We start from the raw sequence: 72,089 nt of genomic DNA on the forward strand, positions 1-72,089 counted from the left end.
AATACAAAGATTACCACAAGGCATTAATAATCAAACTCTCCAAGGTCAAGGACAAAGAGAATCCTAAAAGCAGCAAAATAAAACAAGCAAATAACATAAAGGAGTTCCAGTTCATCTGGCAACAGACTTCTCAACAAACCATATAGGCCAGGAGGGAGTGCAATGACATTTTCAAAGTGCTGAAAGAAAAAAAGCCTGCCATCCAAGTATACTGGAACCAGAAGTAATCCTTCAAATATGAAGGAGATATATGTCCCTTCCCACACTACCACCAAATCCATCTTACAAGAAATGCTGCCGGGCGCGGTGGCTCACGCCTGTAATCCCAGCACTTTGGGAGGCCGAGGCCGGTGGATCACGAGGTCAGGAGATCGAGACCATCCTGGCTAACATGGTGAAACCCCGTCTCTACTAAAAATACAAAAAATTAGCCGGGCATGGTGGCGGGCACCTGTAGTCCCAGCTACTCGGGAGGCTGAGGTAGGAGAATGGCGTGAACCCGGGAGGCGGAGCTTGCAGTGAGCCAAGATCGTGCCACTGCACTCCAGTCTGGGCTACAGAGTGAGACTCCGTCTCAAAAAAAAAAAAAAAAAAAAAAAGAAATGCTGAAGGAAGTTCTGCAAAAAACACTAACCATGCAGAAAAAAAATCCAACACATTTGAAGATATAAAATCCGCTGGTAAAATTAAGTACACAGATAAATCCAGAATATGCTAGTATTGTAATTATGGTGTGCAATTTATTTATAACTCTAGTATAAAGCGCAAAAGTCAACTCTATCAAAAACAATAATAGCTACAGCAACCTGTTAAGAGGTAGGTAATATAAAAATAGGTAAATTGAGATAACTAAAAGTCAAAATATGTGGGACATGGAGTTAAAGTGTACAAGTTTTTTTTCACTTTTTTTGCAATCTAAGTTGTCATCTCCTTAAAATAACATTTTTTGTAAGCCTCATGGTAATCTCACACAACAATCTATGATAGATTTATTAAAAATGAAAAACAACTAATTAAAACATACAATGAGAGAAAATCATTTAACCATAAAGGAAGACAGGAAGAAAGAAAGAGAGGACTTACAAAACAACCAGAAAACAAGCAAAAAAAAATGGCAGTACTTATCAAATAATAACTCTGAATGTAAATAGATTCAATTTTCCAATGAAAAGGCATAGAGGGGCTGAATGGATATGAAACAAAGTATATGCTGCCACTTCACCTATGAGGATACACATGGTGAAAGTGATGGGGTGGAAAAAGATATTCCATGTAGCTGGAAACCAAAAAAGAACAGGAGTAGCTATTCTTAAATCAGATAAAATTGACTACAAATAAAAGACTGAAAAGAGACAAAGAAGGTCACTATATAATGATAAAGAGATCAATTCAGCAAGAGGATATAACATTACAAATATCTGCACCCAACACCGGAGGTCCCAAATATATAAAGCAAACATTAATAGATCTAAAGGGAGAAATGGACAACAATACAATAATAGTAGGGGACTGTAACTCCCCACTCTCAGTAATGAACAGATCATCCAGACAGAAAATCATCGAAGCAACACTGGAGTGAAACTGCAAATTAGGCCGAAAAATGTATCTGATGAAGCCATATTGGCTGCCCTGGAGCCTCCAGAACTGAAAAAGAGCTGCAAGTGTGTGCTGCTATGAACATCTTTCCAGAGCCTTTCCTGCACAGCTGGTATTGGCATCATACCAAAAGCAGTGTTTATCAAACTAGAGATTAAAAATCAAAATTCATTTTTGCGATAATGACAAATGCCCTGGACTTACACACATGCACTCGTGTGAGACAAGGCCCATAAGTATCCCCACCTTCCCTCTCCCAGTACTAGTTAATTTTGAGTAATTGTGTATTGTCAGAAAAGTGATCAGTATTAGTTTTTGTTTTGTTGTTCCAAAAAAAATTTTATTTTTTAATTTAATTTTTTGTTTAAAAGCAAGGCATGCTGTGTTGACTCTGTAACAGACTAATTTGAATTGTTAAAACTGCTCCCTGGTTCTATTCTGGAGAGTAATCTGGGACATTTTAGTGAGTTTTTCCCCCTCTTTTTTGGGAGGGGGAGTATGGGTGGGGTTTGATTTTTAGTCTTGTTTATTTTAATTAACCAATGGACAGCCCTTAAGGGGAGGAGGACAGATTGATTCCACATTCCACTTTTTAGATCTCATTTAGAAAACATGTTCTCAATCTGGTGCTCTTAGGAAGAAGTATAGTAAATGCTTCATTTAATAATGTGCTACTTTTTGAAAGTTGCCTTTTCTCTTTACCCTTGAATAGATCCAGTATCTGATGATACTCATGAAAGTGCGTGGAACCTGTCTTGTCCCTCCTCTTTTCTAGTATGCACTATATATGTGACTGTGACTTTCAAAGACATTTATTTGCCATTTCCTGATTTGGGGGAAAATTAATTCCTAACTTCTTTCACTAATGAAGAAAAGTATTGCACATTGGAAATACACTAACTGGATTGAATATGTAATTTTTTTTTTTTTGATATGGAGTCTCGCTCTGTTGCCAGGCTGGAGTGCAGTGGCACAATCTTGGCTCACTGCAACCTCCACCTCCCGGGTTCAAGCAATTTTCCTGCCTCAGCCTCCCCAGTAGCTGAGACTACAGGTGCATGCCACCATGCCCGGCTAATTTTTGTATTTTTAGTAGAGATGGGGTTTCACCATGTTGGCCAGGATGGTCTCGATCTCTTGACCTCATGATCCGCCTGCCTCGGCCTCCCAGAATATGTATTTTAAAATAAATTTTTCCCTGTCAGTCATTGTCTTATATCCTTAGCATAGATTTGCAACTCAGTAGTATATTTTATCCCTAGAATGAAGCTGGAGACCTGGTATGTACAGGAAATATGAGAGGTGGTGCTAGAAGACAGACATCTATGGAATGATCCATATCCTTTCAAGTTATGGGAATGAAGACCTACTTCATTAAGAAGCTGGGGGTGAAGTGAGGGTGAGGAGAACACTTAACAACATTGGGACCAGTCAGGGAATCCCCTTATTTCTGTTTCACATATGAGGAACCCTAGAGCAGCTAGATGAGGCTCTCTAGTTTAATAAAATCATGGAAAGAGTCTTATGAAGGCTCTTCATAAGTGTTAACAGGGATTTATCAGCTTATTTTTGTTGCAGTTCCCAATTTCTAAAAATGTTTAGGTAATCTTTTCCTTTCCCCAATCCTAATTCTTATAGATTCACTAGTGTTGAACCAATGCTTTCTCATGTCTCAACTCTATATATGCATTCTTTTCAGATGTATTACATTAAAAAAGCCCTACACACACACACACACACACACACACACACACACACACACACACGACTGAACCATGAAGAAATAGCCTCAATAAACCAATAATGAGTAAAAAAAAAAGTCTCCCATCAATAAATAAAAAATAAGCCCAGGACCTGATGGCTTCACTGCTGAATTCTACTCAACATTTCAAGAACTAACACCAATTCTACTAAAACTCTTCAAAAAGATTGAAGACGAGAGAAAACATCCAAACCCATTTTATGAAGCCAGAATTACCATGATACCAAAACCAGACAAGGACAGAATGAAACAAGAAAACTATAGGCCGATATCACTAATGAACATACATGTAAAAATTCTCAACAAATTTTGAGATACTAGCAAGCCAAATTCAACAATATGTTAAAGACTGTGTGCAGTGGCTCACGCCTGTAATCCCAGCACTTTGGGAGGCTGAGGCAGGAAGACCGCTTGAGGTCAGGAGTTCAAGACTAGCCTGGCCAACATGGCGAAAACCCATCTCTACTAAAATACAAAAATCAGATGTGCATGGTGGCGCATGCCTGTAATCCCAGCTACTCAGGAGGCTAAGGCAGGAGAACCGCTTGAACCAGGGAGGTGGAGGTTGCAATGAGCCAAGATCATGCCACTGCACTCCAGCCTGGATGACAGAGCAAGACTCTTTCTCAAACAAAACATTATAAAGATCATTCACCATAATCAAGTGAGATTCATTACAGGGATGCAAGGATGGTTCAACATATGCAAATCAATAAATGTGATATATCACATTAACAGAACCAAGAACAAAAACAATATGATTATTTAAATAGATGCTAAACAAGCACTTGATAAAATCCACATCGCTTTTTGATAAAAAAAAAACCCTCATCAAATTGGGTATAGAAGGAACATACCTCAAAATAATAAAGGCCATCTATGACAAACCCATAGCTAACATTATACTGAACAGGGAAATACTGAAGGCCTTTTCTCTAAGATCTAGAACATGACAAGGATTCCCACTTTCACCACTTTTATTCAATATAGTACTGGAAGTCCTAGCCAGAGCAATTACGTAAAAGAAAGAAAGAGCATCTAAATTGGAAAGGAAGAAGTCGAATTAGCCTTGTTTACAGATGACATGATGTTTTACTTAGAAAAATCCACCAAAAAACTATTAGAACTGATAAACAAATTTAGTAAAGATGCAAGATACAAAATTAACATACAAAAATCAGTAGCATGTATATATGCCAAAAGCAAACAATTGAAAAATAAATCAAGAATGAAATTTTATTTATAATAGCTCCAAAGAATATAAAACACCTAGCAATTAATTTAACCAAAGATGTGAAAGATCCACACAAGGAAGACTATAAAACACTGATGAAAGAAATTGAAGAGGACACACAAAAAATGGAAAGATATTCCATGTTCATGGATTGAAAAATTAATATTGTGAGCATGACACTAACCTTGGCTATTGACAGATTCAGTGCAATCCCTTTCAAAATACTAATGACATTTTTCACAGAAATTTTAAAAAATTCTAAAATATATATGAAACCACGAAAGACCCTAAATAGCCAAAGCAATCCTGAGCAAAAAGACCGCAGCTGGAGATATCACACTACCTGACTTCAAAATTTACTATAAAGGCATAGTAATCAACACAGCATGGTACTGGCTTAAAAAACAGACACAGAGGCCAATGGAACAGAATAAAGAATGCAGATATAAACCCATGCATTTACAGCCAGTTCATCTTTGACAAAGGCACCAAGAACATACAATGGGGAAAGGACAGTCTCTTCAATAAATGATGCCAGAAAATTGGATATCCATATGTTGAAGAATGAAACTAGACCTCTATCTCTCACAATACACAAAAATCAAATATAAATGGATTAAAGACTTAAACCTAAAACCTGAAACTATGAAACTACTAGAAGAAAACATTGGAGAAACCCTCCAGGACATTGTCTGGGCAAGGATTTTTTGTGTAAGACCTTAAAAGCACAAGCAATGAAAGCAAAAATAAATAGGATTATATCAAGCTAAAAAGCTCTGCACAGGAAAAGAAACAATCAACAAAGTGAAGAGACAACACACAGAATGGGAAAAAATATTTGTGATCTACCTATCTGACAAGGGATTAATAACGAGAACATATAAGGAGCTCAAACAATAGCAAACACACATACACACACACAAATAACCTGATTAAAATATGGGCAAAAGATCTGAATAGACATTTCTCAAAAGAAGACATGCAAATGGCCAACAGGTATATGAAAAAATGCTCAACATCACTACTCATTAGAGAAATGCAAATCAAAACTACAATATCCCTCCCCAGTTAAAATGACTTTTATCTAAAAGGCAATAATAGATGCTGGCAAGGATGAGGCAAAAGGGAAACTCTTGTACACTGTTGATGGGGATGCAAATTAGTACAGCCATTGTGGAGAATAGTATAGAGGTTTCCAAAAAACCTAAAAATAGTACTACCATATAATCCAGCAGTTTCACTACTGGGTGTATATCCAAAAGAAAGGAAATCAATATATTGGAAAAACAATACACTTATGTATATTGTAGCACTATTCACAATGGTCAAAATATGAAATCAACCTAAATGCCCATCAGTGGATGAATGGATAAAGAAAATGTGCTATATTTACACGATGGAACATTATTCAACTATTACAAAAGAATGAAATCCTGTCTTTTGCAGCAACATGGATGGAACTAGAAGTCATTATGTTACGTGAAATAAGCCAAGCACAGAAAGACAAATAACACATGTTTTCACTCATGTGGGACATAAAAAAGTGAATCTCATGAAAATAGAGAGTAGGCTGGTGGTCATCAGAGACCGGGAAGGGTAGGGTGGAAGAGGGGTTTGAAAAGAAGTTGATTGATGGGTACAAATATATGGTTTGATAGAAGAACTGAGAACTAATGTTATATTAGTATGGTGACTATAGTTTACAGTAATGTGTTGTATATCTCAAAATAGCTAGAAGAGAATTCAAATGGTTTTAGCATAAAGCAAAGACAAATATTTAAGGTGATGAATATCCCAAGTACACTGATTTGATCTTTACAAATTATATGAATGTATTATATGATCATATCTACTTCTAAACACTATGAACATCTATCACACATTAGTAAAAAAGGGGAAAAACCCCTGCTGACATCCTGATTTTAGCACAGTGAGACCTGTGTCAGATTTTTGACCTCCAGAATTGTAAGATAATAAATTTATTGTGTTTTAAGCCTTTGAATTTGTGGTAATTTGTCACAGCAGCAATAGAAATCTAACACAGTGACCAAATGGGAATCTCTGTAGAATTTTGGTGGTGAATGGTACACTGCAGTGAATTTAAGATTTGACTTTCTCCTTGAAGAATCTCTAATGAGAAAAAGAGGAAAGACAGGATTGTTAATTGCAGATCTAAATTCTTATCTAAAGTATTTTTGAGAATTATATTCCAATTATCTAACTATTGAACTCCAACAGGGTATTTAAGTATTCTGTTCCATCTTTGCTATGCCAGAGGCAGGCATTTTAGACCCCAGCTTGAACAGTAAGTCTAGGAATAGGGTTGTCTTTCCTTCCTTTTTGTGCTGTGATTTTTTAAAATTATTGTAATCAATTGCAAGTACCTCCCAGCTAAAGTCCTCTAATCAGGCAGTATTCATCAGTGATTGGGAAATAAGTTATAAGATGATTTTGTACATAGTTATTTGATTCAATTCAGCTTTATAGATGAGAGAACTGAAGTTCAGAGGAAATAAGTGATTATCGTTTGTCACATTGCTATTATCCATCTGCTATTGCCAGAGCTGGCCTGGAGCCCAGAAATCTTTTCACCACCCAATGCTATCTTTCTTCCTCATTATTACATTTCCCAGTCTGGCTTTGGGATCGGATTGCTTCTGGCCTTAGATAACCTTATCCATCCTCTAAAGCAGTATCACACATAAGAAGGAGGTAGCAGTGGACTGATAGTAGCCTCTCTACCCTCCCTTTTTAAAAAGTCTCTGACAAATAGTCTCATTGTTACTAGAGCAACGCAAAATGGAAAATGCTAATAGCAAACATATAGTCCTTATTATGCGTCAGATACTGTTGTAACTGTCTCTGTAGTAATTCATTTAATCCTCATCACAATTTTCTGATGTAGATATACTGTTACAGATGAGACCTTGAGGCACAAAGGGGTTACCTTACTTGCCAAGGTTATACTTACTTGGGATGGGTGCCATCCTTTTGTATAAACTATGATACTTTTTCTTCTTTTTATTTTGAAAAATTTCTAAGATACAGAGAATTTGAAAGAATAGTACAAGAGACACCCACAAACATATTCTTCATGAATCCAACAATTATACACTTTGCCACACTTTATATCCATTTGTGTGTGTGTATGTGTGTGTGTATGTGTGATCATTTCGAAGTAGTAGGCATCACAACACTTCAGCATCCTTTATTTTTTAAAAAATCAGATCATTGCTATTTAGGACTTTGGAATCTTTTAGTTTAATTCAGATATTCATTCACTAATGCAGGACTTCACATTGGAGAGAAGCCAACAGAGAAAGGGACAGGACAGTAGAAATTGTGTGGGAGAGTAAAATTAGTTCAAATATCTAATAGCTAGCTATACTGTACTTTAGCTATATTAGGTCCCTCAGTTTTCAAGACAACAGTATGATGTGGGTGATCTTATCCCCATTTTTCCAGATAACCTCCAGATGTAGAGATAACTTTCCCAGGGCCACCCAATCAATACACAGCAAAGCCCCATACAAATCTGGGCTGTTTGGTTCTAGACTTTGAGCTCTTTTTCTACTTTTTGCCTAGATAAACACTTTGAGGGGAAAAAAAATCCAGATTTAAGAATTTTTGCTAACCTTCCTACGGGCAAGTCACCTTCAAGTCACCTGGGTACTTAGGTATCCAACTCAAAACTACTTTTAGTTTTGTTTCGTTTTGCCTTTTTTTTTTCTTTAACCGATAACCCAATTCTAGACGGAACATAAGGTGCAAGAGAAATCCGGGGAGGTGGAGGCAGAGAAAGGGAAGGGCAGGAGGTGGTCGCAGGATGTTGCCTGCGGCTGGCGGCCCAGTGGATTCTGGGAATTGTAGTCCCAGCCATCCAGGGCATTGCCGTTCAGGGCCACGGGAAAACCTGACTGCGCTCCCAGAAGCCTCCGGTGTACCTCGCTGGGAACGCACTTCCTGGGACGCTGAGAGGGAGACGCTCCAAGAGGCTCCTCAGTGTGGGCGAGTAAAATGCCCTGCGTGTGAGAAGCAGGTAGGTGTGGTCAAGATGTTCCGATTTCTGGGTCTTTTGCATAAGTAACTGAGGATTTTATGTAAAATGGCTAAATCCAGGAGAATCAGGAGCGTTGGAAAACGCTGACCACATCTGTGGATGTGAAAATTGAGTAGGTATTTGGTAAGGCTTTAAAAAATTATTTTGTACACAGGAGTATGGAAATGTCGAGGTGTGTTGCCGGAGCCGCCAAGGACTGGGAGCTTTGCTGGCGCGGGTTTGTGGGGGAGCCCAAGCTGCTATTTTTGAATAACCAGCTGATGCTGGTTGCGTAATGATGACCTGCTTGCGGTTCAAACCCACTCAGTGTTGCAGGGATGGGCTAGCTCTGAGAGCGTTAACAGTCACTGTTGCGGTCTCTCTCCATTGGCTCTAACTAGTAGGGCGTTTTCTTCCTTCTGCCAGGTCTGGGTCTACCACACACAGGGCTCTTCGAAAAGAGGGAGGAGGAGAGGAGGCGGAGGGGGGAGGAGGGGGGCGGAGGGGGATGCGGATTGCTCTGGAAGCTTGGTTTGCTTTCCTGTAAGTTCTGTGCACCCGGCCTTGTAAGGGGCCCATAGCCACGTTAGGGAAAGGTCAGACTTGGTGACCTCACTTAAAATGATTGCTCAAGGATTCTATTGTGCGTTATTAATTGTAAAACGATTTCCTCTGACTTTGGAGTGTGCAATTATGATTGATACCAACCCAAGAAACACATTTGGGGCGGGGGAGGGGTTGGGGGGGACTTGACTGAAATCTCCGAGCAGCCAGTTGCAGAGAGCATTCTACATAATGATCGTAATAGGGCTAGTGATGAACGCCTCAATCCAGGAAACTCTCAGGCGCACATAATAATGAGTTTCCATTCTCATCCTACCTGTTTGAGATAAATGGTATTTGAAGAGGAAGTGGCTAATGTTTAAAGTAGATATATAGAAGCATCTTTAAGTATCAGGTTGAGCCATTGGTGGAACTATTTTTTTTTTAAGCATTCTGGTTGCAAATTTCAGGATGCAGAATTCAGATCAACTTTGTCTGGTCTTGTTGTCAGTGTCCTTTTTTAAAAATGTAAAAGAAAATTTCTTTTACTTCCAAGACAACTGCACAGTCTTTCACCACCTTCCTTATCCTTTCACCGTAGTCATGAAAATGATCTAAAACATTCATTAAATATCAATCATATATTCCCAAGACAGCAAAGTGTTTTTCATCCTCATTTCTCCTATATTCTCAAGTCACAAGATGAGTTAATTTTTTTCTTCTATTTCTACGTATTTTTCTATATTCTATATATTTCTCATATATAATGCATGAATTAAGGAATAAACAGCCTTTTTATTTTTTTTTTTTTATTATTTGAGACAGATCATTGCTATGTCATCCAGGCTGGAGTGCAGTGGCATGATCATGACTCACTGTGTCCTCAAACTCCTGGGCTCAAGTGATCCTTCCATGTCAGCCTCCCAAGAAACTGGGACAACACGTGTGCACCATCACACCTGGCTAATTATTATTATTATTATTTTTTGAGCCAGAATCTCTCTCTGTCACCAACACTGGAGTGCAGTGGTGCAATCTCAGCTCACGGTAACCTCCACCTCCCAGGTTCAAGCGGTTCTTGTGCCTTAACCTCCCACATGGCTGGGACTATAGGCATGAGCCACCATGCCCAGCTAATTTTTGTATTTTTAGGAGAGATGGGGTTTTGCCATGTTGGCCAGGCTGGTCTTGAACTCGGGCTCAAGTGATCATCCCGCCTCAGCTTCCCAAAGTGTTGGGATTACAGGTGTAAGCCACTGTGCCCCTGCTAAACTGCCTTTTTAAAAAACTTACTGTCTGCCCTTTTTAGTATAACATTTCATTGGTTTTAGGTGATTACTAATCATTTCTTCTAATCCATGGGAATTCAAGCAGGGTTTTTAGAGAAGTACTATGTTAATTTGGAGTATTTTTCCTATTTCTTTAGGCTCAGATTATTGCTACTCTGTATTCAGATCTTCATGTGTCTCTTCTAAGCTGAATAAAGCTGTTTTGGAACTGTCAGGTACCTCAAAGCGTAAGTACGTCCTTTAATTATATCTTATTTCCCTCCCTCCTGCTACCACATCTGCCAACAATGACTCTTTTTTTTTCTCTTGTTCAACAAAATAGAGGTATAGGACAGACCTCTCTTGTGAGTACAATGACTGATGACTTACAGTTTCTAAGAAAACCCAAATTATAGGTAGAAGGAACTCTCAATGTTACCATCAAGAATTAAGTTAGGGCTGGGCATGGTGGCTCAGCCCTGTAACCCTAGCGCTTTGAGAGGCTGAGGTGGAAGGATCCCTTGAGCCCAGGAGTTTGAGACCATCCTGGGCAACATAGCGAGATCCTGACTGTATGAGAAAATTTTAAAAAATTAGCCAGTTGTGGTGGTACATGCCTATAGTCCCAGCTACTCTGGAAGCTGAGGTGGGAGGATTGCTTGAGCCTCGGAGGTCGAGGCTGCAGTGAGCCATGATTGCACCACTGTGCTCCAGCCTGGGTGAGAAAGCGAGACCCTGTCTCAAAAAAATAGAAGCTAGCTGCTATTAGACATATGTACTCTCGTAACTCTTGTAACTATAACTCAGAATTGTGCCTGGAAAAAATAGTACAGGGTCTATTGGATACATGACTTCCTAAAGCTCTTAGCCACTGTTCCTGCTCCAGCCTTCTTTAAATTCTATTCAAAACCACAGAAAATATATAATTTGAAAATATTTTTATTCGTAATTATGTCTCTGATAACATTTAATTGTGTATCAAATTTTATCTACTTTTCTGAGTCACGGTGGAACAGAGAGTCAAATGACAAATGTGAAGTGGTTATTTGAAATAGAGTCTCTATTTGATTTGGTCAGTATCTCCAAAGAGAATGTTCTGTCCTTCTTGTTATATGACTATAACCATCTGTAGTCATTTGCTGAGGGTCCAGAAGAAAAGTATGTTTCTAGCTGAAAAAAGTAAATAAGCCTGCTAATAATCATTACTGACTTACATTTCTGACCATATTCTGGTTTACAAAGGACTTTGCTATTCATGATTTTACTACTTTGTGGGACACTTTACAGATGAAAAATTGGAGGTTCAGAGGACATAAGTGACTTGTCCAGTTTGTAAATGATAGGTTATGAATGTTATTCAGGTCTTTGGTCTCCTGGACAACAATACCAAGCAGCCTCCTGGATGGAAACAACAAACCACTTATGTGTATGTATGACCTAGCTCAAAGCTCTCATCCAGCTAGTACTCATGACTGCTTGACAGATTTGTTAAAGTGTTCTTAGCCTTGCACGTTTTCCACAGTCCCTAATTAGGGATTTTCACATGGCAAAAAGATGTTTTTTTTTCTCCATTAAAAAAACTATATATTGTTTAGCTTTAATAAATATTAATTTGATATATTAACCACTCTTAAGAGAAGTATGTCTAATTCATGACATACCTGTTAAGTTGAAAACAGAAAAATCAATACCGGAACAGTGGACTTTTTGTTTTTGAAATGGAGTCTCGGGGTTTCACCATATTGGCCAGGCTAGTCTCAAACTCCTGACCTCGTGATCCACCCACCTCGGCCTCCCAAAGTGCTGGGATTACAGGCATGAGCCACCACGCCGCGCCAGGAATAATTGACTTTCAAACCATTTGTTGAAGTTAGACAGTGTTGCTAAACCTAGATATATATTTCTAGAATCATAGTCTGCATGTAGGTACCTAAGGATGGCCTTGTCTTTGCTAATCACAGGTTTCTGGGGTAAGAAAATGAATGTTGTTTTGTAAAATGGGAGTCTTTTGGCCAAAAAGGAGAAAGCAGGGGCACAGTCTAGAAACAGTCTGGATGTATCAGAACACAGGGTGGTGTGAATTCTCTCAAATGAAGTGAATGGAACTGAGACTAAATTTCTGTCTGTATTCTGACCAGAGTTATACAGAACCTCCATTTGTTTGTTCATTCATTCAGCAAATAATCGAGTGCCTTTTATGTGCCAGTATAGGGAACAGTGAACAAAACAAAGGGATCTCTGTCCCTGGAATTCACAGTCTGATGGGAAAGAAAACTACACTGAACAAGGAGTTATAAGAATGATCACTGCTACAGAAGAAAAAGTGCAAAAGTGCTACCACAGCATATAACCAGGGACAGGGGGAGGTTTAGGACAAGCCTCCCTGGACACTAGAAGAATGAGTAAATATTAGCCAAGCAAAGAATAGGTTGGAATTAAGAAAGTTCTAGGAGAAAGACCATGAGGGAAGGCCCTTAACCAAATCAGAAAGTGGAAAATTTGGGAAGTCAAAAGAAATGTGGTTTGGCTGCATAGACTGTAGTGTGTGGGGTGGGAGAGTGGCACATACGAAGGTTGAGAATTTGGTAGGAATCAGGTGGTGTAAGCTATGGGGAGGAGTTGAAACTTTAGAGATTTTATTCTGTGGGAAATGGGAACTTATTGAATGGTAAGAAATGGAATGGCGGATGAGGTTTGCATTTGAAAAAAATTATTGTGGATTAAAACTAATTGACACAGCACAAGAGTAGAGGTCTTTTTACCCTTGCAAGTATGAACAAATCCTAATCGGGAAGTCAGCATTATCTTTGTTTTAAAACATCAAACATATTCTTTCCCCAAACTATCCTATAAAATTTTACTTCAGGCATGGTGGCTTACTTTTGTAATCCCAGCCCTTTGAAAGGTGGAGGTGGGGGGATTGCTTGAGCCCAAGAGTTCAAGACCAGCCTGGGCAACACAGCAAGACCCCATCTCTAGGGAAAACTTAAAAATTAGTCTGGCATGGTGGCATGCACCTGTTATCCCAGCTACTCAGGAGGCTGAGGCAGGAGGATTACTTGAGCCCAGGATCTCAGCTCACTGAAATCTAGTGAGCTGTGATCATGCCCTGCACTCCAGCTTGGGTGATAGAGTAAGACCCTGTCTTAAAAGAAATTACTTTATCTCTCTGGTGGGATATATGACTTATCAAATCATAGGCATTTGAAATTAAGAACAGGGCATACAAGGTGAAGTAGCCAAAAGAAGCTAGACATTAATTCCAGTATCAGGCCAAAATTTAGCTTAAGAATTAAGGTTAATAGTACTTCCCTTCTGAAAAAGTGCCGTGGTATCCTTGTTGACTCTGTATAGATAGGCCTCTGTCCATCCCTGAGATCTGAGCTAAGAATGCTTCATCAAAGGCAATTTCAGAGAACCAATATAATATTTGTATTGATTTGATGCAGAATATAGTTAAAAGCACTTACTACTGAAATATATATTGTCGTACCTCTCTTCATTAATGTCATTTGATAGTCTATAGGCTAAGAATTATAGGAATTTATTTATTTTTCTTAATAATTAATTTTTCTTTTTTTTGTAGAGATGGGGTCTCGCTATGTTGCCCAATCTGGTCTCAAACTCCTGGGCTCAAGCTATCCTCCCACCGCAGCCTCCCCAAGTGCTGGAATTACAGGCATGAGCCACAGCACCTGGCCTGGAATTTATTAATAATGGAGTTATACATCCTGATCTTGTTTCTCACTCCATTTACATTTCAGGAATCAGTGTTACAGGGCAGTTTGATTGGAGAAATCTCAATTACATTGAAATTCCAATTATTTCTATACTACTTTTGTTTTTTGTTCCTGTTTGTTTGTTTGTTTGTTTGTTTTGAGACAGAGTCTCGTGCTCTGTCACCCAGACTGGAGTGCAGTGGTGTGATCTGGCTCACTGCAACCTCCACCTCCTGGGTTCAAGCGATTCTCCTGCCTCAGCCTCTTGAGTAGCAGGGATTACAGGCACGTGCCACCATGCCTGGCTAGTTTTTGTATTTTTAGTAGAGATGGGGTTTCACCATGTTGACCAGGCTGGTCTGAAACTCCTGACCTCAAGTGATCTACCAGCCTTGGCCTCCCAAAGTGCTGGGATTTCAGGCATGAGCCAATTCGCCCAGCCAGTATATTACTTCTGAAAGCAAGAAGGAATTGTGATTGCATTAGGACTTTGAGTGGGTTATCTGAAGACTTCTGAAGCTTGAAAGAAACGAGGGAACCTTTTTCCTATGTCTTCACAACTTTAATCAAATCCTTATTCTCCTTCATTTCTCAGTCTTTAACTCCTGCCTGATAAATTTTTATGAACAGGTACCTTATTCACTTTGCTTAACACCTAACAATAATCACTTGATACGTAGTAATTATACAGTTGATTCACCACCAACACTTTGAGTTTACATAAGACAGCCGTTTCTTTCCACAAGTCTCTATAAACACATTGGGAGCAAGGTCCAGTTATCAGTGGTCTTGGTGTCTTTCCAGGGCCTAACAGAGTGTTTTGCATATGCTAGACACTCAGCATGATGTAAGTACTTGCTGAATGAATGATTGCTTCTTAGTAATAGCTACTTCCTTGTACAGTTCTTCATTACCAGTGGCCCACCTTTGTGAGTTACTGGGGTCTTTGTACAGAGCCCAATACTCGTTTATTCAAATAATCCTAGAATCACTTGTGTGCCAGGCACACAAGTTGTATGGGGGAGATAGACAGATGAATAAGCAAAGACCACCAGAGAGCTGTATCCTAGAGCTTGGCATTTCTAGTAGCTTTTTCCAGTGCAAACATTCTCAAATCTGTACTAGTTTCCATTGCTGTACTGAGGTGTTTGGTTGCCACAATTAAGCAAGACAGCTTTTTCCCAATTTGCTTGAAAAAAATACTGTAATTAGTCTCTCCCTTTCATAAAATTTTCTTAAGAAATTGCTACTTCTGATAATACTGACAGAAGGTAACATAATAAATACTAAACTAATACTAATGGAAAAACTTAGAACTAACCATGTTTAACTTGAGGGCTTTAAAAATGGTTACTTGTGCTTAAACTCTGATTTTTATATTGTACATTTATATATGCTATTTGTGTATATTTGAATATATGTATGTACACATAGGCATTTTTTTGGTTAGTAAAATTATTCTGGCTGGGCGCAGTTGCTCATGACTATAATCCCAGCTTGTAATTTCAGCACTTTTGGAGGCCAAGGCAGCAAGATTGCTTGAGGCCAGGAGTTCGAGACCAGCCTGGCCAACATGGTGAAACCATGTCTCTAAAAGAAAGAAAAGAAGAAAGGGAATAAGAATTGTGGGGGTGGAAGGAGGAGGGCTGGTTCACACCTGTAATCTCAGTACTTTGGGAGGCTGACGCTGGTGGATTGCTTGAGCCCAGGAGTTCGAGACCAGCCTAGGCAACATGAGAAAACCCCGTCTCTACAAAAAATACAAAAATTAGCTGAACATAGTGACGTGTGCTTATGGTCCCAGCTACTCAGGAGGCTGAGGTGGGAGGATCGCTTGAGCCTGGAAGGTCAAGGCTGCAGTGAGCCATGATTGTGTCATTGCACTCTAGCCTGGGCAACAGAGTAAGACTTGTTTCAAAAAAAAAAGAAAGAAAAAGAAAAAATTATTCCTATATTATATGACTAGATTAAATATACAAATAACATTGTTTTCTAAAGAACATTGTGCCCTCCCACTGGAATTCATGCAACAATCACATTCTAAGCCAGCTTCCTAGCATTTTGGTCATAATTGTCTTTCTGATCCTGAAAGCTTGGAAACACAACTTCACCATCCCAGCAGATGTTTGATTCTGCAAAGGTTGATGGAACTGTATTCAGAAATAAAAATTATTCTCAACCTTGCCCCTTCATCATGCTCTGAACAAAAAAGTAAACCTTACTGAAGTAGTCTGCTCTATTGCCTCATAGTAGGCATTATAGAAGGCAGAGAAAATACATTTGAGTCCTGCTTTGAGAGTGAATATCAGACCCTTGAGGAAATTAAAGCTGAATAAGATGCAAGCTTTTTATAGTTTGCCATATACAGAAAAAGAACATGGCCTTTTAATTTGGAATGAAAGGCCTGGCGACTGTTTTTCTTATAATAGCATTAATAGAAATAGGTTGTCGTTACTTGAAAAATGTTTGCATTCGTCTTATATGAACAGTAGTAGTAATAACCAACAAGTGCTGTAGATTTCCCTGAAAATCTACATCTTGAATCAACAAGGAAGTAATTGGGTCATGTTGAATCAACAAGGAAGTAATTAAGCAGAATAATTTCAGGGACCATTGTTCTCATCTTTTCATTTGACTGACTCATTGGAGATGAGCTCATTTACTTTTTATAATTTCCTAGTGTGCCTAGTACATAGGAATGAGATCAGTTTGTTTTTTCTTATTTAACATTCATTCAATGAATGTTCTTTGAACTCCTGTGATGTGCCAAGCAGTGAGCTGGGTCACTGAATGCTAAGAAGTAGTTAACACTTGGCATAGCATTTGTTGTGTTCTAGACATGTTTTAAGCACTTGACATTATATTATCTCATTGAACCCATAGAACAACCCTGCAAGGTTGGCACTGTTATTTTTTCCATTTCACAGATGAAGAAAACGAGGCACAGGGAAGTTCTGAATCTGGCCCAAGGTCAGTGAGCTAGTAAGTGAGGAGATGGGGATTAGAATTCAAGCAACCTTGCTAAGAGTTGACTCTCAACCATTCCCCTGTCCTGTACTGCTTCTTTCCCTACACCTTTGCTTTTTATGAGCCACCTTCACCCCTGCTGCATGAGCATTTGAGGCTGAATTTGTGGTGTTTGTAGCTAACTGATGATTGATGAGTGGGCCCTTGCTGTGTGAGTGCCTGACACATACAGAGTGCTTGATGTATATGTGTTGAAAGAACGATTATTGACAAAAAGAAGATTGAAGGTGTGATTGTAAGAGACTTTAACATTATCTTGGTTGTTTTTTTAATTGTGAAGAAAAATACCGATGGCTAAAGATTTTAGTTGCTCTATGACCCAGTCAGTAATAACCAAATGTGTGTGCACCTGTGCTCTGAGGTCACACACACCTGCATGTATATACATTTGTACTGTACAGAGAGGAAACAAGGGAGAGACTTTCCCTCTTTGCATTGACATTTCATCATTAGATGTGTTGCCAGTTGGCACCACCCTTCCTGCTCTGTTCTGCTATTGTCCCCTCATGATTTGTCCTCTTGTGTGTCACCCCCTAGTCTGACTGACAGTACTCCACAAGCTTGCCTGCCATGGGCTGTCGGGATGTCCACGCAGCCACAGTCCTTTCCTTCCTGTGTGGAATCGCCTCAGTAGCAGGCCTCTTTGCAGGGACTCTGCTTCCCAACTGGAGAAAATTACGATTGATCACATTCAACAGAAACGAGAAGAACCTGACTGTTTACACAGGCCTGTGGGTGAAATGTGCCCGGTATGACGGGAGCAGTGACTGCCTGATGTACGACACTACTTGGTACTCATCAGTTGACCAGCTGGACCTGCGTGTCCTCCAGTTTGCCCTACCCCTCAGCATGCTGATCGCCATGGGTGCCCTGCTGCTCTGCCTGATTGGAATGTGCAACACTGCCTTCAGGTCCTCGGTGCCCAACATCAAACTGGCCAAGTGTCTGGTCAATAGTGCAGGTTGCCACCTGGTGGCTGGGCTGCTATTTTTCCTGGCAGGTACTGTGAGCCTCTCCCCATCTATCTGGGTCATCTTTTATAACATCCATCTGAACAAGAAGTTTGAGCCAGTCTTTTCATTTGACTATGCAGTGTATGTCACTATTGCTAGTGCTGGGGGCCTGTTTATGACTTCCCTTATACTATTTATTTGGTATTGTACATGCAAATCTTTGCCTTCTCCTTTCTGGCAACCATTGTACTCCCATCCACCCAGTATGCATACTTACTCACAGCCCTATTCAGCACGCTCTCGCCTCTCTGCCATTGAAATTGACATTCCAGTAGTTTCACACACCACTTAATGGGGAAATAGTTAATTGTTAAAGAAAACTTCTTGTAGCCTCACATTCCCCTTGTGCAAAGAGCTCTTTTGGACCTACATACATTTTCCTTTGTTTTTGACCAATCAATGAAGCCAAATTTATATGTCCTAGTAGAATGAAGTGCTGCTAGTTTTTATGAGAAGTATATTATATTAAATGTGAATTTTTTAAATTTTGCTTCTTATACTGGAAGGAATTTTAGCCTTCATATTGATATCTAATTAATTATTTAAGTGGAAGAGGCCTGCATCACAATTGAGGTAATGTAGAGCAACATGTTAAAGAATGATGGTTAGCAGAAGCTGTTGTATACAATCTTCATGAAAATTTCAGTGTGTATTTTTCTTTTTCTATAATACCTTTAACTGCAAAGAAAAGGCAGTTTCAAATATAAGAAATTTATTTCAGGTAAGGGTAATATTTTAATAGTAGTCAATAATCTAGCTTAAGGCTGTAACTCTTCTATCGGGGCTAATTGTATGAATAGGTGTCAGTATGTTGAAGATTACTTTCTTTTGTGACTTTCTTCTACCTCATGCCACTGTTTAAAAGTAAAACGTATTTTAACGATGTTAGAATAAGACTACCATTCTAAATATCACCTACTTATGAATAACATGTAATAATTTTTAACATTAATGATTCCATAAATTGTATTATTGGGATTAGAATGTGCTTTATGACAGGTTAGTGTTTCCTCTGAGGCAGAAAACTCTTTTTTGGAGATATCTTCCATCAAGCAGTACTCGTGCCCATATACAATCTCTTAGTGGCTAGGAGAAATAAATAAAAGGGCCATAATGGTTTGTTCTCTTTCAGACATAATTTAGTAGGGGACAAGAAGTCTGTTCTTCAGTGAGTACACTAGAGATTTACTCTGGTGACTGCCTTTTGAGTTATGGGTGAAGTAAGGTATGGCTTTACCATAACCTTGATTCATTCACCCTTGATTCATTTCTCGCCCCCGTCACTGATTATTTCCTTGAGCATATATCTCTGCCTAACACTTTAGTAGGTGCTATAGAGGATACATGAAAAGTATGAGATCTGGTTCCATCCAGTAAGACATTTTAATAGAGAAGATCAAAATGTTACCTGGCAGTTGGGGAATAATCTGACTTCGTTGGCAGTTGGCCTTAACTTCTTAATCATTGATCCAGGAATATTTCAACCAGAGACACAACTTTCTGGCAGACAGACAAATTGTACAACACCAACAATATCCTGGACCTTGAAATTCTGTTTACTTCAGTCCATTGTATCCTTTAAGGCACCTGTGCTAGCCTAGATTTTGTAATAACACTGATTTATGAGAATGGACAAAAGTGGTAGGGAAATTGTTCCCTCTCCACTTCTGAAAGTATGATGATGTATTAAGGATGGAGGAGTTATTAAAAATGTCTCTTCTGATGAGGTAACAATTAGATGAAACCATGTTAAAGCTGAGATGAACACTTAGAAATTCAGGGATATTGGGTCTTTAGCCTTATGAATTTGAGCTGCTTATTTAATTGGTGTAATTTACTACATATTAGTACTATATTCGTAAGGATTTTTTATTAACCATTACAGATTTTACAAACAGCTAGTTATATGGTAAACAGATTATTATGCCTTTTTGCAATTCTGAATATGATTCTAGTATTTGTGTAGATGTATTTGGTACTTTTTCCCCTAATTCCAACACTAGTTTATATATATAGCGAATAAATCTAGTTGTATAAATTTTTAAATGCCGTCAGTAGAAAGCACACAAGGTTATGATTTTTTTAATTACTGGCTTCTGATTTCTTTCACTTCTGATCCTTTTCCTTTTTCTCAGATGTAGCTGAGTCTTGATCATTTTAAGACAACGATGGGTAGAATTTTGAGATTAATGTTAATTTTCCCTTTTTGTTAATTTCAGTCCCCTCTCACTATGCTTTTGTCCAGAAGGATCAAGAATTCTACCATCCCTTGGGTCTTTGTGTATAAACAATGTTAAATAAAGGTAGACTCAGTCTTTAAGATATTAGACAGTTTTTTTAGTCCATGGGATTGTAAATATAAACATTAACTTTCCTATAAGAATATTTTGGCTTTGTAATCTATAGCCTCAAATTGGTATTTATTATGGATTCACTAGACAAACAGCTGTTTCCTTATTGTCTTTTTTCTTTAGTGTTTCTGATTTGCTATCAGTAGCTGTTTTTAAAGCCGTCCAAGGAAAATAATTATTTACAGTTTTTGAAGTCACTTTTGAGCCCTCATCAAGCTCTCATTGTGATGGGAGGGATACCTTTTTGTTGTTAAAAGCCTATTATTGTTAAAGGCCTTTTATGGAAACCAACTTGGAAAACAACCTTAAATGTGGATGTATCAGATTTGGTTTATCCAGCCATGGGAGAGAAAACAAACCTAAGTTTACTTTACTTGTACATATACACTACAATGGATAGTATATTTGCTGTAAACTACAATGTAAAACCTCAATAAAAGTGCGCTGTACTTCTTAATGTTTATTAAAAGATGTATTTTTACAAGTTTCTGCTTCTGTTTTTTTCCTCAGTGTTTTAAGGTGAAATATTTTGAGAAATGTTTCTCAGATATATGTAAATTGAAAAAGACAGTTCCATTTAAAGCTCTAAAACGTGTGAACTGGAAGGCTGGGTGCAGTGGCTCACGCCTGTAATCCCAGCACTTTGGGGGGCCAAGGCAGGCGGATCACTTGAGGTCAGGCCCTTGAGATCATCCTGGCCAACGTGGTGAAACCCTGTCTCTACTAAAAATACAAAAAATTAGCCAGGCATGGTGGTGTGCACCTGTAATCCCAGCTACTCGAGTGGCTGAGGCACGAGAATTGCTTGAACATGGGAGGTGAAGGTTGCAGTGAGCTGAGATCATGCCACTGCATTCCAGCCTGGGTGACAGAGACTTTGTCTCAGAAAAAGGAACTAGAAAGGAATTGGAAAACATGGAACTTTTATTCCACAAGTGCCAAGACGTTTTATCCATTTCTAAGAGTAGTCCAAGTAGTCCTGTGGTCCTAACAGTTCACTGGGCTTTTTTTTTTCTCCTTTTCTTTTTTTTTTAAACAGTCTGCAAAGAGACAAGTTGTGGGCCAGATTTGCCTCATCAATGGAGTTTTCTCAGCCTGTGATCTTAGAGACTGGGAGTTCAGTTCTCAAACAGTTAAGTAGAGGGAACTTTCCGTACTCTTCAAAGCTCGAGGTTACCAGGAGAAGTGGTCCTGACAGGCATGTCACCTCAACATTTCTGAAACCTGTGATGAATGTATAGTTTTGGATTACACCTGTGTTGGGGCAGTTCTTACATACACTTCTCACTGAAACCTGTGGCTCTGATAGGTTAGATAGCTGAGCCATATGTTGCACTGGAAATCAGAAGCTACTTCAAACTGGGTTACACTAACGAACAACAGTCCGTTCTGGACTGTTGTGCAGGTTCACTGAGGGTGAATAAATGGTAGAGAAACCATTCGGGCTAACCAGGTTCACCAGAGACTGGTTTACCAACCAGAAGTGAGAAATACATGTTACTTAGAACCATCAGACACAACCAGTTTTATCCAAGGCCCAGCACATCTTATTCTGCCAAAAAGTGAGGAAACGCTCAAAGAATCATGGGAGCTTATCAAATTTCACAGGCGCCAGATTGAAGGTGCTCCCATTGGCCAAATCTGGGACAATCTGAACATCAAAATAAATGATAGTAATGGGTTATAACTCATTGAATAAAATACAAATCCATATGTCCATGCTGATATAAATAGGGGAAGAAAGAAAAGCTCTTTCTTATAGTAAAATACCAAATAAAAAGTAGAGAAAAAAATGAGAAAAACATCAATGGGGTTAAAACTAGTTGAATTTTTTATGAGAGGCAGGATATTTGCTTAGTCTCAAAGTACAAAATGGCTTATTAATTTCAGAGAGGAAAATAACTTTATAGTGGATAAACTTGGCAACCTTAGCTGAGTGATCAAGTTTGTCACCAATAATAAGAAAAAGCAACATCATGCACTTTCTGATATGATGCAAGGAGAAGGCCACAATATTTCTGAGGTATTGCCTGAGTCTAATCTTGAAACATGCAGCTCATTGGTCCCATTTATGCTTTTTGTTTCCTTCTCTATCCTGATCTCATATCTCTTCATTTTTATAAAAAATGCATAAAAATATAGTCCTATCTCCAAAATATTTTATAAAATAAACTCTTTTAGGAGAGATTTTAAAAGAATTTGTGTCAGATCTTCTGTCCTGAAAAACTAAAAAGTCCCTGCAGAAGAGTTGTAAATCAAAGTCACAGAAACACAGGACTGGATGGTAACTTAATTAGCTGTTCCATTTCTGTTGGTTAGCAGTGTCTTCAATCTGAAAGCGTACTCACGTTACCCCACACATACTAGAGGACCCTTTCCAGGAGAGGTTCATTCCCCCTGTACCTGCTGGGTGGCTCATTACCCTCCAGCCCAGCCAGCTTCTATGTCAGTGCCATAGCATGCAAGAGAGCCCTTTGAACCTCACTGCAGGACTGTAGGACTTGGGGAGAAAAAGCACATCTATATCCTGCCTGGTGTTCATATCCAAGTCTGCTATTACAGGGAGATTTGGGTTGGTTTGTTGTATTTTGTTTCAAAATATGCCAACTTTTCAGGTTGTTCTATAGAAAATTGTATTCAGCAAAATTTGGGGAAGATAGCGAAATGGTTGATGAGAAGAAAAAGAACCTTTTTCTTATTTTATATGAAAAACCCAGTGTGACTGGACCTCTTAGCAAAAGTCTAGTAATCATGATTTTGGGGTGGTCTTATTAACCAAAATCCTCTTTAGAAAGATGGAATATATGCTTATATCTCCAGGATTTTGCTTTATAGGAAAAAAGGCACAGCTTCTCATTAAGAGAAAAGACATTATTGATACTTTACATTGTATAATACCTAGTGGCCTTGTTTCCAAGGTTCACTCTCAAATTGTTGAAAGTGAATCTAGTAAATAAATCTAGATAACTCACTTACATTTTTAAGTAACTTTTGTCTTTTTCTCCATGCCCCCTTTCTTGACCTCACTTTCAAAAGATAATCTTGTGGTGTGGAAGATCCAGGTGGCAGTTTAGCACCAGGAGGCTGCTGCAGGGAAACCCCAGGCCCTGGTAGCCCTTCTCTGGGGTGAGCCCATCTTCACCTTTGCTGGCCATGTGGATGAGGGCCGAGACTCAGCTAGTCCCTTGTGTTCCAGAACTGCTAACCTGCTTCTCTGGCTGCTTCTGCTTTAAGAGCTCAAAGGTAGCAGTGGAGTGCTGGAGCCAAGTGGTACTGGCCCACAAGAACCAGTGTGTACATCTCCTCCCAACTGCCCAACCTGTGACATCATATTGGTTGCTTGGAATTGGCCAGGGTGAAAGTACTTATGCTCTAGAAATTGTTAAATGCTGCAAGTTAGGGCTTTGCTTTGCCTTTTCCTGAGAGCTGATTATTAAACATTTACTGGCACACCGCTGCTTAGGCAAGACACGTTTGCTGAGATTCAGGTTAGCTAATGAGGAAATGAAAAATAATAGCAATGCTGAGAGTTGTAAAATGTTATCTGTGATAAAGGGGCTATCTGAAATAGCCTCTTAACAGGTCTCTCTGTCTCCAATATTGCTCTCCTACCCTACCACAAATTTATCTATACACAGGGCTGCAGAATGATCCTAATAAAATGCAACTGAGGCTGGGCACGGTGGCTCATGCCTGTAATCCTAGCACTTTGGGAGGCTGAGTGAGGCAGGTGGATCACCTGAGGTCAGGAGTTCGAGACCAACCTGGCCAACGTGGCAAAACCCCGTCTCTACTAAAAATACAAAAATTAACCGGGTGTGATGGCATGTGCCTGTAGTCCCAGCTACTCAGGAGGCAGAGGACAGGAGAATCATCTGAACCCGGGAGTCAGAGGTTGCAGTGAGCCGAGATCGTGCCACTGCACTCCAGCCTGAGTGACAGAGCGAGACTCCATCTCAAAAAACAAAGAAAAAATGCAACTGATACCTAGTTTCTCCCATACTTAAAATAAAATTTGGCAGCTACATCTTAGAACAGTCTAAGCACAAAGACATGAGTTGTCTAGAAGAATTTTTTCACTGTGCCCAGAGATGATAAGACTGTTGGTGATTATTGACACAATATCTCACAAGATGAATGTGTAAAAAAAAGTGAATTTAATAATAAATAACGGGGAATATTCCTTTTCTGTGACTGACTGGTCACAGTCCTTATTCAAGGAATATCTGTTTCCTCTATTACTCATTATTATAGAAAAAGTGGCATGATGAATGTGGTAGCTAGCCTCCAAGATGGACCCAGTGATCTTGCTTCCTGATATTCATACCCTGTGTATTTTCTTCTCCCATTGAGCAGGCTGTGTTACCAGTAGGATTTTGCAGAAATTATGATGTGTGACTTCTGAGGTTATAGGTCATAAAAGACATAGCTTCTGTTTTGTTCTGTCTTGGATCACTTACTCTGGGGTAAGCCGGCCACAATGTTGTGAGGACACATACAGCTGTAGGATTAACACAGGAAGAGCTGAGGCCTTCTGCCAACAATCTGTACCAATTTGCCACCCATGTAAGAGAGCCATTTTGGAAGTGAATCCCCCTAACCCCAACCAAACCTTTAGATGACTGCAACCCTGGCCAGTGTCTTGAATGCAACCAGAGTGGGAAACTGAAAACCAGCATCACTCAGCTAAGCCCTACCACCTTCTTGACCCACACAAATTGGATGAAACAATGCTTATTGTTGTTTTAAGCTGCTAAATTTTGGGGGGGTTGTTTTGCAGCAGTAGATAACTAATGCAAAGAGCAGTTGCAGGGGATCAATCCTGAGGAGTATTTGTGCTATAAGTATTGTGAGCTTTCCTTGCTCCATATCAGAAAAGCTCTTTCTCATGATCTCAGATTCCCTTGGAAGGTGCTGACTATCGCTATAATGTGGTGAAACAACTTAATCTGAAGGTAGGGAGAAGGAAGATCTGAGCTTAGATTGGGAGCAGAGTTCTTCCTAATTTTGGTTAGGTATGAATAGCTGCTGTTGTTACCAAAGCAATAAATTGAACACTGGTCATACATGAGGTTTGGAATAGAAGATAAACACATTTGCAATCAAATAAATCTGATACACATAGTAGTTATGTTGTCATATGGTTAGCAGGAGCAAATAAACCAATCCTATAAAAAATACATCATCTGTTAGTTTTTATCCAACTAGCCAATTGTATCTAGGGCCAACCCTTTTAAGAAGATACAACTGATAGTTTCTCAGGTGGGAAAGGAAATAGCTGATTCCAAGACATTAGGCAGTTGAACTGAAGTGATGCCTCCCTCTAGTAGCAGTAGAACACTACAGCTTATTCCTCCCACTATAGCACTGCAGGGTAACCAGAGTTAACAATAATTTTATTGTATATTTTCAAATAGTGAAGAGAGGATTTTGAATCTTCCCAACCCAAAGAAATGATAAATGAGGTGATGTGTATGCTAATTGCCCTTATTTGATCATGACACATTGTACACATGTTCAAAATATCACACTGTACCCCATAAATATGTAAAATTATATGTCAATTAAAAATAATAATAAATAGACAAAAGCCTGTAGCAGTGGTTGTGAGATAAGGGTTGGGAGAAGGAAGCTGAATTGTACTGACATTTCAGTATAGTGAATTTAATCTGTTTTCCCAACATTGGCTGAATCTGATGGCTTTAGACTTTTCAAGGGAAGCAGCCTAAGGACATTGAGCTCCTTGGTTGGGAATAAAAGAGGTTCATTGAAGAAAATGTGACCGAAGTGAAGGAATGGAAGGCTCTTGCCCTTCTACTGTTTTCAGACTTCTTCTCTCCCCTCTCAGCCTGTACAACTTGTCAGGCACTAAGGTTGAGAAAGCCATAAAATGCTAGTGAAATAAGGAGAGACTGTTAAGATTCCCCCCACAATGCCAATGGACTTAAGCTAGCTTTGGCAGGGAACAGAGCAGGAATTAAGGAAGTCCCAACACCTTGTGGCAAATGAGAATTACCTAGTTCAGCTCCAAATGAAATTCTGTGCCCTTAGGAGCGATATTGTGAAAGAATGATGAACAAAAAATCAATTTATTCACAGAACAAAAGCATATCAGTGTTAAAGAAATAAAGGAATTAAAATTTTAAAGATGTTTCAGAAAGAAAAAATGGCAAAAAAGAAAATTGTCTTATCCTGATTTTTTACTTAAAATCCCTGTCATTGTCAGTCACGTATCAAGAGACTGGCAGCCTGTCTTTCTATGTTTATTAATTTGTTTTGTTTCCACGGATGCTTCTGAAATCTTTGTTAGAGGCAAAGGCACTCAGACTGCCAAGAGAAATTAGCAGTGTTTCCACTGTGGCATAGACACAGATCACACCAAGAACAAATAGAAGCATTCCGCTGCATACTGCCCCAACTCCTGCAGGATCTGTGCTTTTGGCTGGTATGGTGACATGAGGGCAGGGTCGGCTTCATGGGCATGAGGCCTGTGCAGTCACAGAGAACCGGGCACTCAGAAGGGCCCTGCTCTTGTTTTAATATTCTGTGGTGGGTGTCTTGAAATTCGTAATTTTTGAACAAGGGATCCTGCATTTTCATTTTTCAGTGGGCTCCACAAATTACGTAGCTCATCCTGTGTGAGGGTGCTCTGGGGAAGGCAACACACCAGCTTTGGAGGTAGGCAGGCTTGGAATTCCATCTAAGCTGCCTCTTACTACACAATGGGAAAATTATCCTCTGAACTTCAGATTTTCATCTGCAATGAGGACAATGCCTTCTACCTCTTGGTGTTATTGTGAGGATTAGACACTGTTGTGAAGGAATGCAGGTAAAGTGTCTAGAACAGCACACCTGGCTTCACCGTGATTATTCATAAAAGGCAAGTCTCTATATTGGATCCCAGTTGATGTTAGTGCTGGTCATAAAAACAAGAAAAATATGTTTTCTTTAGAAAAGCAGCTCTCTCTTTCACATCTTACAGGAAGCTGTGGACTTACATTGCCACGGCTATCGCTTTTGCCAGGATTCTCATGGCTTCTTATTGCAGTTGCAGCCAAAATAGAGACTACGAAAATTAACAATCCTCTTAAATATTAGCTGCTTCTTGTAAGGTAGTTGTTTTTCATGATTCCACACCAGAAACAAGGAAGTCAATGAATTTTCCCAATTCTTTTAAGAAGATATTAATGTGAGTAAAATACACAATTTAAAATACCTGATGCCCTTTCTGATAGCCTGGAGCAAAGGATGTTTCCACTGTTCCCACTGTCAAAGCAGCAGGTCTATTCCAGCCCCCAAATAGCTGTGGTCAGAGAAACTTACTTCCTTGTTTATTACTTCTAAAGGTAGAGTGATATTGGAGCACCAATTTACCAAACCCAAACCAAACTGTAAGTACTACCTTGATGGGCTGAAGTAGTCCCTATTGTGGGGAGAGGATATGGAGCTGAGACAGGCCCTGACATTACACAGGGTTGAGATGATGTACCTCAAAACCAATGCCCATGACACTGTCTAAATACAGCCTATTCTTGTTATTCATTGTACTTATTTTCTGTAAAGTAGCCACGCATACTGAATAAGTGAGCACTGAACCATTGTTCTTAGAGGAGATACAGGGTTAAGTCACAATCTTTGGTCACATTTTCGTCAGTTGGCCAGTACATAATCTTGTTTTATGAGTGTTTCTGTTTAAAGACACTTTATTTAATGTATATTCTTGAGTCATTATTGTTGAACTCATAACCAATAGCACTATAACTCATGCCTAAAGGAAGCTTATGTAATGCACACATTTTCCCTATGATGCACATCACAGTCTTCTCCTGCTTGGGAACGCTAAGACAGCACTTCCAAACTGCACTTGGGGGCCATTTTAAACAAAATCACCAATAAAAATTACAAAAACATGAAAAATGTGGCACTTGTTTTTGGTATGAGAGCTTGTGGGAAGTCAGGAACCCCCGAATGGAGAGACCAGCTGAAGCCATGGCAGAAGAACATAAATTGTGAAGATTTCGTGGACATTTATTAGTTCCCCAAATTAATACTTTTATAATTTCTTATGCCTGTCTTTACTGCAATCTCTGAACATCAATTGTGAAGATTTCATGGACACTTATCACTTCCCCAATCAATACCCTTGTGATTTCCTATGCCTGTCTTTACTTTAATCTCTTAATCCCATCATCTTCATAAGCTGAGGAGGATGTATGTCCCCTCAGGACCCTGTGATGATTGCGTTAACTGCACAAATTGTTTGTAGAGCATGTGTGTTTGAACAATATGAAATCTGGGTACCTTGAAAAAAGAACAGGATAACAGCAATGTTCAGGGAACAAGAGAGATAACCTTAAACTCTGACTGCTGGTGAACCAGGTGGAACAGAGCCATATTTCTCTTCTTTCAAAACAAATGGGAGAAATATCACTGAATTCTTTTTCTCGACAAGGAACATCCCTGAGAAAGAGAATGCGTCCCTGAGGGTAGGCCTCTAAAATGGCCACTTCAGGGGTGGCCGTCTTTTATGGTCGAAGCTTAGGGATGAAATAAGCCCCAGTCTCCCGTAGCGCTCCCAGGCTTATTAGGACCAGGAAATTCCCACCTAATAAATTTTGGTCAGACTGGTTGTCTGCTCTCAAACCCTGTCTCCTGATAAGATGTTATCAATGACAATGCATGCCCAAAACTTCATTAGCAATTTTAATTTCGCCCCGGTCCTGTGGTCCTGTGATCTCACCCTGCCTCCATTTGCCTTGTGATATTCTATTACCTTGTGAAGCACGTGATCTCTGTGACCCACACCCTATTCTTACACTCCCTCCCCTTTTGAAAATCACTAATAAAAACTTGCTGGTTTTGCCGCTTGTGGGGCATCACGAAACCTGCCAACATGTGATGTCTCCCATGGACACTCAGCTTTAAAATTTCTCTCTTTTTTATTCTATCCCTTTATTTCTCAAACCAGCTGACACATAGGGAAAATAGAAAAGAACGTACGTGAAATATCAGGGGTGAATTTCGCCTGATATCTGGCTGAATTTCCCCCGATAAGACCTGAAATGAAGACAGAGTATTGCCATCTTAGACCTCAACTGGGAACATGCACATCAGGCCATTCAAGTTTCTATGGCTCTGTGCATGTCCAAGAGTGGCCATGAAAGTACAGTGAGTATTGATTTGGGAGCTACGAATACATTTTAGTGAGTAGGCAAATTTGCACATGTGGAATCCACAAATAGTGAAGATCAATTGTACATAGAAGTGTACATGGTACATGTACTTGTACATGTACAAGTGTACGTGGTAGAGGAAGTGATTCCACTACCTTAGTGGACTTGAAGAGAAAACACATCCAGATTGTTGGTTGAGAGATGCACGTACATGTGACATTGGGCAGTATCTCTCACATCATTTACAAGTAGGATGCAGCAGAGATACCATGAAGTCAGAAGAATTGAGATTTCTGTGGTTTCAGGTCTTTGTCTTACTAGCTGGGCAACTTTGAGTAGGTGTCTGAAAACTTCGTTTCTCAGTTTCCACATGTGTTAGTTGAGAACAATAATCATCTTTCAAAGTGAGATTGTGAGGGTGCAGTGGGTTTTTCTTTAAGTTCTGGCTTACTGTTACTTAATTTAGGGGCTAGGATTGAAGACGGTGAATCAGGTGTCATATTGTGTTTTAGAATATTCCTTTGTATATGGTTTGTCTCCCCAGAAAGAAAAGCAGATGCCAAGTCCATACTAATATTTGGATTAGGGTAATGAGTATGTTTTCATTCAAAATGCATTATGAATCCAAGGGAATAGAATATAACCATAAGCATTTTCTGGTTAAACTGGCCATCCTAATTAAGATAAAGTAATTGAATCAATAGTTTTAAGGCCTACACTAACTTATACCAGGATTTTAAGAGCAAAATAGGAACGAGAAATAACAACTTCTGATATGTTAGCCTCAAAGGAAGAGCCCAACAAAAAGTTGGCTCCACTGTGTTGGACAGCAGTTGGGGTAGGTGGAGGAGACACATTAAAAAGACCCAACCCTCAGCCCAGACTGGAACTACTGCGCTGTTCTTCTATCATGTTGAAGACACACCCTAACCTTTCAATTCTGGGACAGGAAATATGAAATGTACACATGTGAGTCATGGGCCAGGAAGAACCTTTTATATTTCATCAGTTAGCCTCCATGTCCACCCTTTGGAGATGTATGCCAGAGCTGTAAGTGTTCTGCTCCCAGGCTAGGGATGGGGGAGAGGGTACTGGGCATTTATGCCATTCTATCTTTTTAGATAAAAATTTGTTCAAAACTCAATACTCAGACTTACTTTCCTCATCTTGAAATGCCTAAGGCTAAAGAATATGTAATTTAGTTCATTTAGATAGACTAGAAAAAAATTGTATATCAAAACAAAAAATAATTCTTCATGAAAAAATAAAATAACATGTAAACCTGCTTTTAAAAATTGTAGAATGCTCCGTGGACAGAAAATATTAGGAATTGATTGGTGTCTATAAATAACATACATATATACATAATGGAATACTATTCCACCATAAAAAGGATGAAGTGTCTTTTGCAGCAATGTGGATGGAACTGGAGGTCATTATCTTAAGTGAAACAAGTCAGACACAGAAAGTCAAATCCCACATGTTCTCACTTATAAGTGGGAGCTAAATAATGTGTACACATGGATATATAGTGTGGAATAGTAGACAATAGAGACTCAGGAAGGTGAGGGAGTGGAAGGGGGTTGAATGGTGAGAAATTACTTAATGGGTACAATATACATCATTTGGGTGGTGGATACCCTAAAAGCCCTGACTTTACCACTGCAACATCTATCTGTGTAACGAAATTACACTTGTACCTCATAAATACATACAAGTAAAAAAAACCACTCTTATACATGTTACTCTGTTCATACAATTTCTTTCAAATGGAAGATATCTAAAAAACAGCTGTGTCTTCAAGTTTGGTATTCCACATCTTCATTTGCCAAGATGAGGCCTTTTCTACTCTGTTCATTGTCATTATTTTATTTTATCTCGATATAAAACTAAGTTAAGGCGCGACTATTGCTAAATGTTATCACCTAACACTATTGATTCACTTTCCTGTTTAATCTCTATCACCTACTCTTTTCTTTAAAAAAATTATTTTAGGTCAGGCGCGGTGGCTCACGCCTGTAATCCCAGCACTTTGGGAGGCCGAGGCGGGTGGATCACGAGCTCAGGAGATGGAGACCATCCCGGCTAACACGGTGAAACCCTGTCTCTACTAAAAATACAAAAAAAAATTAGCCGGGCGTGGTGGCGGGCGCCTGTAGTCCCAGCTACTCAGGAGGCTGAGGCAGGAGAATGACGTGAACCTGGGAGGCGGAGCTTGCAGTGAGCGAGATCGCGCCACTGCACTCCAGCCTGGGTGACAGAGCAAGACTCCATCTCAAAAAAAAAAAAAAAAAAAAAGATTATTATTTTATGGCCAAATACTTATTTAGCCCTACGTCTACATGCAATTCTTATATTTGGAACTTCTTAATCAGAAACTAAATGTGGATTTGGTTTGAATGCTTGTTTTAATGATTAGTTTATTATGAGTACAGGAACAAATAAGTGATATCTGTTTCCTCATCTGTTTGTGATGATTTATTTTACATTAGCATAAAGTATGCAGCTCTATGTGAGAGCATCAGGAAGCATCTGTGATGATATGGATTTTGATAAGCTAAATGTTATCTAGGGCCTTAGGTTTTCTCATGTTTTCACATTTCTCAGTAGTAAGGTCACACTGAGTTGTGTCATATTTAGCTTAAGGGACACCAGAGTGAACATAAGAGCCCAGGCTAAAGCCACCTCTTCCTAGTGCACTGTCACCCACCCTGTCCCTTTTCCTGGGCATCTGTCTTATATTTTATTCACCGTGGGCCTCGTTCTTGTTTAAAACCCAAAGAATCTTTAAAACGATTCAGCAATAGTACTTGAGGGGGTCACTCCACGCAGAGATATTTTACAGTTTAAAATGCCACTCCTATAGGGTTGGCTGAAGCCAAAGGTTTTTTAAAACTATATAGAAAAATAAAAAATAAATGCCACTTCTAAAGATTGGAAACTTTAACCTCCCCACAATGAATCTTCAGTGGTGAGATTTCAGGTGACAAACATGTTAGAGGTGAGATTCTCTGAAGCCTGAGTTCCCCCGAAAGCCCCCAGATCACACCATATGAACCTACCCAATTTTAGCGTTTTTAAGAGACTAAAGCCTCATGAAAGCATATGAAAACTCACTGAGATTTCTTTAGATATCTAAAAGGCATTTTGAAGATCATTTTGTTATGTGGCAAACTGTCCTTGTTTTAGAGTTGTGCTGGGTGGCATGTATAAGAACTACTTATTTTAAAGTGAAGGACTACATAACAAAAGTATTCCCAATTTGATTTATACACCTGGCTATAGCTTTATTTCTGTGGAACAATCATGACATCTAGTGGCTAACCTAAGTAATGCCAAGAAATGGTTTCATACGCTATTTTCCTTAGCTAAATCCACTTAAATGAGAACTTGCTATTCAAATACTGTAATAAATATCCTTGTACATTTTATATACTTAACTATATGAGATAAAGATGGAGAAGTAGAATTTCTGAGTGAAAGGATATGTGTACTTAGAATGCTGATGTTGCCAATTCACCCTCCCAAGAAGTTTGTACCAATTCGAACTTCCATATTTCTTCTCATCATCCCAACAATGAGTATTATCAAATATGTTAATTTTTGTTTTAGTCTTTATTTTTTATTTTTTATTTTTTTTGGAGACGGAGTCTCGCTCTGTCACCCAGGCTGGAGTGCAATGGTGCGATCTCGGCTCACTGCAAGCTCCGCTTCCCGGGTTCACGCCATTCTCCTGCCTTAGCCTCCCAAGTAGCTGGGACTACAGGCACCCGCCACCATGCCCAGCTAATTTTTTTGTATTTTTAGTAGAAACGGGGTTTCACCGTGTTCGGCAGGATGGTCTCGAACTCCTGACCTTGTGATTCGCCCGTCTCGGCCTCCCAAAGTGCTGGGATTACAGGCGTGAGCCACCGCGCTTGGCCAGTCTTTATTTCTTAATGAATGAGAGAGCTTATCTTTTTATGGCTCCCCCACCCCCCGCCTCTGCCCCACCATTTTTCTCCTTTCTTTCTTTGTTTTTTATTTTCTTTGGCCATTGGTATTTATTTATCAGTGAAGCGCCAACATACATATTCATCCCATTTTTTAAAGATTTACTGGTTCATAAGCATCTTGTTTGTAAAAGGTTTTTGCATATTGAAGAAATGTACTGTCATTTGCATTGAAAATATTTTTCTTAGTTTGCTTTGTGACTATTTTTTGCTTTGTAAAGTTTTTAATGTTTATATAGTCAGGTATATCAGGATTTTCCTTTTTTGTTGTTGTTGAGACAGAGCCTCACTCAGCTGTCCAGGCTGGAGTACAGTGGCATGATAATAGCTTACTGCAGCCTCAATCTCCCAGGCTTAATCAAACCTCCCACCCCAGCCTCCCAAGTAGCTGGGACTACAGGCGTGTGCCACCACACCCTGCTATTTTTTTTCTATTTTTAGTAGAGATAAGATCTCACTATGATATCCAGGCTGGTCTCGAATTCCTGGGTGCAAGTAATCCTCCTGCCTCCAAATTGCTGGAATTACAGGTGTGAGCTACTGTGTCCACTACTAGTATTTTCCTTTATAGTTTTAGTTTCATGTCATATTTAAAATGTCCATCTCCTCTGATATGGTTTGACTGTGTCCTCACCCAAAACTCACCTTGAATTGTCATCTCCACATGTCTGGGACAGAACCAGATGGAGATAACTGAATCATGGGGGTGGTTTCTCCCATACTGTTCTCATGGTAGTGAATAAGTCTCATGAAATCTGATGGTTTTATAAATGGAAGTTCCCCTGCACAAGCTGTCTTGCCTGCTGCCATGTAAGACGTGACTTTGCTCTTCCTTCACCTTCTGCCATGATTGTGAGGCCTCCCCAGCCATGTGAACTGTGAGTCCATTAAACTTCTTTCCTTTATAAATTACCCAGTCTTGAGTATGTCTTTATTAGTAGCATGAGAAGGGACTAATACATCCTCTCCCAGAGGACAAAAATTAAAAATATTGTATGTTTATTTATGTAACATAATCATGTATGTTATTTAGTTTTAGTTTTTACATTTAAGTCTTTCATCTATCTATTAATAGCATTTTAGTGAAACAGGGTAGGCAGGGATTTGACTTTATTCTTACCCTAGCAATGTAGAGGAGATTGGTAAATTTAAGTATAGCTATTAAAAACATTGAGTGTAGGTATCTGTACTAATGAGAAAAGATGTCAAAAATATGCAAAGGATAAGAAGACATTAGGAAAATGGCAGATAAGAGACAGAACTAACATGCAGCTACCACTTGGATGGACAAAACAGTGCGTGGAGACTCATATTGTGAACTTTTGCTCCAAGACCCACTGCAGGAACATACCAGGAAAACAAATAATTCACAGACCCTTTGAAAGAAGCGGCTTTGGCCGGGCGCGGTGGCTCACACCTGTAATCCCAGCACTTTGGGAGGCTGAGGTGAGCGGATCACGAGGTCAGGAGTTTGAGACCAGCCTGGCCAACATAGTGAAACCCTGTCTCTACTAAAGATATAAAAAATTAGCCGAGTGTGGTGGTGCATGCCTGTAATCCCAGCTACTAGGGATGCTGAGGCAGGAGAATCGCTTGAACCTGGGAGGAAGAGGTAGCACTGAGCTGAGATCGCGTCATTGCACTCCAGCCTGGATGACAGGGCGAGACTCTGTCTCAAAAAAACAAAAAAGAAAGAAAGAAGAGGCTTGCCACTGCAAACTCTGTAAGATAACTGAACAAATGGTGAATTCCCAAAATGTGAGAGGGGAAAACTCTGCCTCTGAATATATATCCCTACTGGGGAACCTGAATATCCAGATCATGGGTGAAGGATTTAACCTTACCTAGAGCTGAAACAGCTTTAGGGAGCTGAGTGAAATATAAAAGTAGAAGAAGCAACGAGAAGAGCCCTGTAGGTACTCCTGGTCCCCAGCTTTATCTCACAGGGGTCCTTGGGGAAGGCAGCTAGCAGAATTGGGAAGGGGTCACAGGGTGAAGGAAGCTTCTAGCTGAACTTTGTAATAATTTCGAATGAGCACAAATTTTCCTGAGCAGAATCCAGGGGTATGAACAGGAAGTGCAGATACAAGCACAGGAGGCACAACCAAAGGAATAGGCAGGCAGGGAGGGCAAGGCCTAAGAGCCCTACTTGCTTTCTCAGCAGGGAGGCTTGTAGCCTGGGGCAAGATCTCAGCCCTGCTTGCTAACTGCCTGGATATAAATTCAGTGCTGTTGGCCGGGCACGATGGGAGTGGGACTGGCCTTGCTGGTTGTGTGGAAGTTGGGTGAGGTCTGTCACTACCGGCTTTTTCCCACTTCCTTGGCTACCTGTATGACACAGCAGAGGCAACCATAATCTCTATGAGAACATAACTCCATTGGCCTGAGAACCACCCTTCCATCCCCTACAGTGGCCATAGCAAGTCTCGCCCAAGAAGAGCCGGAGCTCAGACCTGGCTAACTCTGCCCCAACCTGATGGTATTTCTTTACTGACCCTGCTAGCTGAAGACAAAAGACATAAACTGTTGGGAGCTCTATGGCCTTGCTCATGGCCTGAGAAACCTGAGAACTTATCCTGGGCAATGTAGGGGAAGCTTGTATCCCCCTCCTACTACTGCAGCTGGTGCTGTCTTGAAAGAGGCATCTCCTGGCTGGAAGCCAACCAACTCAAGCCATTACAGCAACTCATAACAGAGCAACCCCACTCCAAAGAAGGAGAAAACAACAGCTAATTCCACCACCTGCAACACCTTGGCTAACCAGAAGTCCTGAGTCTGTCCACATGACAACTTCACTGCTAGCATAACCAGCATTTGAGAAAGCCAGCACACTACACATATCTACAACCAAGGACTCTCACAGAATCTACTTTACTCCCCTGCCACCTCCACTGGAGCAGGTATCCATGGCTGGGAGACCTGAAGACAGATCACATCACAGGACTCTTTGCTGACAACCCTAGCACAAACCTGGAGCCTGGTAGCTCTGCTGGGGGTTAGACCCAGAAGAGCAATAACAATCACTGCAGTCCGCTCTTCAGAAGCCCCATTCCTAGGGGACTGGGGAGAGCTTCATATCAAGGGATCACCCTCTAGGACAAAAGAATCTGAACAGAAGCCCTTGAGCTCTAGATCTTTCTACTGAAACTGTCTACCCAAATAAGAAGGAATCAGAAAAGTAATTCTGGTAGTATGACAAAACAAGTTCTATCACACCCCCAAAAGATCACACTAGCTCTCCAGCAATGGATTCAAGGCAAGAAGAAATCTCTGAATTACCAGATAAGGAATTCAGAAGGTTTATTATTAAGCTACTCAAGGAGGTACCAGAGAAAGGTGAAAAACAACTTAAAGAAATTTAAAAAATAATACAGAATATGCATGAGAAAGTCTCCAGAGAAATAGATATCATAAAGAAAAGACAATCACAACTTTTAGAAATGAAAGACACACTTAGAGAAATTCAAAATACCCTGGAAAGTTTCAACAATAGCATCAAACAAGTACAAGAAAGAACTTCAGCACTTAAAGACAAGGCATTTGAATTAACCCAATCTGACAAAGACAAAGAACAAATTTAAAAAATGAACAAAGCCTCCAAGAAATTTGGGATTATGTTAAATGACCTAACCTAAGAATAATTGGTGTTCCTGAGGAAGAAGAGAAATCTAAAAGTTTGGAAAACATATTTAAGGGAATAATTGAGAATAATAGAAATCTAGACATCCATATACAAGAAGCTCAAAGAACACCTGGGAAATTATCATGAAAAGATCATCACTTAGGCACAGAGTCACCAGGTTATCTAAAGTCAAGACAAAGGAAAGAATCTTAAGAGTTATAAGGCAAAAATATCAGGTAAACTATAAAGGAAAACCTATCAGATAAACGGCAGATTTCTCAGCAGAAACCCTACAATTCAGAAGGAATTGGGGTCCTATCTTTAGCCTCCTTAAACAAAATAATTGTCAGCCAAGAATTTTGTATTGAGTAAAAGTAAGCTTCATAAATGAAGGAGAGATAAGTCTTTTTCAGACAAATGCTGGGGGAATTCACCACTACCAAGCCAGCATTAAAGGAAATGCTAAAAGGAGTTCTAAATCTTGAAACAAAACCTCAAAATACACCATAATAGAACGGTCACAGGATCCTTAGGGGTGTCACTTCACCAGCCAGAAACCTCTGTGGCTGGTGGTGTTTCTGCTTGAGTTTTGTTCATGCCTCCTGGGCTCAGCAGGCTGCACTCAGCTCAAGCTACTGGCTCGGATCCCATGCCTGCCAAGGGCGAGCCAGGCATGCGGCAGGGAGGAGTGTGTGAGTGAATGAGCACAGGTTCCCGCCACTGCACACAGCCAGGTGCACTGGCTGCTGTGGCGGGGCGGGCAGCTTCAGGTGCCGGCACAGTCACTGGCTCCATGCGAGGCTGTGGCTGGACCAGATGTACTGCAAGTGGCCTCTGCTCTGGGCACCAGTGTCTAGACAAGGGGAATGCAGTGGGACCTGAAAGCTCGGAGACACCAAAAACCACAGAGCTCCAAAGAGGGTGTTACAGCATGTCACAGCCCTGGCTTGAGGAGCCCTGAGGTCTGGGTTCCCAGAAGGGCTGCATTTCTTCTCTCCTTCTTGTTACTCACAGCACAGTGAGCAGGGAGATGTGTTTTGTGGGGGCATGTTTCAGCCTGTTTGTGTTACAGCTCTTTCAGTCCTGCCATCTCACTCCAGCCCATGACTCCTGGGCTGGCCTAGCCCCACCACTGCTTCCCATTGTGTGGGGCGCCACCTGGCATTGGCAGAGAGCAGGAGAGCTATAGTGTTACAGCAGCTCTGGCTCAGGGAATCCAGAAGGGTTGCCACTCTTCACTCCATAATTCAGGAGCATGTCACCACCTGCAGCTCATTGAGCCAGGCAGGAACGTGTTACAGCTCCTTTCACTTCCACTGTTCGGCAGGTCCTGAGTTCTTGTCTCATGTCCAGGAAGAATGAGGTTACATGGACAACTGGAAGGTGAGCAACACAGAGAGGAGCTTTATTGAGCAACACAACAGCTTTTAGGAGACCCAAAGTTGGTAGCTCCTATTCACAGGCAGGTTGTCTCAACCAGTGTTTGAGTCTGGCTGAGTCTGGGGTTTTTATGTGCTCAGAATGGAGGAAGTGCATGCTGATTGGTCCATGTGCAGCCATGGGCAGGCCATCTTATTGGCCGAAGGGCATCAATGAAGTTCTCACTCTGGGTCATGAACTCCACCCAGAACTGGCAGCCCAACCCCCAGGCTTCAGGCTGTCCCTAACTTAAGGGTGGGGTTTCACCAGGGACCTGCCCCTTCTCACCTAGGAAACTGTCTACCTCTTGCCACCATCAACATACCATCCACAGCACCCAGGCTGTCTATGCCCGGGGTGCCTGCAGGCCTGCACCAAGGTGCCCTCAGCCCCCTGACCTTCCTCCTGTGCTCATTAGCACCCAAAGTCTGGACAGGGCCAAGGTAGCAGGAGGCTGGCATGTCAGCACTACCGAGTGCACACACACGTGGCGGGGTTGCAACAGCACCCAGGTTTGTCTGCAACTTTGCTCCACACCAGGGTTGGCACCAGCAATGGGGAGAGGCTAGGGAGTGGGATCAGGCACTTCTGAGCCTGCAGAGGCAGGGGCTTCCCAGGCCCCTGGGAATGCAGGGATGCCTAGGTCTGGAGCCATGGCTGGATGGATACAGCTGCACCCAGGAGCATGGGCTCCCACCTTGCCAACTTGGTAGGGTGCAGGGCTCCCGCTGGGATCACCTGTTCCTGATCCCCACCAGCTCTGCAGAGTGCGCAACCCTGACCATACCTCCCCCATTGCAGCTGTTGTCCTCACAGTAGCCACTCCAGATGGGCTGCCACCACCATCAGAACTCCCTTAAAGCATAAATCTCACAAGGCCTATAAAACAATAACACAATGATAAAAAACAAACAAACAAGGCATTCAGGCAACAGCTAGCATGATGAATAGAATGTTACCTCACATCTTAATACTAACATTTAAGGTAAATGGCCTAAATGCTCCACTTAAAAGATTCAGAATGGCAGAATGGATAAAAATTCACCAACCAAGCATCTGGCTTCTTCAAGAGACCTGCCTAACAGATGAGGACTCACATAAACTTAAGGTAAAAAAGGTAGAAAAAGATATTCCATGCAAATGGTAGCCAATAGTGATCAGGAGAAGCTATTTTTATATCAGACAAAACAGACTTTAAAGCAACAACAATTAAAAAAGACAAAGAGGGACATTATATAAAGATAAAAGGATCAGTCCCACAGGAAAATATCACAATCCTAAATATATATGCACGTAACACTGGAGCCCCCAAATTTATAAAACAATTACCATTAGACTTAAGAAATAAGATAGACAGCAACATAATAATAGTGGGGGTCTTCAATACTCCACTGACCACACTAGACAGTCATCAAGACAGAAAGCCAACAAAGAAACAATGAACTTAAACTACGAATGGACTTAACAGATATTTACAGAACATTCTACCCAACAACTGCAGAATATACATTCTTTTCATCAGCACATGGAACATTCTCCAAGATTGTCCATGTGATAGGCCACAAAACAAGTCTCATTAAATTTAAGAAAATCAAAATTATGTCAACTACTCTCTGAGACCACAGTGGAATAAAATAAATTAACTCCAAAAGGGACCCTCAAAACTATGTAAATACATGGAAATTAAATAATATGCTCCTGAATAATCTTTGGGTCAACAATGAAATCAAAAGGGAAATTTAAAAATTCTTTGAACTGAACGATAATAGTGACACAACTTATCAATACCCCTGGGATATGGCAAAAGTGGTGCTAAGAGGAAAGTTCATAGCATTAAATGCCTCCATCAAAAAGTCTGAAAGAGTACAAATATACAATCTAAGCTCACACCTCAAGGAACTAGAGAAACACAAACAAACCAAACCCAAACCCAGCAGAAGAAAGGAAATAATAAGATCAGAGCAGAACTAAATGAATTTGATACAAACAAACAAAAAACAAAAGATAAATGAAACAAAAAGCTAGTTCTTTGAAAAGATAAACAAAATAGGGCCGGGCGTGGTGGCTCACACCTGTAATCCCAGCGCTTTGGGAGGCAGAGGCAGACGGATCATGAGGTCAGGAGATTGAGACCATCCTGGCTAACACGGTGAAACCCCGTCTCTACTAAAAATGCAAAGAATTAGCCGGGCGTGGTGGCAGGCACCTGTAGTCCCAGCTACTCGGGAGGCTGAGGCAGGAGAATGGCATGAATCCGGGCGGTGGAGCTTGCAGTGAGCCAAGATCGAGCCACTGCAACTCCAGCCCGGCTGACAGAGCAAGACTCCTCAAAACAAACAAACAAACAAACAAAAAAAGATAAACAAAATAAATCAACCATTAGCAAGATTAGCCAAGAAAAGAATAGACAAGATAAACATAAGCTCAATTAGAAATGAAATGGGGGATATTACTACCAATACCACAGAAATACAAAAGATCATTCAAAGCTATGAACACCTTTATGTGCACAAACTGGAAAACCCAGAGAAGATGGATAAATTTCTGGAAATATACAGCCTTTCTAGATGAAATGAGGAAGAAATAGAAAGTCTGAATAGACTATAACATTTAGCAAGACTGAAACAGTAATAAAAAATTGCCAACAAAAAAAGTTTGGGACTTGATGGATTCACAGCTGAATTCTATTAGACGTTCAAAGAAGAATTGGTACCAATTTTACTGAAAGTATTGGAAAAGATAGAGAAACAGAGAATCCTCCCTAAATCGTTCTATGAAGCCAATATCTCCCTAATACCAAAACCAGGAAAGAACTTGATGAACATGATGCAAAATCCTCAATAAAATACTAGCTAACTGAATCCACAGAATATCAAAAAGATAATACACCATGATCAAGTGGGTTTCATACAAGGGAAGCAGGGTTGGTTTAACATATGCAAGTCAATAAATGTGATACACCACATTAACAGAATTAACAACAAAAATCGTATAATCATCTCAATAGATGCAGAAAAAGCATTTGACAAAATCCAGCATCGCTTTATGATTAAAATTCAGCAAAATTGGCATAGAAGAGACATACATTAAGGTAATAAGGGCCATCTATGACAAACCCACAGCTAACCTTATGCTGAATAAGGAAAGGTTGAAAGCATTCCCCCTGAAAACTGGAACAAGACAAGGATGCCCACCTTCACACTTCTATTCAACATAGTACTGGAAGTCCTAGCCAGAGCAATCAGAAAAGAGAAAGAAGGGCATCCAGATCAGTAGGGAGGAAGTCATACTCTTGCTGTTTGCCAATGATATGATCATATTACTAGAAAACCCTAAAGACTCATCCAAAAAGCTCCTAAATATGATAAATTAATTCAGGAAAGTTTCAGGATACAAAATCAATGTACACAAATCAGTAGCACTGCTATACACCAATAGCAACCAAGCTGAGGATCAATCAAGAACACAATCCCTTTTATAACCGCTGAGAAAAAAATGTAAAATACTTAGGAATCTACCTAACCAAGGAGTTGAAAGCCCTCTACAAGGAAAACTACAAAACACTGCTGAAAGAAGTCATTGACAAAACAAACAAATAGAAACACACACCATGCTCATGGATGGATAGAATCAATACTGCCAAAAGCAATCCATAAATTCAATGCAATTCCCATCAAAATACAATCATCATTCTTCACAGAACTAGAAAAAAATCCTAAAATTTAGATGCAACCAACAAAAGAGCCCACATAGCCAAAGCAAGAATAAGCAAAAATAAAAAATCTGGAGGGATCCCATTACCCAATTTCAAACTATACTACAAGGCTATAATCACCAAACCAGCATGGTACTGGTATAAAAATAAGCATGTAGACCAATAGAACAGAGTAAAGAACTCAGAAGTAAAGCTGAATACTTACAGCCAACTGATCTTTGACAAAGCAAACAAAACCATAAAGTGGGAAAAGGACACCCTATTCAACAAATGGTGCTGGGATAATTGGCAAGCCACATGTAGAAGAATGAAATGATCCTCATTTCTCACCTTATACAAAAATCAACTCAAGATGGATCAAAGACTTAAATCTAAGACCCAAAACTGTAAAAATTCTAGAAGATAACATTGGAAAAACTCTTCTAGACATTGGCTAACACTTCTGCACAGCAAAAGAAATAATCAGCCAAGCAAACAGACAACCCACAGAGTGGAAAACAACCTTCACGAACTTTGCATTTCACCAAGGGCTAATATCCAGAATCTATAAGGAACTCAAACAAATCGGCAAGAAAAAAACAAATAATCCCAACAAAAAGTGGGCTAAGGACATAAATATACAATTCTCAAAAGAAGATACACAAATGGCCAACAAACATGAAAAAATGCTCAACATCACTAATCATCAGGGAAATGCAAATCAAAACCACAATGCAATACCCCCTTATTCCTGCAAGAATGGCCATAATTAAAAAATCAAAAAATAATAGATGTTGGCGTGGATGCGGTGAAAAGGGAAAATTTTTACACTGCTGGTGGGAATGTAAACTAATACAACTGCTATGGAAAACAGCATGAAGATTCCTAAAAGAACTAAAAGTAGAACGACCATTTGATCCAGCAATCCCCCTGCTGGGTATCTACCCAGAGGAAAAGAAGTCATTATAAGAAAAAGACTCTTGTACTCACATTTATAGCAGCACAACTCACAACTGCAAAAATACGGAACCAGCCTAAATGCCCATCAATCAATGAGTGGATAAAGAAAATGTGGTATGTATATACCATGGAATACTACTCGGCCATAAAAAAGAATGAAATAATGGCATTCACAGCAACCTTGATGGAGTTGGAGACCATTATTCTAAGTAAATTCAGGAATGGAAAACTAAACATCATATGTTCTCCCTTATAAGTGGGAGCTAAGCTGTGAAGACACAAAGCCATAAGAATGATATAATGGACTCTGGGGACTTGAGGGAAAGGGTGAAATTGGGGTGAGGGATAAAAGAATACACACTGGGTACAGTATACACTGCTTGGGTAATGGGTGCATCAAAATCTCAGAAATCACCACTAATGAACTTATCCATGTAACCAAACACCACCTGTTCCCAAAAACTATTGAAATGGTTTTAAAAAATAGAAAAATAAGCTTAGATGAAAAAATATTCAAAAAGTAGAACAATATTGACAATATAATTACATGTATGTAGAAAAACTATTTCCCTGCAAAGGCACAGAAAATATCTGAAAGGACACACACACACACGCTTGTGCACATACAATTATTAACAGTGGATACTTTCAGGGAATTCATATAGGATATTGGCAAGATAAGCAGAATTTTACTTTTACCTCTATACAGATACAGTTCTCTACTACTTGAATGTATTATCATGAACACACATTTCTTCTGTTATAAAAATTATTTTTAAAATAATATTTAATATCATGGGAAGATATTTAATATCTATAGTAAACTGAAAGAGCAAGTTATAAAATGGTAAGTAAAATATGATCTTCCTTTGGAAAATAATATTTTTTTTTGAGATGGAGTTTCACTCTTGTCACCCAGGCTGGAGTGCAGTGGCATGATCTTGGCTCACTGCAACCTCTGCCTCCCGGGTTCAAGCGATTCTCCTGCCTCAGCCTCCCGAGTAGCTGGAATTATGGATGCCCGCCACCACATCTGACTAATTTTTTGTATTTTTAGTAGAGATGGGGTTTTGCCATGTTAAAGCAGGCTGGTCTTGAACTCCTAACCTCAGATGATCTGCCCACCTTTGCCTCCCAAAGTGCTAGGATTACAGGCGTGAGCCACCACGCTTGGCATAGAAAATAATATTTATGCAAAGAAGAAAGATTGGATGGGTATACACCAAGATGTGAACAATGATCTCAGAGTGTGTATTAGTCTGTTCTCATGCTGCTAATAGAGATATACTCAAGACTGGGTAATTTATAAAGGAAAGAGGTTTAATGGACTCACAGCTCTACATGGCTGGGGAGGCCTCACAATCATGGCAGAAGATGAAGGAAGAGCAGAGGGACATCTTACGTGACAGCAGGCAAGAGAGCTTGTGCAGGGGAACTCCCATTTATAAAACCGTCAGATCTCGTGAGACTTATTCACTACCATGAGAACAGTATGGGGGAACCACCCCCATGATTAAATTATCTCCACCTGGGCCCACCCTTGACACATGGGGATTATTACAATTCAAGGTGAGATATGGGTGAGGACACAGCCAAACCATATCAAAGTGGATGAATTTGGATGATTTTTATTGTTTTCTTTTGCACGAATCTTGATTTTCTAAACACTTTTTATCCTTTAAGAGTTTGATTCATCAGGCATTTCTTAAAAAATGATATACTTCATTAGTACTCTTAAAAAGATAGATCTCTGATTCATGGAGCCAGAAGATAACTGGATACAAAACTATCTGATGTGAAAGTTATTTCTTCCACCAAATTTCAGTCATGTAAGAGCTCTTAATTTTTGGATTTATCTTCTATACATGGCTGACTTCATCTATATTTTATGTGGAATAAGTAGCAAATACTTCTGAGCTTCTTCAAAATGAAGTGGAAAGTAAAATATAAAATGAGTGAAGAAATCAGAACAAAGAAAATATGACAGAAGGAGAGAGAAAATGAAATCACAAGATGAACTCTACCCCGTAAGGGCCAGCACTTTTTTTGAGGGTGATCTAGTCATGCATCACTTAATGGCAGGGATATGTTCTGAGAAATGCATCCTTAAGCAATTTTGTCATTGTGCGAACATCATGGAGTGTACCTACGCAAACCTAGCTGGTATAGCCTACTACACACCTAGGCTAGATGGTATAGCCTATTGCTCCTAGACTAGAAACCTGTACAGCATGTTACAATACTGAATGCCACAGGCAATTGTAATATGACAGTAAGTATTTGTGTATCTAAATATATCTAAACATAGAAAAGGTACAGAAAAAATATAAAAGATAAAAAATGGTACACCTTTATAGGACACTTATGAATGGAGCCTGCAGGACTGGAAGTTGCTCTGGGTGAGTCAGTGAGTGAGTGGTGATTGTGAGGGCCTCACACATTATCATACACTACCGTAGACTTTATAAATGCTGTACACTTAAGCTACACTAAATTCATAAGAATAAATTTTATTTCTTCAATAATAAATTAATCTTAGCTTACTGTAACTTTTTTACTTTTAACACTTTAAATTTTTCTTTTTGACTCTTTTGTAATAACACCTAGCACATTGTACACAATATTTTCTGTCCTTTTCTGTAAGCGTTTTTCTTTTTTAATAATTTTTTTAACTTTGTAAAAGTTTTTGTAAAAAATAGGACACAAACACATACATTAGCCCAGGCATACACAGGGTCGAAATCATCAGCATCACTGCCTCCAACTTCTACATCTTGTCCCGCTGGAAGTTCTTCAGGGGCAATAACAGGCATGGAGTGATCATGTCCTATGATAACAATGACTTCTTCTGGAATACCCCCTCAAGACCCTGCCTAAGGCCGGTTTATAGTTAACTTTTTAATATACATAATTAGAAGGACTACACTCTAAAATAGCAATAAAAATCAGAGTACAGTAAATACATAAATCAGTAACATGGTTGTTTATTATCGTTATCAAGTATTACATTGTATTTAGTCTGTTTTCACACTGGTACAAAGAACTACCTGAGGCTGGGCGCAGTGGCTCACGCCTGTAATCCCAGCACTTTGGGAGGCCAAGGCAGGCAGATCACGAGGTCAAGAGATAGAGACCATCCTGGCCAACATGGTGAAACCCTGTCTCTATTAAAAATACAAAATTAGCCGGGCGTGGTGGTGTGTGCCTGTAGTCCCAGCTACTCAGGAGGCTGAGGCAAGAGAATTGCTTGAACCCGGGAGGTGGTGGTTGCCGTGAGCTGAGATCGTGCCACTGCACTCCAGCCTGGCGACAAAGCGAGACTCCGTCTAAGAAAAAAAAAAAAAAAAAAAAGAACTACCTGAGACTGGGTAATTTATGAAGAAAAGAGGTTTAATTGACTCACAGCTCTGCAGAAAGCAGGCTGGGAGGCCTCAGGAAACTTACAGTCTGGTGGAAGGAGAAGGGAAAGCAAGCACATCTTAGCATGGGAAAGCAGGAGAGAGAACAAGAGAGCAAAGGGGGAAGTGCTACACACTTTCAAACCATCAGATTTTGTGAGAACTCACTCACCATCATGAGAACAGCAAGGGGGAAATCTGCCTCTGTGATTCAATCACATCCCACCAGGCCTCTCCCTGAGATGTGGGATTACAATTTGACATGAGATTTGAGTAGGGACACAGAGCCAAACTATATCATACATAGTATACAGAATTGTATGTGTGTTAGTTTTATATGACTGGCAGCCAATAGTTTTGGGTACACCAGCATTACCACAAACATAAGTAATATGTTGTGCTACAATATTACAAAGTCCAGGACATCACCAGGCTATAGGAATTTTTCAGTGTCATTATAATCTTATGGGCCCACTGTTGTACACGTGGTCTGTTATTGACTGAAACGTTATGTATTGCATTACTGTACTAACTCTTCTAAACAACCCCCTAACTCTTACCCACCCCAAAAAGAGACCAGAGCTGGGGAGGGTCAAACTGTCCCGAGATGGAGGCCAGACAGAAATTACTCAAGTGCACGAGCTACATGCAGACAATAACAACAATGACAGCAACAGCTCCTGAGGTTTCATATGGGTCAAGTTCTATGCTAAATCATGATTTTATTCAGATAAACAGTTTTATTTAATCTTCACAAGAACCCCATTCTTAGTAGGGAACATTTATTCCTCCTACCCATGTTTCCCCTTGACTCGCTAGGAGGGAAGCATTTGGGAGGAGCTCTTTGAGCTTCTCAGTTCTGTCCCCTTACTTCCTCCTCAGGAGGAGTTGGGAGAGTTGGTGAGTTTGAGAGAAGGGATGAGCAGCTGCAGCTCCTTTGCGGGGACGTCTGTTCTCCAACCCAGGAAGATCTCTGCCCTCCATACACTAAGCTTGCTCTGGAGAACTCTGCTTCTGTACTTCTGGAGCCCTGGTGTGTTCCTCAATTCAACTTTATCAGTAATAAGCCTGACACCATCTACAATTCATTATCTGAAACTCCCTGGGTGAGGTGGGTTTCAAAATTCAGAATTTTTCAGATTTTAGACAGGTCATGTGGTTCACATAGAGGTTCTAGGTCAACTCCCTATCATCAAACACATTAATATTTTTGCAATAAAAGATATGAATACTCACACTAAATGGGATGAATTAAGACTACATCACATCAATTCAGATCACATTTTGTGGTCAAATGAGTTCAGATGTGCTTCATGGATGTACCATGAAGGTAATGAAGCTGAAGTTTCAGCCCCCAGCCCAGCTGCACAGGCCACTTCTTTGGCCAGATAACTTATTTTGTATTTATACTCATATATATGAATATATATATGAGTATAAATATGTATGTATGTATGACTGTGTGTGTGTGTATGTGTGTGTGTGTGTGTGTGTGTGTAACCCTCAAAAATATAAGCTTCAGGTTCCAGAAAACCTAGATTCTCCCATGGAGAAAGATATTATTTCCTCCCCTAAAATCCTGATACCCAAAAACGTAGGTACCACTATTATTCCCATGTTACCTAGGAAGAGACTGAGGGAAGAGGGGGTAAGTACCTTGACACCCAGTTCTAAGTGGCAGAGTTTTGTTTTAAACTCAGATGATGTAAGGCCTGAGTTTGTGCTTTTAACCACTGCCTTTCTACATTTGTGAACAAAAGTAAGAAAATTGTTGATATTCTCTTTTCAGCTAAAATAAATCCTAGAGGATATCCTTTATCCCAATAAATATAACCTAAGGAATCCAATTTCTGTCAAACCTCTCAGTCTAATAGGAGAAGAATGAAACTCTCCTAATAACGTTCCCTAGAAATTTAGGAAAAGAGCACTACAGTAAAATTTCTGTATACTTCCTTCTAAAGAGAACCCCCAGAATTAGATCCTATTCACACATTACCATTCTCCTGATATTGAGCCTTCAATATTAGGTGAATGCTACTCTTTTCCCACAAAATGTAATTGTATTTGCATTCCTCAATATCCTATGTTTGGCTTTTCATGAAATTCAATCTGGAAATCAGTAAAAACCATGTACATAGGATCCTGTAACATTGCTATAATAGTAAACAATCTCACATTTCTCTGCACAAAAAACCCAAGAGAAAGGGAAGAGTGAATACCCATATTTTACAAATGAAGAAACTAAGGACAAGAGAAAGTAACTTCTCCAATGCTGCCAAGTTTTGCCAAAATTGGTAACAAAGCTCTGGACATTTTTCTTCTAGGCCAAGGCTGTTTATCTAAGGAGCATCAACTCTGGACATGTAGGTTATAATTCATTAATATTTCAGGAATAACTTTATCTGCTGAATAAATTGCTGATGAAGCTTCCCCAAAACAACAAAACCATTCATAAATTCTGACTGATTCTTATTTCTTTCTCAGATTCTCCACTTGGACTAAGAAAACAGTAAGGAAAAATTTTGTTCTACTCCTCACAATTATAATAGTATTTTAAAATATACTATTATGAAATATAAATACATGCATAGAGAAAATGATGATCTCTTGAAGATGATAATAATGATATTCACCACCCATCTATAACACACCTGAACAGTTTGCCATGTATTTGTTTTGGATTTATTCTTAACTAATAAAGTCCCTCTGAGTGTTTCTCCAATACCATTCTTTTCTTGCATTATCCAGGGGTAACCAGCAACCCAAATTTTGTATATTAATCCATGATAATTTATATAGTACATTTATATTTAAAACTATTTAAATATAAGATTTTTTGTATTTACATAAAATAACTATCATACGATAACATCATCATATACATACATAATATGTATATGTATATATACATATATATATATAGTCTTAGATCTATCATTCCACAACTCGTTTTTATGCTTTATGGTGTTTTGAGATTCATGTTGATATTTAAAGCTAGTAGTTTTATGTCTTTAGCTTTTGTGATATTGTGAATGGGACTTTTGTTCCAATTATGTTTTCTAACTGGTTATGGCTGTTATGTGAGGACTTTATCGATTTGGATTCAAGAAAACTTTCCGAATTCATTTATGACTTCTAATAGTTTGTAGATTCTCTTGGATTTTCTATGTGGGCAAGAACAGCACTTTCAAATAATCATCTTTCTGAGGGTGACCGGCTACTTTGCAGAATAAAAAGCTCATAGGTTATCTGATTTCTAACATAAAATCACTCTCCGGTTTCCACAAGCATACATTGCAATAGAGATATCCTATCCCCATCCTGAATGTTTTTCAAGAGGTAGAATTATAACCACGCTGTTTTCTTACTCTGTCGCCCAAAGATTTTATTCCGTGGTGATTACTTGGTATGACTTCAAATGGAGCACCATAAAGCCACAGGACTGGAAGTGAATGGGTGTCTTTTATTTCAAGAAGAGAATATTACCTCACTTAGGAATACCTGTAATTTCATGTAACAATGGACTTTTTGGAGAAATTGTCTTTAGATTTAGGAAGCTCCTAATCAGATTTCTATGTAAATAGATTGAAACAATGGTGTTCTCTTTTTGTTTATCAATAAAACAAGTTAGGGAAGAACTGTGAGTTCGACATCATCTGTTACCATTGGGAAGAAAAGTAGGGTCACATAATGAAAATCAAGCTCAAAGATCCATTACCTTTGTGGTTATTTATTCTGACCACCTATCAGTGCTGGGGGAAATGACCGGTAGTCTCAATAAAGCAAGAGTCTCCTGGGAGAGCATAGTCTGATTTCCATGTGAACTGGGAGGCAGAGCTTTAACTATATGTCCTTTCTCATTATTTTGAACTGACATAGTTAAAGGACATTTCCCCCAAATGCTGCTGAATAGAAAACACGATCAAATAAACTATATGTGTCAGTTAGGGTTCTTTGGATGCAAACAATAGAAACTGACTAATTTAAGCAAAAAGTTATTAGAAATATTCTAGGTAGCTCAGGGAGTCAAAGGAAATGTTGAACAATTAGGCCTCAGGAAGGAAAGGCATGAGGCAGCTCTGGGAATCTGGGTAACAGGAAAGCATGGATAGTCTCTTCAGAGAACTGCCACATGCTAGCTCTACACATACTCCTGCCTGTGTCACTCCACTCAAGGTCCAGACTCCTGGAAGGTAAAGACTAATTTTCCTGATTTGTGCCACGTGGCCCCTTCTTGATTGTGTTGGTGTCAGAAGGAGGGGGGCAGGGAGGGCACCTTCATTTTCATGTCATTCTGAGACTATAATTGATGATGAAAGAGACGTTACTAAGTAATCAGGGCTTGCTTACTCAAGAAGGGAGAGAATTGAAGTACAGGGGGACACAACAAGCATTCATTTCACCCATCTTTACCAAGGCTTAGCACAGCAGCCTCCTGGCATAGCCTAATGGCATTAGCACCAAAGAGGTCTAGGACCCCAAAAGGAAATGACTCCAATGAAATGACCTGAGAAAGCCAGGGAGAAATCCTGCATCAAATCTGCAGAGAACATCAAGCTGCCAGCATAGACCTCAGCCTTCTCGGAAAAAGTAGCCTTATCACACACGTGACTAATGAGACTGAGCCTCTGAAATCTGAGAAGATCTGTTCAGTGGGCATTTATGGGTAAGGTGACCTAGAAAGCTTCCAGGAAACAGAAAGACTTAAAGGGATTTCCTCTCTTTCTTCCCTTTCCTTTTCTTTTCCCTTTCCTTTCCTTTTCCCTTTCCTTTTCTTTTCCCTTTCCTTTCCTTTTCCCTTCCCTTCCCTTTTCCCTTCTCTTCCCTTCGCTTCCCTTCCTTTCCCTCCCCTTCCCTCCCCTCCCCTTCTTTTCCTTTCCTTTCCTTTCCTTTCCTTTTGTTTCCTTTCCTTTCCTCTTTCTCTCTCTCTCTTTCTTTCTTTCTCTCTCTTTCTTTCTTTCTTTTCATTCGTTCTCTTTCTCTCTCTTTCTCTCTTCTTCCTTCCTTCCTTCCTTCCTTCCTTCCTCCCTCCCTCCCTTCCTTCTTTCTTTCCTTCCTTCCTTCTTAACTTTAGACTATTGTTTGAGCAGGTAGCACCCCCAGAAGACTTCTTTGGTGCCAATCTCCTACTGTGAATCCTTAGCTTGACTACATAGCTGAGGTTTCTTCCTAAGACATCTCTCCCATCATCTTTGTTTAGCTCTGCTGCTGCTCCTGATTGCCCTTGCCTGTAGGGCAGGTAAATGTGCAAACTCAGGGCAGGCTGCCTGGGTTCAGGTCCTAGCTCTTCTACCTACTTGCGATGTGACTTTATCTGTCTGTATCCTGGCTAATAGGAGTTACTGCTGCTGCTTTACCACTTACAGCTTTAGACTTTCCCTAATCTTCCCTCCATCTAGATAAGATTTACTAAGATGATACCCAATCATAGAATTACCACCACTTCCTGATAGCATCCAATCCAGAGAAAAGCCTGTGTTCCTTAAGACCTTTTCCAAATCACCTAGCATATAACCAAATTCTAGGATAAGTTCTTTCAAACACTGTCTTACTGAGACACCCCAGATTTCCCCATGACATGCATTCTTCCTCTCTGTAACAAGGAATAAACCCAACTTGTTCAACTACAGGTGTGTTCCTGATGGCCTTTAGCTGGAGCGTACTGACACAATAACAGGCTTTGAAATTCAAGTGATTCAGTTTGGCATCTTAGCTCCACCACTTATCAGCTATATGACCAGTATCTTACCCATTACTTCTATGAGTTCAAATTCTTTAGATTCCACATATGAGTGAGATCATGCAGATATGTGTCTTTCTGTGACTAGCTTATTTCACTTAGTACAATGTCCTTCAGGTCCATCCGTACTGTCACAAATGATAGGATTTCCTTCTTTATTAAAGCTGAATAATATTTCATTGTTATTATACCACATTTTCATTTTCCATTCATTTGCTGATGAGCACTTAGGTTGATTCCATATCTCCACTATTGTGAATAATGCTGCAGTGAACATGAAAGTGCAGATATTTGTTTGACATACTGATTTTATATCCTTTGGGTATATACCCAATAGTGGGATTGCTGACATACTGCAGTTCTATTATTAATTTTTTTAGGAAATTCCATACTGTTTTCCATAGTGGCTATGCTAATTTGCATTCTCACCAAGAGTGTGCAAAAATTCCCTTTTCTCCACATTCTCCTCAACACTTATTTTTCGTCTTTTTTTTTTTTAGGAGATGGGGTGTCAAAAAGTGGGCAAAGGATATGAACAGACAGTTTTCAAAAGAGGACATTTATGCAGCCAACAGACACATGAGAAAATGCTCACCATCACTGGTCATCAGAGAAATACAAATCAAAACCACAATGAGATACCATCTCACACCAGTTAGAATGGCAATCATTAAAAAGTCAGGATACAACAGGTGTTGGAGAGGATGTGGAGAAATACGAACACTTTTACACTGTTGGTGGGACTGTAAACTAGTTCAACCATTGTGGAAGACAATGTGACAATTCCTCAAGGATCTAGAACTAGAAATACCATTTGGCCCAGGGATCCCATTACTGGGTATATACCCAAAGGATTATAAACCATGCTACTATAAAGACACATGCACACGTATGTTTATTGTGGCACTATTCACAACAGCAAAGACTTGGAACCAACCCAAATGTCCATCAATGATAGACTGGATTAAGAATATGTGGCACATATACACCATGGAATACTATGCAGCCATAAAAAATGATGAGTTCATGTCCTTTGTAGGGACATGGATGAAGCTAGAAACCATCATTTTCAGCAAACTATCGCAAGGACAGTAAACCAAACACCGCATGTTCTCACTCATAGGTGGGAATTGAATAATGAGAACACGTGGACACAAGGTGGGGAACATCACACACTGGGGCCTGTTGTGGGGTGGGGGATGGGGGAGGGATAGCATTAGGAGAAATACCTAACATAAATGACTAGTTAATGGGTGCAGCAAACCAACATGGAACATGTGTACATATGTAACAAACCTGCACATTGTGTCCATGTACCCCAGAACTTAAAGTATAATAAATAATAAATAAATAAATAAATAAATAAATAAATAAATAAATAAAAAGAGATGGGGTCTTGCTATGTTGCCTAGGCTGGTCTCCAACTCCTGAACTCAAGTGATCCTCCCACCTCAGTCTCCCGAGTAGCTGGGGACTATAGATGCAAGCCACCAGGCCACCTTCATGTGGTATAACAAGTGTAAGATAATATCCCATTGTAGCTTTAATTTGCATTTCTCTTATGATTAGTGATGTTGAGCATTATTTTCATATAGTTGTTGGCCATTTGTATGCCTTCTTTTGAGAGCTGTCTATTTAGGTTCTTTGCTCATTTTTTTAATAGGGTTGTTTCCTTGCTATTGAGTTCCTTATATATTCTGGATATTTACTCCTCATTAGATGTATGGTTTGCAAATATTTTCTCCCATTTTGTAGTTTGTGTCTTCATTCTGTCAATTGTTTCCTTTGCTGTGCAAAAGTTTTTAGTTTGATAAAATCCCATTTGTCTATTTTTGCTTTTGTTGTCTGTGCTTTGGGGTCATATAAAAAAAATCATGGCCCAGACCAATGTCGTGAAACTTTCCTCCATCTTTTCTTCTAGTTTTACAGTTTCAGGCCTTATGTTTAAGTCTTCAATCTATTTCAAACTGATTTTTACACATGGTGTAATGTGAGAGTCTAATTTCATATTTATGCATGTGGATATCCAGTTTTTTTCATTATCATCTATTGAAGGAACTTTCCTTTCTCCATTGTGTGTTCTTGGCACCTTTGTTGAAAATCAGCTAACTGTAAATGCCTGGGTTTATTTCTGGGCTTTCTATATTGTTCCCTTGGTCTGTGTGTCTGTTTTATGCCAGTTAAAATTGTTTTGGTTAGTATAACTTTGTAGTATATTTTGAAGTCAGGTAGTGTGATGCCTTAAACTTTGTTCTTTTTGTTTAAGATGGCTTTGTTTATTCAGGGTCTTCAAGAGTTCCATACAAATTTTAGGATTATTTTTTCTATTTCTGTGAAAAATGTCATTGAAATTTTGATAGGTATGCATTTAATCTGTAGATTGCTTTGAGTAGTATGGACAGGTTAACAATATTAATTCTTCCAATCTGTGAACGTGGAATATCTTACCATTTATTTGTGTCTTTTTTTTCATCAATGTTTATAGTTTCAGTGTACAAGTCTTTCAGTTCTTGGTTAAATTTATTTTTAACTTTTTAAATGTTTTGTAGCTATTGTGAATGGCATTTTAAAAATTTCTTTTTCAGATAGTTCATTGTTAGTATATGGAAATGCTACTAATTTTTGTATGTTATTTTTGTTTCCTACAACTTTATTGAATTTCTATATTAGTTTTAACAGTTTTTTGGTAGAGTCTTTAATTTTTTAAAATATATTGTAATACTATGTTTTCTTCAAACAGAGAGACATATTTTCACTACTTCCTTTCTAATTTGAATGCCCTTTATTTCTTGCTCTTTTCTAATTGCTCTGGCTAAAACTTCCAGTACTATGTTGAACAGATGTGGCAAGAATGGGCATCTTTGTCTTGTTCCTGATCTTGGAGAAAGTGCTTTCAACTTTTCATTGTTGAGTTTGATGTTAGCTGTGGTTTTGTCATATATGGCCTTTGTTGTGTTGAGGCACATTCCTTCTATACTTAATTTGTTGAGAATTTTTATTATGAAAGAATTTTGAATTTTGTCAAATGCCTTATCTCCATCTATTGAGATGATCATATGGTTTTGTCTTTCATTCTGTTAATGTTGTGTATCATATTTATAGATTTGCATATGTTGAGCCATCCTTGCACCCCACGAATAACTCCCACTTGATCATGGTGAATGATTCTTCTAATGTGCTGCTGAATTTGGCTTGCTAGTATTTTGATGAGGGTTTTTGCATCTATGTTCATCAGGAATATTGGCCTATAATTTTCTTTTTTTTTTTTTAATAGTGTCCTTGTCTGACTTTGGTTTCAGGATAACTCTGGGCTCATAAAATGAGTTTGGAATTATTCACTCTTTTTCAATTTTTTGTAAGAATTTGAGAAAGATTGCTATTACCTCTTCTTTAAATGTTTGGTAGACTATGAAGTCAAGCCATCAGGTCCTGAGCTTTTCTTTGATGGGAGATTTTTGACTACTGATTCAGTCACCTTACGCATTATTGATCTGTTCAGATTTTCTGTTTCTTCATAATTCAACCATGGTAGGTTTTATGTTTCTGGGAATATATCCATTTATTCTACATTGTTCTATTTGTGGCATACAATTGTTCATAGCAGTCTTTTATAATCATTGTATTTCTGTGATATCAGTTGTAATGTCTCCTCTCTCATTTCTGAGTCCTTTTTCCAAAGTCTAGCTAAAGGTTTGTTGATTTTGGCTATTTTTTCAAAAGTTTTCTTGATCTTTTCTATTGATTTTCTAGTGTCTATTTTGTTTTTTCTGCTCCAATCTTTATTATTTCCTTCTTTCTACTTAATTTCTTTTTTTTCTAGTTCCTTGAGGTATAATATTAAGCTGTTTATTTGAGATCTTTTTTTGATGTAGGCATTTATTACTACAGACTTTCCTCTTAGAACTGTTTTTGCTTCATGACGTAAGTTTTGGTATGTTGTGTGTCCTTTTTCATTTGTCTCAAGTATATTTTGGTTTCCCTTTTAATTTCATCTTTAACCCATTAGTTGTTCAGGAGCATGTTGTTTAATCTCTGTTTTTGTGAAAGTTTCAAATTCCTCCTGCAATTCATTTCTAGTTTCATACTATTTGGGTTGGAAAAGATACTTGATATGGTTTCAGTCTTCTTACATTTGTTAAGTCTTGTTTTGTGACCTAACATATGATCTATCCTGGATTATGTTCCATGTGCACGTGAGAAGAATGTGTATTTTGCTGCTGTTTGAATGGAATGTTCTGTTTATGTCTATTAGGTCCATTTGGTCTAAAGTGTTGTTTAAGTCATGTTTCCATATTTTTTTCCATCTGGATGATCTGCCCATTGTCAAAAGTGGGTTATTGAAGTCCACTACTATTATTGTATTATTGCCTATGTCTCCCTTTACAACTATCAATATTTGCTTTCTATATTTAGGTGCTTGTATGTCTCTTGCTGTCTTACTTTGTGATTAGGTGATTTTTCTCTATGGCATACTTTGATTCCTTTGTTGTTGTTGTTTTTGAGACACGGTTTCGCTTTGTCGCCCAGGTTGGAGTGCGGTGGCATGATCTCGGCTCACTGAAACCTCTGCCTCCCAGGTTCAACCAATTCTCCTGCCTCGGCCTCCTGAGTAGCTGGGATTACAGGTGTGCACTACCATGTCTGGATAACTTTTGTATTTTTAGTAGAGATGGGGTTTTACCATGTTGGCCAGGCTTGTCTTGCACTCCTGACCTCAAGTGATCTGCCTGCCTCGGCCTCCCAAAGTGCTGGGATTACAGGCACGAGCCACCATGCCCAGCCTGATTCCTTGCTTTTTGTCTTTTATGTATCTACTGTAGGGTTTTGCTTTATTGTTACCATGAGGCTTACATAAAATATTTTATAGTTATAACAGTCTATTTTAAGCTGATAATTTAACTTTGATTGCATACAGAAACTCTATACTTTTACCCCACATCATCCACATTTTGTTTTTAGTGTCACAATGTACATCTTTTTATATTTGTATCCCTTAAGAAATAATTATAGCTATTATTATTTTTTAGTAGTTTTGTCTGTTAACCTTCATCTCCTGTGAAGGTATTTTTGTGCATGGGTAGCTATTCTAATTGATGTTTCTATGGAGGGACAAGCACTAGAAAGTCCTATTCTGCCATGTTGCTGATGTCACTTGCTCAATATTTTTTATTATTATTAGCTCAGTTATATTATTTTCTTCATCTAAAAAATATGAATTCAAAACTTTGTATTGGATTTTGATTTTAAAGAATGGTTGAGCTATCCTTGATTTCATTCCACTTGTTCTTGCAAAATCACATAAACATGAATTCCAGTGTTTGCACGTGAATGCATGCATGCATGCATGCATTTGGTGAAGGGAGGAGAGGAGGGCCTAACATTTATTGAACATTACATACCAGACACCTTGCTAGTGTTGTTTATTTTTAATAGTGGAAAAAGCTATAGAGACTATTTCTGAAAATATTTTTGAGGCTAGATATGAAATTTTCAACAGAACTACAAACAATTCTGCTGAAAGAAAGGGCCATCCTCCTGAGGAATTCAAGACTGACTTCAGTCTGGATTTAGATTTAACTTTAAATTCTCTGCTAAAGACATGACCTTCAACTTTTTTTTTCCAAGAAATGTTTTCGACAGCCTGTAAAACAAATTCAACTCACGTGAGAATGTAAATCAAGTTAGGATATGAAATCACATATGTTACTTTCTGGCTCCCTAGAAGTTTGACAGCAGAGTTTAGGTTGCAACAAGCTTCGAGATACCCGAGAAGACCTTTCATTTCAAGGTCTGAAATGATTAAATGATTAAAATTGCTCTTTAATAATTAAACATGCCATCTGTATAAGGCAGAGGGTGACCTTTCACCCATGGTCTCTCAGGCTGTTCTAGAATTTCTGCAGTTGGCACATATGGTATCAGAAATCCATTGCTATTCTTCCTTTGAAATATTAGAAGAGCAGACTTAGAGCAGCTGTTTTTGTGCTGCCAGATTTCATTGAAATGTGGGTTTTAAAAGCCCTTGGCTTGTCATTTTGAGTTAGCTTACCTTAATCACAAATCTCACCATAATATAATTCAAGTGATGCCTGAAACTCAATACAGCAGAACATTTGCTGAACAATGCACTTAGCAATAATAACCAAGCAAAATGTACATTTTTCACTGAAATATCATTTTCATGTTATTTGTGCCCTCAAAAATGTCTAATAGATTATAAATGCTCCTTTTTCCATAACAACAAAATACCAAGGAAACAATCTTGAGTCATCATGCTCTCTTTCCCCAAGTTGGAAATATACAAGAGAATATGACATTTGGAGATCTGCTAGACTATCTGCTTTAGGATTTCAAGACTGATAGTACTACTAAAAAATTGATGCAACCCTGTCATTAAGCCAACTGTAGTAATTAGACTGCAGTTGATGAGTATACTTGTATGTTTGTCTTAAATGTCATATCAGACAACTTCCACAGTTTAGTGATTGACAGTTATAATGGTCAGAACAAAGGAACACCAGTCATCATAAACATAATTTCTCTGTGTCTGGGGGAAGGAGGTATAGACCCTGGCTGTAACAGTACTTGCTAATTAAACTGTAGTATACTGGAGACTTTTAATCTGCCTGCCTTCAACAGGCTGTTTGTTTATTAAAGTTCAACTGTTGGACTACATTCAAGGGCTTTCAGTGTTGACTTTAGTACTACTTTTGAAGATAAACATAACTCTTCACTTTCATTTAAAGCCTTTGTAAGAACTTTTAACGCTGAAAGAAAAGATAAGTGAGCTATTATTATTCTTAAAATATACTTCAAATTTTATTTTTAAAAGGCAAACTGTGGGGATTTTTCTCTTATTATTTAAATTTGTTTCTCATATAAACATATAGCCAGGAATCAGGAAAAATGATCTTGTTTGCTTTATTGTTGTATTTATTGTATTCAGGATTGGAATTTAATGTATTGAATTTCGATGGAATTCATTGGGCATAAGGCATAACATAAAATAGAGTACAGTTGCCATTTTTTCCTCCAGCAAAATTTTAAGTCATGGAGATAAATAATGAGTATTCATTTATTTATTCAAAAATATGTATTTATTAGTTCCTCTTAAGTACATTTTTTTGTGTTGGAATACTTACAACCATGGATGAGACATTTAAGAACTCAATCTGTACATAAAATAGAAGAGAGGACAATTCATTTTGTGAAGGGAAGTTATGCTAACTATTCACTAGCTGCTATGATTTCGTCATGTCCCCCAAAGTTATGTGTTGGAAATTTAATTCCCAATGCAACAATGTTGAGAGGTGGGACCTTTAAGAGGTGATTAGGTCATGAGGGGTCTGCCCTTATGAATGGATTAATGCCATTATCTAGGGAGTCGGTTAGTTATCATGGGAGTAGGTTCCTAATAAAAAGGAGTTTGGCTCCCTTTCTTCTCTCACATGTGTGCTTTCTTCCCCTTCTGCCTTCTACCACGGGACGATGCAGCAAGAAGGCCCTTAACCTTGGACTTTCTAGCCCCCAGAACTGTGAGCCAAATAAATTTCTGTTCATTATAAATTACCTAGCCTCAGGTATTTCACTATAGCAGTACAAAACAGATCAAGACACTGGCTAACCCTCCAAATTCATTCTCCATCCTTCTCTGCCCTACGTCGACCTACAGATTGCATTATCTGAGTTTCTTTGCTCCTCTGACTTTGGGAGAATAGATAGTAGGAGAAGAGAAAGATTTGGGTATTTATTCCCCCTACTCGCTCAGCCAAACTATGTTTCCTTTACCTTATGACCACAGCTTCTTTTGGGCAATCCTTCAGTTCTCTCTGATTTCAGCCCTTCCATTCCCTGCTCTGTCTCTTCAGTTGCAGGGATGGTAATAGCTTCTCTTCGTTGTTAGTCACTGGGTGCTTCACCGTCCTTGGTTATTGTTACTCTTGACACACCTCTGTATTTAGTCCCTTCATTGAATTCTCTTCAATTAACCTTCCTGCTGGGCTGCTTACTGTCACAGACAGGAATATGGAAGGTAAAGGAAGAGAATACAGGGATTTCTTTACCTTCAAATTTTCAGCACGTAGATCGTGATAGATCTGAACAAAGCTACTATCCAGATAAAAAACATGCAATTTCTGTTGCTGCCAACAGATGGCATTAGTAGTCATAGTTGGTTATTTGGGGCCATGAAGTGTTCCGTTCTTGACTCTGTTAGCTGCTTTTCTCTATTTTTAGAAAATGTTTTACAAATATTAACTCCATCCACACCTGATAAATGCAAAACAGTAAGAGTATTGGGAAAAGCTATTTTAGCAGGCATACATTTGTTTATGATAAAGCCAAGAATAGAGATTATTCAAAACAGATGGAAAATAGAAAGAAAAGAACAAAGTTTGCATATGCACAAAGAATGAACTTTTGAAAACAGGAATAATTTTAAAGGGACAGAAAAGCATTGTGTCTAATTGTTATGGACTGAATTTTGTCCTCTCAAAATTCATTTATTGATGGACTAATCCCTAATGTGGCTATATTTGGAGATAGGGCTTTGAGGAGTTAATTAAGGTTAAATGAAGTCACAAGAATGGGGCCCTAACCCAATAGAACTGGTGTCCTTATGGGAAGAGGAAAAGACAACGGGAGTATATGTGCACAGAAGAAAGACCACGTGAGGACACAGCAAAAAGGTGGCCCTCTGTGAGCCAAGGAGAGAAACCTCAGGAGAAACCAACCCTGCCAGCAATTTGATCTTGGACTTTTAGCCTCCAGAGAAGTAAATTTGTGAAAAATAAATTTCTGTTGTTAAAGCCACCCAATCTGTGGGATTTTGTTATAGCACCCCTAGCAGACCAATACACAAACCCGTGGACAGTAATCCCCAAGAGACTAAGTGACTAAAGCAATGAAAAACATAGTATTTGCATGTGTGGCTAAAGGCTCAGTATTAATATCAAATGCTTATTAGCATTAGGAGAGGGCTAGGAACTTGTTCCAAAACTGAAAATGCGGAATGACCCTGGTGGCGTCTCCCATAGCTGACTGGATGGTTATCGATGCTATGAATCCAATTAGGAAAACAGGGGAAAGAACGAATTTGATGGGGAAAATGAGTCTGACTTGGGGCATACTGAGTTTGAGTTGTCTTAAGGACATTCAAGTAGAGACTTCTGAAAGAACTTGGAATATTAGACCAGAATTAAGGTGATAAATGATTTGGGGATAAAAATTCAATTGACACATATGGTTGGGTTTTAGTTTTAGTTTTTCTGAGACAGGGTCCCACTCTGTCACCCAGGCTGGAGTGCAGCATTGTGATCTCGGCTCACTGCAACCTCGGCCTCCCGGGCTCAAGCAATCCTCCCTCCTCAGCCCCCCAAGCAGTTGGGACTATGGGTACCCACCACCACGCCTGGCTAATTTTTATGTATTTTTTGTAGAGACAGGGTTTTGCCATGTTGCCCAGGCTGGTCTCGAACTCCTGGACTCAAGCGACCCGCCTGCCTCAGTCTCCCAAAGTGCTGGGATTACAGGCATGAGCCACAGTGCCTGACCTAAAACATATGTATTGAGCACCTACTGTGTGCTAGGCACTGTCTAATGCTTAGGTTACCTCAGTGAACAAAAGAGGCAAAAACCCCTATCTCATGGAGCTGAAATTCTACTGGACAGGAGAAAGAAAAAAACAAAAAGCAATAACATAATGAGTATGTTATACAGTATTTTAGGAGACAATTCAATGCCTTAGGGCAACAGAGCATGCCAAGGGAATTGGAGATGCTGGTGTGAGGAGGTACAGGTTGCAATATTCTCTAACGTCATTCAGATTAGGTCTCATTGAGAAGATGGCATTTGAACAAAGACTTGAAGGTAAAAGAGGTAGCCGAGGGGCTGTCTGAAAAAAGTGTGGTCCAGGAGAGGGAATAAACACTGTAAAGGCCCTAGGGTGACAGCATGCCTGGTGTATCAGAGAGACAGCAAAGATTCCAGCAAGGCTGTAGCCTAATGAAAGAAGAGGAGAGTAATAGTAGATGATGACAGAGGCACAAGGTGGAGGAGGTGTCAGGTCACTCAGGCTAAGTCTTTTGTAAGGAGTTTGGGTATTACTCTGAGTGAAATGGAAGCTTCCAAATAGAGGTGTTACCAGGTCTTTCATTTTAAAATAATTACTGGCTGCTGTATTACCAATAAGCAGTGAGAAGAAGGAAGGGCAAGGGTGGGAGCAAGGAGACCAGTTGGGGCACAATTGCAGTAACAGAAGAGGAGGTAGAAGTTTGCTAATTCGAAGGTAGAGGTGATTTACTAATGAACTATATGTGGAGTTTCAGAGAATTAAAGGAATCAAGGATGACTTCAAGAGTTTTAAACTGGGAAACAAGAAGGATAAGAAAATGGATTAAAGAAAAGATCATAACTTTCAAAAGTATTGAGATGTTTGTTGCCATCTATTTGCATATGTTGAATAGGCATTCTGATATGTTTGACTGGATATTAGGAGTGAGGTTCAAGCTAAAAATATAAATTTGGGAGTGAGCAGCACGTGGATGGTATTTACAGCCATGCTATTAATTGAGATTACCAAGATAATGAATGTACTTAGAAAAGAAAATCAAGGATTCAGTCGGGGTCACGCCAATAGTAACAGTTCTTGGAGAAAAGGAGCATCCAAAAAACAAGACTGAGTAGGAGCAACCAGAGAAGTAGGAGGAAATTTAAGAGAGCATGGTGAACTGGAAGCCAAGTGAAAAAGATATCAAGGAAGATGGTATGATAAATTGCACCAGATGGTGTTAATAAGTCAAGGAAGATGATGGCTGAGATTTGATCTCCATGTGCTACACTGAGGTTAGCACATGGAGGTCATTAATGTCCTTGACAAGAGCAATTTTGTTTTTTGTGTATCCATTGTATGCTTTTTGGTTTGAGGTTACCACGAGGCTTGCAAATTCTATCTTATAACCCTTTGTTTTAATCTGATAACAACTTTACACTGTTTGCGTAAATAAACAAGCAAAAAGAACACTGATAAAATCTCTACACCTTAACTTTATCCCCCTGCTTTTTAACTTTTTGTTGTTTCTATTTATATCTTATTGTATTGACTATATCTTGAAGTGTTGCAGTTTTTTTTTTTTTTTATTGGTTCATCATTTAGTCTTCCTACTTGGGATAAGAGTAGTTTACACACCACAGTTACAGTGTTATGATATTCTGTGTTTTTCTGTGTTCTTATTTTACCAGTGAGTTTTGTATCTTCAGGTGATTATGTGTTGCTTATTAATGTCCTTTCTTTCTGATTGAAGTACTACTCCCTTTAGCATTTCTTGTAGGACAGGTCTGGTATTGATGAAATCCCTCAGCTTTTGTTTGTCTTAGAAAGTCTTTATTTCTCCTTCATGTTTGAAGGATATTTTCACTGTATATACTATTCTAGGATAAAAGGTTATTTTCCTTTAGTACGTTAAATATGTCAGCCGGGCGTGGTGGCTCACGCCTGTAATCCCAGCATTTTGGGAGGCAGAGGCCGGCGGATCACGAGGTCAGGAAATCGAGACCATCCTGACTAACACGGTGAAACCCCGTCTCTACTAAAAAAAAAAAAAAAAATACAGAAAAAAATTAGCCCGGCGTGGTGGCCGGCGCCTGTAGTCCCAGCTACTTGGGAGGCTAAGGCAGGAGAATGGCGTGAACCCAGGAGGCGGAGTTTGCAGTGAGCAGAGTTCGCACCACTGCACTCTGGTCTGGGCGACAGAGCAAGACTCCGTCTCAACTAACTAACTAACTAACTAACTAACTAACTAACTAACTAACTAACTAAATATGTCATGCCAATCTCTCCTGGCCTGTAAGGTTTCCACTGAGAAAGTTTCGACTTAGAAAAGTCTGTTGTCAAGCGTATTGGAGCTCCATTGTAGGTCATTTGTTTCTTTTCTCTTGCTACTTTTAGGATCCTTTGTTTATCCAAGAGCCATTTTGGTGGAGTGTGGGGGAAAAGTCTGATTGGAGAGGGTTTAAGAGACAGTTGGGGCCAGGTGTGGTGGCTCATGCCTGTAATTCCAGAACTCTGAGAAGCCGAGGTGGGTGGATCACCTGAGGTCAGGAGTTCGAGACCAGCCTGGCCAACATGGTAAAACCCCATCTCCATTAAATACAAAAATTAGCTGGGCGTGGTGGCACACACCTGTAGTTCCAGCTACTCAGGAGGCTGAGGCAGGAGAATCACTTGAACTTGGAAGGTGGAGGTTGCAGTGAGCCGAGATCCACCACTGCACTCCAGCCTGGGTGAGAGAGCGGGACTCTGTCTCAAAAAAACTAAAAAAAAAAAAAAAAAAAGAGAGAGAGAGAGAGAGAGAAAGAGACAATTGGATGAGCATTGAAGTAAATAATCAAGAATTCTCTTGAAAAATTTTCTGCCAAGGGGAACAATGAAGTGATTGCTAGTTAAGGAAGTGGCATTAGGACAAGGTATATAAGTGTTTTTAAAGACAGGATCAACAACAGCATGTTGATATATTGTGGGGAATGATCCTATAGAGACTGAAAAATGAGGGATGCAGAAGAGCAAGAAGAAAGTTGCTGGAGCAGTATTGTTGGGAAGATGAGTAGGGTGAGATCTAGTGCCCTCAGGCGGTGTATAGGGAAAATTTTCTCTGTGTTTTTTCCTCTACTCACAACACTAATCAACGATCATCAACACAGAAGATTTTGTGACCAAATATGTGGGGCTTTATTCTCCACACTCCAAGCAGCGGACATCAGCTCAGTGTCCTCTAATTCAATTCGGACACTGTCTACCCAGAGACAATGTCAGATCCTACAGGTTGAGGGCTCAGTCCCCAACACTACCCTCCCTCCTCCACCACATACCAGTTGCAAGTCCGGGCCTTTGGAACTTCTGACCAACCAGTTTCAAGGTTTTTTGTTTTTTGTTGAGACTGAGTCTTGCTCTGTTGCCCAGGCTGGAGAGCAGTGGCATGCTCTCGGCTCTGCGACCTCCACCTCCTGGGTTCAAGCAATTCTGCCTCAGCCTCCCGAGTAGCTGGGACTACAGGCAGGCACCACCACGCCCCTCTAATTTTTTTTTTTTTTGTATTTTTAGTAGAGATGGGGTTTCACCATGTTGGCCAGGCTGGTCTCACACTCCTGACCTCAAGTGATCCACTCGCCTCAGCCTCCCAAAGTGCTAGGATTTTAGGCATGTGCCACTACGCCTGACCTCAAGTTGGAGTACTCATAACCCCCTCTTTGGGTTCAATTAATTTGCTAGAGTGGCTCACAGAACTCCGGGAAACACTTACTTACATTTACTGGTTCATTATAAAGGATATTACGAGGGAAACAGATGAAAAGACGCGTACATAGGGCAAGGTGTGGGGGAAGGGGCATGGAGATTTCATGTCCTCCCTGGTGCACCACCCTCCAGGAACCTCCACATGTTCAGCTATCTGGAAGCTCACTGAACCCTTTCCTCTTGAGTTTTGATGGAAGCTTCATGATGTCAGCATTCCTTCTCCCAGGGTATAGGGTCAGACCCTCTCATGGGAGGGTCTTAAGATCCACAATCAGAAAGGCAGGGAAGCATTAGAGTCCTGCCTTGAAGCAGAAGGTCAGAGTCCCGCCCATGAGGCCTCACACACCTAACATTATCACAAAAGACTGTAACAAGGGCCATGGGAGTTAGGAACCAGGAACTGTGGATGAAAACCAATATATAACATAACACCACAGGCAGGTTTGGCTTTGAAACGGAGCATGAAGGAAAGCAGAAATGTGAGTGCAAACACAGGTAAATATTGAGTTGGAGGCTGGGGAAAGTTCCTTCTGGCTGGTTTCATTTTTTCTGAGGCAGTATAAACAAGGTCATCAGCTAAGAGTGGTTTGGAAGTGTGACAAGTGGCAGTTGTTATGTTGGGGGTGTGTGAGATTGCTGATTCCAAGTTGGCCAGAGTTGGGACTACCTTCCTTCTCTGGGCAGGATGGTACTTTTGATGAGGCAATGAAGCCTCAGTCATAAGGCACTGAGACACTGAGGCCAGCTCAAGGGTTTCAGGCATCATGGGTTGTGATGTCACTTTCTCAACCCTCTGCCTAATGTGGGATGTTGCAACTCCCTGAATAGATTCAGGGACCCAGAGCTGGTGAGGTACACATTTGGGCCAGGGGAGGAAGCAGTAGGCATACCAAGGTGATGCTCTGAGGGAGGAGATGTCCTGATCTTTTCTACTATTCTACTCCAAAAATTAAGGATCTCTGGTAGCAGACAACAATCACAATCTTCTGTTCTTAATTTAGGACAATGTCAAAAAACTTTCCATGTGTATATACATATATATGTGTATATATATATTCATATATATATGTGTGTATATATGTATATATATGTATATGTATATATATGCATATATACGCGTATATATATACATATATATGCATATATATGTATATATACGCGTATATATATACATATATATGCATATATATATGTATATATACGCGTATATATATATAATTTTTTTATTTTATTTTTTGAGACAGAGTTTCGCTCTTGTTGCCCAGGCAACAAGATTGTGCAATGGCACAATCTCGGCTCACCGCAACCTCCACCTCCCGGGTTCAAATGATTCTCCTGCCTCAGCCTCCCGAGTAGCTGGGATTACAGGCATGTGCTACCATGCCTGGCTAATTTTGTATTTTTAGTAGAGACAGGGTTTCTCTGTGTTGGTCAGGCTGGTCTCGAACTCCCAACCTCAGATGATCCACTTGCCTCGGCCTCCCAAAGTGCTGGGATTACAGGCGTGAGCCACCATGCCTGGCTCCCTTATATTTTAGATAGATAGATAGATAGATAGATAGATAGATAGATAGATAGATAGATAGATAGATAGATGATAGACAGATAATGTTTGTATATTTTGCAAATGTGGATATGTGTTTGTATATATAAATACAAAACATATATATGTGGAAATGTACTTGTAGATAGGAGAAGCAAGAGAGCAAACATGATTTATGAAAAAAAGGAGCTTTATACACGGGATTTGTAGACTCACATTGTCCCCTTCCTCATTGCGGATATTGAGATCAACTCCAGGAAAGGGCATGAGAACCTTCCTTAAGAACAATAATTGCAAATCTGTTACCATCATCTTTCCTGCCTATCAGGAGTCTTAATATGTTACTGTCAAGGGATGCTCAAGAGACAGAAACCATAACTCAAACTGGCTTAAACCAATGGTGAATTTATTGACTTGGATAGTGATAATGGAACAACCTGACTCCAGGCATGATCTGATCCAGTGTCCAGATGGATCACCAGAACCTGTTTCTTTTTCTGAAACAACTCCATTTTCATGCTGGCTCTCTCCTTATGAGGTGGGGTTTTCTGAGAAGCAGATGCCAAGACAGGATTAGATATGGTTATGGTTTGGATCTCCATGTATCAATGCAACTCAGGCCCTGTGTCCAGTAATTTTTAAAATGTCAAGTATTCCACTTTTCCTGGTGTACAGACCCCCTAGTAAGTGGTGGTAAGGACTGGGAGAATTATAGCATATATTTGTAGCAATATTGCAGAGTCCCTTCTAGGAACCTGGCCACCTCTTCATTCAATGGGTCTGGATCTGAAAATTAAATAAAGTTTGGGAAGTGAGTGATATGGTTTGGCTGTATCCCCACTTAAATCTTATCTTGACTTGTAGTTCCCATAATCCCCACGTGTTGTGGGAGGGACCCAGTGGGAGGTAATTAAATCATGTGGTGGTTATCCCAAGTGCTGCTGTTCTCATGATAGTGAGTAAGTTATTACAAGATCTGATGGTTTTATAAAGGGTTATTCCTTCTTTGCTCAGCACTTCTTCCTGCTGCCATGTGAAGAAGAACATATTTGCTTCCCCTTCTGCCATAACTGTAAGTTGAGGCTTCCCCAGCCATGTGGAACTGTGAGTCAATTAAACCACTTTCCTTTATAAATTACCCAGTCTCAGATATGTCCTTACAGCAGCGTGAGAATGGACTAATATAGTAAATTGGTACCGGGTAGTGAGGTACTGCTCACTAGCCGGTGAAAGTGAAATGTGAAAGTGAAAGTGAAAATGTGAAAGTGACTTTGGAACTAGGTAACAGGCAGAGGTTGGAAAAGTTTGGAGGCTCAGAAGAAGAGAGGAAGATGTGGGAAAGTTTGGAACTTCCTAGAGACTTGTTGAATGACTTTGACCAAAATGCTGATAGTCATAGGGACAGTGAAGTCCAGGCTGAAAATGGAGATTAGGAACTTGTTGGTAACTGGCATAAAGGTGACTCTTTCTATGTTTTAGCAAAGAGACGTGGCATTTTGCCCCTGCCCTAGAGATCTGTGGAATTTTAACTTGAGAGAAATAATTTAGAGTATCCAGTGGAAGAAATTTCTAAGCAACAAAGCATTCAAGAGGTGTCTTGGGTGCTGTTAAAAGCATTCAGTTTTACGTATTCACAAAGATTGGTTTGGAATTGAAACTTATGTATAAAAGGGAAGCAGATCATGAAAATTCAGAATATTTGCAGCCTGACAATGTGATAGAAAAGAAAAACCCATGTTCTTTCGGAGGAGAAATTCAAGCTGGCTTCAGAAATTTGCATAAGTAATGAGGAGCCAAATGTTGATCACCAAGATAATGGGGGAAAATGTCTCCAGCACATATCAGAGGTCTTCATGGCAGCCCCTCCCATCACAGGCCCAGAGGCCTAGGAGGAAAAAGTGGTTTTGTTGACTAGGCCCAGGGCCTTGCTGCTTTGTGCAGTCTAGAGACATGGTGCCCTGCATCCCAGCTGTGGCTAAAAGGGGCCAATGTAGAGCTCAGGCTGGTTGCTTCAGGGGGTGCAAGCCCCAAGCCTTGGCTGCTTACACGTGATGTTGGGCCTGTAGGTGCACAGAAATCAAGGATTGAGGGTTTGGAACCTCAGCCTAGATTTCAGAGGATGTATGGAAATCCCTAGATGTCCAGGCAGAAGTTTGCTGCAGGGATGGAACCCTCATGGAGAACCTCTGCTAGGCCAGTGCAGAAGGGAAATGTGTGGTCAGAGCCCCCACACAGAGTCCCCACTAGGGCACTGCCTAGTGGAGCTGCAAGAAGAGGGTGACCATCTTCCAGACCCCAGAATGGTAGCTCCACCAACAGCTTGCATCATGCACCTGGAATAGCTGCAGACACTCAATGCCAGCCCATGAAGGCAGCCAAGAAGGGGGCTGTACCCTGCAAAGCCACAGGGGTGGAACTGTCCAATGCTGTGGGAGCCCACCTCTTGCATCAGCATGACCTGGTTGTGAGACATAGGGTCAAAGGAGATCATTTTGGAGCTTTAAGATTTGACTGCCCTGCTGGATTTCAGACTTGCATGGGCCCTGTAGCCCCTTTGTTTTGGCTAATTTCTCCCATTTGGAACAGGTGTATTTACCCAATGCCTGTATTCCCATTGTATCTAGGAAGTAACTAACTTGCTTTTGATTTTTACAGGCTCATAGGCAGAATTGACTTGGCTTGTCTCAGATGAGACTTTGGACTTGGACTTTTGAGTTAATGCTGAAATGAGTTAAGACTTTGAGTGACTGTTGGGAAAGCATAATTGTGTTTTGAAATGTGAGGACATGAGATTTGGAAGGGTTCAGGGGCAGAATGATATGCTTTGGCTGTGTCCCACCCAAATCTCATCTTGAATTGTAGTTCCCATAATCCCCACATGTCATGGGAAGGACCTGGTGGGAGGTGACTGAATCATGGGGCTGGTTACCCCTATGCTGCTGTTCTTGTGATAGTGAATGAATTCTCACGAGATCTGATGGTTTTATAAGGGGCTTTTCCCTCTTTGTTTGGCACTTCTCCTTCCTGCTGCCATGCGAAGCAGGACGTGTTTGCTTTCCCTTCTGCCATGACTCTAAGTTTTCCTGAGGCCTCCCCATCCATGCTGAACTGTAAGTCAATTAAACCTCTTTCCTTTATAAATTACCCAGTCTTAGATATGTCTTTATAGTGGTGTGAGAATGGACGAATACAGTGATCAAGGGATCGTGACTGTTTATTGGGGTCATTGTCCTCAGCTTCCTACTCCTCCATCCTTGCCCTTTTCTGGTTGTGGATGTTAAACATCACCCTTGCTGGCTACTCCCCTGTTTTGCTCCTAGAAATGCCATGTTCTATTAACCATCTCCCTTCCCTGCTGTGGGTCAGGCTTCCATTGACTGCCCCTCTGATCTTGGTGGTTGTGAGGTTCTGGCTTCTTTCATTTAAGTGCCATGATCTGATCGCTATTACTTTGGAGGCCCCAGTATTCCCATTGGATATTAACGATTGCAGCTCTGTGACTGCTTCTATTGTCAGTCTTGGCCTGAAGAAGAGAGCTACTGAACTTCTCAGTGATGCATGTGCCCTTCTTACCAGCACATTCCTGATTTCCTTGGTGAATGGTGTTTCCTCTGGACTCTCCCCTGGAACATAGTTATCTTGTAGTTTTTCTGACCTCACATAATGTAGCCACTCCAGCAAGCCAACTTCTCCTTCTCAGCCTTTTTATTCCTTCCTCTTCCTCCTGCCTAGGCAACTCAGGCATTTCCACTTTGCTCAGTGTTGGATCACTTTCTTAGGCTTCTAAGAGCCATTCTAACAATGAGTTCACACTGTCCCCTGGGTCTTACCAGGCCATTAAATTTCATGTCCTACAAAAGTACTTCCAAGTCAAAGAAACCTTGCTTGTTCAGTTTCATATTCTAGCCCCTTGTGCAAACACCCTCAAAATTCAGTATTGGTGGCCCTCATTGGCTAGTTATATCTTGTAATATAATTTCTTTCCTCCTTTCTCAGGCCCAGCATGTCCCCAGCTGGATTTAACCCTAGTTATTGGCCTAGCAGCCAAGAGAAGAGGTCGGGGTTCTCCTGAGAGGACACCTATTAAGATACCCTTATTGTGTTTTCCAGCGGAAAGGTCAGCCCCCCGCTGCAAGTTCTTAGATTCCTGGAGGATCTGCAGAGTCAACATTAGGAGTATCCATCCATTCACCAAGGCCATCAGGAATGTGCTGGTAAGAAGGGCACCAACATCACTAAAAAATTCAGCAGCTCCCCTCTGCAAGCCAAAACTGACAGTAGAGGCAGTCACAGAGCTGAACTCATTAACATCTATGGGGATAGTGGGGTTCTCAAAGTAATAGAGTAATAATGTTTCACCACAGAAGCTGTTTCAGGATTCCAAATTTTCCCAACCCAAGCTCTTACCTTTAGCATACAGACCTGCCTGGCTGGTATCATCAAAATGTCTCTGGAGCTCTGTCCATCGGATAGTGAGTAAACAAATCTCAAAATTTTATCTTACCACTGGTTCTGTCAGAACACTCAGTAGCATTTGTATTAGCTCAGGTCCTTCAAGATCTGCTAAGATGGGATTAGAAGTCCAAGAGTTTTACTGGGGAAACACAAAAAATAAAGCAGAGGCCAGGCACAGTAGCTCATACCTGTAATCCCAGCACTTTGGGAGGCTGAGGTGGGCGGACCACCTGAGGTAAGGAATTTGAGACCA

General features: G+C 39.8%; 1 protein-coding gene and 1 pseudogene across 4 annotated transcripts, besides 2 other annotated features; both read left to right on the forward strand.

Moving 5' to 3' along the window:
* Positions 1-1,373: 1,373 nt before the first annotated feature.
* On the forward strand, positions 1,374-3,318 carry LOC101409256 (cell division cycle 42 pseudogene; annotated as a pseudogene). The gene has a single exon (NR_102424.1). The product of NR_102424.1 is annotated as a cell division cycle 42 pseudogene (transcript).
* Positions 3,319-8,542: 5,224 nt separating this feature from the next.
* On the forward strand, positions 8,543-21,036 carry CLDN12 (claudin 12). 3 transcript variants are annotated; one of them, NM_001185072.3, is made up of 4 exons: positions 8,543-8,631; positions 10,601-10,690; positions 17,089-17,131; positions 17,726-21,036. In NM_001185072.3, exon 4 carries the CDS (start codon positions 17,759-17,761, stop codon positions 18,491-18,493), a length of 735 nt encoding a protein of 244 aa, NP_001172001.1. In that variant the 5' UTR covers positions 8,543-8,631; positions 10,601-10,690; positions 17,089-17,131; positions 17,726-17,758; the 3' UTR covers positions 18,494-21,036. The 3 variants fall into 3 exon arrangements, with proteins under 3 accessions (NP_001172001.1, NP_001172002.1, NP_036261.1); NM_001185073.3 differs by lacking the exon at positions 17,089-17,131 and having other exon boundaries at positions 10,601-10,694; NM_012129.5 differs by lacking the exon at positions 17,089-17,131.
* Positions 8,723-9,248: an enhancer, noted in NCBI's record as "H3K27ac hESC enhancer chr7:90032955-90033480 (GRCh37/hg19 assembly coordinates)". NCBI's record gives its function as "activates a minimal SCP1, AML or CMV promoter by ChIP-STARR-seq in naive H9 embryonic stem cells {active_cell/tissue: H9 hESC(naive)}" and the evidence as "EXISTENCE:reporter gene assay evidence [ECO:0000049][PMID:30033119]".
* Positions 30,457-30,751: a silencer, noted in NCBI's record as "tiled region #3343; K562 Repressive non-DNase unmatched - State 24:Quies". NCBI's record gives its function as "represses a minimal TATA promoter and a strong SV40 promoter by Sharpr-MPRA in K562 cells {active_cell/tissue: K562}" and the evidence as "EXISTENCE:reporter gene assay evidence [ECO:0000049][PMID:27701403]".

Source organism: Homo sapiens, chromosome 7 (assembly GCF_000001405.40).
Source record: "Homo sapiens chromosome 7, GRCh38.p14 Primary Assembly".
Lineage (NCBI taxonomy): Eukaryota > Metazoa > Chordata > Mammalia > Primates > Hominidae > Homo > Homo sapiens.

What these genes read in the sequence shown, in the direction of transcription:
- CLDN12 (NM_001185073.3), top strand. Translation starts at nt 17,759, where the DNA reads ATGGGCTGTCGGGATGTCCACGCAGCCACAGTCCTTTCCTTCCTGTGT.